This window comes from Medicago truncatula, chromosome 8, assembly GCF_003473485.1.
Source record: "Medicago truncatula cultivar Jemalong A17 chromosome 8, MtrunA17r5.0-ANR, whole genome shotgun sequence".
NCBI lineage: Eukaryota > Viridiplantae > Streptophyta > Magnoliopsida > Fabales > Fabaceae > Medicago > Medicago truncatula.
The window spans coordinates 213,607-278,794 of record NC_053049.1 but is presented as its reverse complement, the minus strand read 5'-3'; the positions used below and the strand labels follow the sequence as shown (position 1 = coordinate 278,794).

General features: G+C 32.5%; 9 protein-coding genes and 1 long non-coding RNA gene across 14 annotated transcripts; 4 read left to right on the top strand and 6 right to left on the bottom strand.

Annotated features, from left to right (window-relative positions):
• Window positions 1-10,421: 10,421 nt before the first annotated feature.
• LOC112417216 (uncharacterized) lies at window positions 10,422-13,613 on the bottom strand. The gene is made up of 3 exons (XM_024772497.2): window positions 13,506-13,613; window positions 10,962-11,718; window positions 10,422-10,885 (listed from the first exon to the last, which is right to left on the bottom strand). Exons 2-3 carry the CDS (start codon window positions 11,710-11,712, stop codon window positions 10,422-10,424), a joined length of 1,215 nt encoding a protein of 404 aa, XP_024628265.2. The 5' UTR covers window positions 11,713-11,718; window positions 13,506-13,613.
• LOC25500024 (L10-interacting MYB domain-containing protein) lies at window positions 12,088-14,310 on the bottom strand. Of its 2 annotated transcripts, XM_013588340.3 has the most exons (3): window positions 14,019-14,310; window positions 13,082-13,451; window positions 12,088-12,995 (listed from the first exon to the last, which is right to left on the bottom strand). In XM_013588340.3, exons 2-3 carry the CDS (start codon window positions 13,445-13,447, stop codon window positions 12,369-12,371), a joined length of 993 nt encoding a protein of 330 aa, XP_013443794.1. In that variant the 5' UTR covers window positions 13,448-13,451; window positions 14,019-14,310; the 3' UTR covers window positions 12,088-12,368. The 2 variants fall into 2 exon arrangements, with proteins under 2 accessions (XP_013443794.1, XP_039684467.1); XM_039828533.1 differs by lacking the exon at window positions 14,019-14,310 and having other exon boundaries at window positions 13,082-13,508.
• A 113-nt stretch (window positions 14,311-14,423) lies between these two features.
• Window positions 14,424-16,718, top strand: LOC120577348 (L10-interacting MYB domain-containing protein). Of its 2 annotated transcripts, XM_039828543.1 has the most exons (3): window positions 14,424-14,787; window positions 15,355-15,724; window positions 15,811-16,718. In XM_039828543.1, the coding sequence occupies exons 2-3, from the start codon at window positions 15,359-15,361 to the stop codon at window positions 16,435-16,437; spliced, it is 993 nt and encodes a 330-aa protein (XP_039684477.1). In that variant the 5' UTR covers window positions 14,424-14,787; window positions 15,355-15,358; the 3' UTR covers window positions 16,438-16,718. The 2 variants fall into 2 exon arrangements, with proteins under 2 accessions (XP_039684477.1, XP_039684475.1); XM_039828541.1 differs by lacking the exon at window positions 14,424-14,787 and having other exon boundaries at window positions 15,298-15,724.
• Window positions 15,193-18,384, top strand: LOC120577383 (uncharacterized). Its single transcript, XM_039828667.1, has 3 exons — window positions 15,193-15,300; window positions 17,088-17,844; window positions 17,921-18,384. The coding sequence occupies exons 2-3, from the start codon at window positions 17,094-17,096 to the stop codon at window positions 18,382-18,384; spliced, it is 1,215 nt and encodes a 404-aa protein (XP_039684601.1). The 5' UTR covers window positions 15,193-15,300; window positions 17,088-17,093.
• Window positions 18,385-20,442: 2,058 nt separating this feature from the next.
• Window positions 20,443-21,000, top strand: LOC120577668 (uncharacterized). The gene is made up of 3 exons (XR_005643636.1): window positions 20,443-20,540; window positions 20,804-20,856; window positions 20,964-21,000. It is a non-coding gene; the product is annotated as an uncharacterized lncRNA (long non-coding RNA).
• Window positions 21,001-23,096: 2,096 nt separating this feature from the next.
• LOC11436576 (probable WRKY transcription factor 70) lies at window positions 23,097-24,474 on the bottom strand. The gene is made up of 3 exons (XM_003626630.3): window positions 24,112-24,474; window positions 23,919-24,023; window positions 23,097-23,813 (listed from the first exon to the last, which is right to left on the bottom strand). The coding sequence occupies exons 1-3, from the start codon at window positions 24,372-24,374 to the stop codon at window positions 23,342-23,344; spliced, it is 840 nt and encodes a 279-aa protein (XP_003626678.1). The 5' UTR covers window positions 24,375-24,474; the 3' UTR covers window positions 23,097-23,341.
• A 7,933-nt stretch (window positions 24,475-32,407) lies between these two features.
• Window positions 32,408-35,199, top strand: LOC11435397 (serine/threonine-protein kinase STN8, chloroplastic). The gene is made up of 4 exons (XM_024772071.2): window positions 32,408-33,109; window positions 33,668-33,841; window positions 34,038-34,442; window positions 34,539-35,199. The coding sequence occupies exons 1-4, from the start codon at window positions 32,501-32,503 to the stop codon at window positions 34,887-34,889; spliced, it is 1,539 nt and encodes a 512-aa protein (XP_024627839.2). The 5' UTR covers window positions 32,408-32,500; the 3' UTR covers window positions 34,890-35,199.
• Window positions 35,200-35,239: 40 nt separating this feature from the next.
• LOC11435396 (subtilisin-like protease SBT4.9) lies at window positions 35,240-38,306 on the bottom strand. Its single transcript, XM_039828666.1, has 2 exons — window positions 37,835-38,306; window positions 35,240-36,997 (listed from the first exon to the last, which is right to left on the bottom strand). The coding sequence occupies exons 1-2, from the start codon at window positions 38,304-38,306 to the stop codon at window positions 35,265-35,267; spliced, it is 2,205 nt and encodes a 734-aa protein (XP_039684600.1). The 3' UTR covers window positions 35,240-35,264.
• Window positions 38,307-44,815: 6,509 nt separating this feature from the next.
• LOC11435395 (mannan endo-1,4-beta-mannosidase 6) lies at window positions 44,816-47,541 on the bottom strand. 3 transcript variants are annotated; one of them, XM_039829683.1, is made up of 7 exons: window positions 47,413-47,541; window positions 46,804-46,881; window positions 46,253-46,715; window positions 46,033-46,155; window positions 45,571-45,782; window positions 44,977-45,450; window positions 44,816-44,909 (listed from the first exon to the last, which is right to left on the bottom strand). In XM_039829683.1, the coding sequence occupies exons 1-6, from the start codon at window positions 47,439-47,441 to the stop codon at window positions 45,018-45,020; spliced, it is 1,338 nt and encodes a 445-aa protein (XP_039685617.1). In that variant the 5' UTR covers window positions 47,442-47,541; the 3' UTR covers window positions 44,816-44,909; window positions 44,977-45,017. The 3 variants fall into 3 exon arrangements, with proteins under 3 accessions (XP_039685617.1, XP_039685616.1, XP_003626672.2); XM_039829682.1 differs by lacking the exon at window positions 47,413-47,541 and having other exon boundaries at window positions 46,804-46,998; XM_003626624.4 differs by lacking the exons at window positions 44,816-44,909; window positions 47,413-47,541 and having other exon boundaries at window positions 44,930-45,450; window positions 46,804-46,998.
• Window positions 47,542-58,452: 10,911 nt separating this feature from the next.
• LOC11432397 (subtilisin-like protease SBT4.8) lies at window positions 58,453-60,978 on the bottom strand. Its single transcript, XM_003626621.1, has 2 exons — window positions 60,513-60,978; window positions 58,453-60,176 (listed from the first exon to the last, which is right to left on the bottom strand). Exons 1-2 carry the CDS (start codon window positions 60,976-60,978, stop codon window positions 58,453-58,455), a joined length of 2,190 nt encoding a protein of 729 aa, XP_003626669.1.
• Between the last annotated feature and the right edge of the window lie 4,210 nt (window positions 60,979-65,188).

Genomic DNA, 65,188 nt, shown 5'->3' with positions numbered 1-65,188 from the left:
TTTTATTAGCAAAGTGACACTAAGCCTCATCAATTTCTTGTAGATGCCACTAAGCCTCTGCATCTCAGCATTTTTATTAGCAAATTGACATTTGCAAAGTGATGGATCAGTCACAATTTTCATACATCAAAATCAAATATAAGTCTATCCCATGCCCATACCAATTAAACAAAATGAAAAAGGAAAAAAAAATTGATGAGTTCCTCGGCAGTAAAGTGCCGAGTTTTTTTTTTTTTTTTTTCCGTCTTAACTGCTGCAGGGACATTTTCGTCTTTTATATGTGTTTTTCAGCCCTATCATATGTGTAAAGAGCAACTCTCCTAAATTATTGATAATAGAATTGCACATTCAAAAACTACTTTGCATTTAATCCTTAGTCAGAGACCTTTGTAACAACGAGGTACAAAATAAGAGATCAAAGTGACCATTTACTTATTTTGTTTAGAAGTAGTGATGAAAAAATATGGAGGACTAAAACTTGATGAAAACTTTTAAAAGGACTAAAATCCAAAATTTTAATTTTTTATAGCCACGGTCGTACACCATCATATAACATTTCTCTTCAAATAATCTGCAAATGTGTTGAAAAGATCACAAATAGACGCATTCAACTATTATTTTTTAACCGATGAATTCTAGGGTGAGGGTTCAATTAAATCCTTCATCGGTGTACCACTAAATTTAACCATTAGATTAATTACACTCATTAGTTACTACCACACCGGATCTAATCTCATCTCTTTCCAATTTCTTTCTTTATTTCTCTCCTTTCAACTTCTGCATCTATACCATGAAACTGTCTCCATCCTCACACTCTTGTCTAAAACATTATGGTTTGGTTTACTCAATTTCTACTTCAATTGCATCTTCACATCTGATAATTTTTGTTTGATATTTGTATGGAAATTTTTTATTCAAAATTTAAAACCAAAAACTGGATTTGGGTATTGATGAATTTTAGAAAGAATGAAACGGATTTTGAGAATCAAATGTTTTTTTACTCATTCTTGTACAGGATTAATAACATAGATATATGTACTTAAGTTTGATATTATTTTGGTTTAAGATTGCTATTTCAAAAAATAATTTAAAGATTTCTCACATCACTTCACGCCAGAGATTCATATGCTAATCAATTAATTTTTATTGGCATAGTTGTATAATCGTCAACATTTTTTCGATAAAATAGATTTAATCTTCCCTGGCCAATGGTGTAATGGAAATGGAAATTTAATTTTAAGTGGTTGGTGAATTTTATACCTCTATTCTACCTTTGCTATTAAACCCAATAAAAAATCATAAAACATAAATAATCTTCATTTAATTTCATCATGGTATGTCCGATTTTTATTTAGGCTGATTATCAGTTCAGTTAACTTTAAGCAAGCATCTTCCCCATATTTGTGTTGAATTGAAAAAGGATGCAAATGAGAAAGAAATAGTGGTGGGATTGTGTGTGGAAAGGAATAAATGTTCTCTTATTTTTCTTAAACAATCTTGACCATTTATTCAATCAAATGGTGTTATTGTGGTGCTTCACCGGTGAGGGACTTAATTGAACCCTCATCCTAGAATTCACCTTTTTTACCTCTAAAAAAAAAACTATTACTTTTTAAATTGCAGCAAAAAAAAAGGCCTACTATTTTTAAAAGATCAGATAATGGGGGATACCTTATTTTATTCAATAACTACTAAAGAAAAAATTAAGTTAGTGGGGGCAACCGTCCCAAATACATTACACTTACATGACGTGATTTACAAACATAGTCCATGCTATCATGGTTTCTATGTTGCTAATGTTAGTTTGTTTTAATTCAAGTTTAGTTTTAGTGATAATCACAATCAGTGGTTAATCACAAGTTTGTTTTAGTTTGTTATGAAGTTTGTTACAAGTTTGTTAGAGGTTAGCAAATAAGGTTGTTAGAGTTTGTTACATTGCTTGTGCTTCAAGCAACGTTTAGACTTGTATATAAGACCATTATCTTGTACATTCATAAGAAGAATCAATAAAGATCATTTACAATTTCATCATAACTTTCTTCTCTCTCAATTCTCTCTTATTCACATAAAACCTTAGAATCAGGAAGTGCTTCTGAACAAGTGCTTCTGAACAACTGCTTCTGAACACAGCTTCTGAACAAAGCTTCCGCTTCTGATTTTCTGCGCTATCAAATTGGCATCAAGAGCCTTTGGTTTCGTTCTAAGGGGTAATCAAGATCTTCAATCACGCAATTTGTAGAAAGAAACGCTGAAGGAAACACCATGAATGGTAGCAGCAGTTTCAACACACATCTTCCAATTCTTGAAGCACGCAATTGGGAAAGATGGAGTGCAGTGATGAAGAATCTGTTTGGAGCACAAGATTTGTTGGAAATTGTGCAGGATGGTATACATGAATTAGCTGCGAATGCTACTGAGGTGCAAAGGAACGCACACAAGGAATTGAAGAAGAAAGATTGCAAGGCTCTGTTCTTGATTCAACAAAGTCTTGATGAAGGAAACTTTGAAAGAATCTCAAAATCACTGAGTTCAAAGGAAGCATGGGACATTCTTTCAAAGTATCATGAAGGTGATGATAAAGTGAAGTTGATTAAGCTTCAATCTCTGAGAAGGAAATTTGAGCTGATGCAAATGGAAGATGATCAGAAGATTTCTGAGTACATCTCTAAACTCATCAATCTTGTGAATCAGATGAAGGCTTGTAGTGAAGCTATCACTGATCAACAGATAGTTGAAAAGATTATGAGGACCCTATCTTCAAGGTTTGATTTCATTGTGGTGGCAATTCAGGAATCAAAAGATGTTAAGACATTGAAGATTGAGGAGCTGCAGAGTTCATTAGAAGCTCATGAATTGATGGTTTCAGAAAGAAGCAATGAAAGATCAATTCAACAAGCCCTGCAAGTTCAAACTATCAAAAAGGATGATTATGATAGGAAGAACTTCAAGAAAGGGAAGAAAAACTCTAAGGGAGGAAACTGGTCTAAAGGCAAGAACAATGGATCTGATAAAGGTGAATCTTCAAAGGAAGGAAATTCTAATCAAAAGAAGAAAGTTGATAAGAAGAAGATTCAGTGTTTCAAATGTGAGAAATTTGGACACTATGCCTCTGAATGCTGGTCTGGTAAAGGAAAGCAATCAAAAAATGATGAAGAGGAAGCCAAAATTGCACAAGATGATTCAGATTCTGAATCATTATTCATGATGGTTACAACAACTAGTAATGAGAGCTGCAATTCAGAAAGTTGGTTCTTAGATACTGGTTGTTCTAATCACATGACAGGAAACAAGACATGGTTAAGAGAAGTGGATCCTGGAAGAAATACAAAGGTGAAGCTTGCAGATCATAGAGTCTTGGTTGCAGAAGGAATGGGGAATATTGCTATTGAAGGAAAGAATGGGAAAGTGGCAATAATTGAAGAAGTTCTCTATGTTCCTGGAATGCAGTGCAATTTGCTGAGTGTAGGTCAGTTCATTCAGAAAGGATACTCAGTTACTATGAAGGACAACACCTTTAAGTTGTTTGATAATCATCAAAGGTTAGTTTTGAAAACTCCTCTTGCAAAGAATAGAACTTTTCAGACCAATATGAAAGCTGTAGAACTGAACTGTTTATCTGCTATGGTAAAAGATGAAGATAGTTGGTTATGGCACTATAGATTTGGTCATCTCAATTTTAGAGGTCTTAATCAATTGGTTGATAAAGAAATGATTCTGGGAGTTCCTAAAATTGAGATACCTAACACAGTCTGTGGTACTTGCTTGTTGGGAAAGCAACCAAGAAGTGCATTCAGTTCAAGTTCAGCAAGTAGATCAAAGGAGCTGCTTAATGTTGTATATTCAGATGTGTGTGGTCCTTTAGAGGTTCCTTCATTAGGAGGAAACAAATATTTCATCAGTTTCGTTGATGAGTTTAGCAGAAAACTCTGGTTATATTTGATCAAGGCCAAAAGTGAAGCATTTGATATGTTCCAGAAGTTTAAAATCTTAGTTGAAAAACAGAGTGGTAAATCCATTAAGATTTTAAGAACTGATGGTGGTGGAGAGTATACCTCAAAGGTGTTTGAGAAGTTTTGTGAAGACAATGGCATTGTACATGAAGTCACTGCTCCTTATACTCCACAACACAATGGTTTGGCTGAAAGAAGGAATAGAAGCCTGCTTGACATGACCAGAAGTATGCTAAAGATGAAGAAGATGCCTAATACATTTTGGGGAGAAGCAGTAAGAACTGCAGCATACATCTTAAACAGATGTCCCACTAAGAAACTTAATCAAATTCCTGAAGAAATTTGGTTAGGATGCAAGCAGTCAGCAAAACACTTAAGAGTGTTTGGTTCATTGTGCTATATGCATATCCCTGATGCAAAGAGAAGGAAGTTGGGGGATAAGAGTGAACCTATGATACTGGTTGGCTATCATGAGACAGGTGCATACAGATTGTATCATCCTCTGAATCACTCTATAGTGATTAGTAGAGATGTAAAAATCTGTGAAAATGAAGCATGGGATTGGACTAAGAAAGAGAAGAGTTCCAGTCACACAATTCCCACAATAATTGAAGATGATGATCAAGTTGAACAAGTTCAACTTGATACTGAAGTTCAACCTGAAGTGCATGTTGAAGAGAATCAAGTCACAAGAACTTCAGTTAGACAGAGATTTGCTTCAACTAGATTAGCTGGACATGAAGTCATTCCAGATAATGTAGTTAATGAAGAAGGGGAATTTGTTCATTTTGCACTATTAGCAGATGCAGAACCAATCAATTATGAAGCAGCATTGAATGAAGATGTATGGAAGAATGCTATGATTGAGGAGTTGAATTCAATCAACAGAAACAACACATGGAAGTTGATTGAACTGCCTGCTAGTAAGAAACCAATAGATGTGAAGTGGGTTTTCAAATTGAAACTGAAGCCAAATGGTGAAGTAGCCAAGTACAAAGCAAGATTAGTGGCTAGGGGATTCATGCAGAAGGCTGGTATGGATTACTTTGAAGTATATGCTCCAGTTGCTAGATTGGAAACTGTGAGATTGATAGTTGCTATAGCTTGTGGAAGAAACTGGCCAATGCATCATTTGGATGTAAAATCTGCTTTTCTAAATGGTCCTTTAGATGAAGAAGTGTATGTGACACAGCCACCAGGTTTCAAAATCAAAGGGAAAGAGGATATGGTGTACAGATTACACAAAGCTCTCTATGGATTGAAACAGGCACCAAGAGCTTGGAACAAGAGAATTGACAGCTTTCTTGTGAAGCAAGAATTTGTTAAATGCAAGTCTGAGTATGGTGTATATGTGAAGAAAGGAAGTGAAGGTAATCAACTACTCATCTGTCTTTATGTTGATGATTTGATAGTGACTGGTAGTGATATGAATGAGATAGAAGCATTCAAATCACATATGATGAGTGAGTTTGAAATGTCAGATTTAGGAAAATTGACATACTTTCTAGGCATGGAATTTACTGAAGTTGCAGAGGGATTGGTGATGCATCAAAAGAAGTATGCATCTGACATATTGAAAAGGTTCAATATGATGAGCTGCAATCCATCATCATCACCAGCTGAGACAAATGTAAAACTGGTAATGAATGAAGATGAAGAACCTGTGAATCCTACATTGTTCAAGCAAATTGTTGGTTCACTGAGGTATCTATGTAATAGTAAGCCTGATATTGCATATGCAGTTGGCATAATCAGTAGATTCATGAGTGAACCAAGAGTCTCTCACCTGCTAGCAGCCAAAAGAGTGATGAGATACATCAAAGGAACAATGCAGTATGGTATTCTATTTCCTAAATGTTTGAATGATAGTTCTATGGAACTGATGGTATATTCTGATGCTGATTGGTGTGGAGACAGACAAGATAGAAAGAGCACTTCAGGGTACCTATTCAAGTTTATGAATGCTCCAATTTCATGGTGTGCTAAGAAGCAACCAGTTGTAGCATTGTCAACCTGTGAATCTGAGTATATTGCAGGGTGTATGGCAGCATGTCAGGCAATATGGCTTGAAAATATACTCAAAGAGATGGAGATAGAGGTTAGCAGACCTATAGAATTGCTCATAGACAACAAATCTGCTATAAGCTTAGCAAGAAATCCAGTTCTGCATGGAAGAAGCAAGCACATAGAAGCAAAGTTTCATTTTCTGAGGGAGCAAGTGAACAAGGGAGCACTACAGATTGTTCATTGTTCTACTGAGCTGCAGCTTGCAGACATATTCACTAAGGCATTGAAGGTTGACAGATTCATCAAGCTCAGAAGTTTGATTGGAATGAAGGAAGTGGAAACTTGAATTAAGGGAGGATGTTAGTTTGTTTTAATTCAAGTTTAGTTTTAGTGATAATCACAATCAGTGGTTAATCACAAGTTTGTTTTAGTTTGTTATGAAGTTTGTTACAAGTTTGTTAGAGGTTAGCAAATAAGGTTGTTAGAGTTTGTTACATTGCTTGTGCTTCAAGCAACGTTTAGACTTGTATATAAGACCATTATCTTGTACATTCATAAGAAGAATCAATAAAGATCATTTACAATTTCATCATAACTTTCTTCTCTCTCAATTCTCTCTTATTCACATAAAACCTTAGAATCAGGAAGTGCTTCTGAACAAGTGCTTCTGAACAACTGCTTCTGAACACAGCTTCTGAACAAAGCTTCCGCTTCTGATTTTCTGCGCTATCAGCTAACACCAGAAAAAAATGTTAGGATGGACCACTAAAATTAACTATTGAAAAATTGTTTAAAGTATCGCAAATTAGACTTATAATTGAATTATTTAAATTTTTTGGATGGGCCATTACACCAATTTGCAGAAATTTGGATCAACCGAAACTTAAAACCGACATAAAATTGTATAAAATCTCGCAAAATAGACCTATAATCGTATAATTTTTCGTTGATTTTTTATAATCGTTGCTAACCCATTAAATTCTATTAGCTATGTCACGCCAAAGATTTTTAGATTACTCTCATGTTTCTAATTCTTTATCCAATCTTAAAGATCTGTCATTTAATCTTGTGAGCTTAGCTCAGTTGGTAGGGATATTGCATATAATATGTAGGGGTTGGGATTCGAACCGCGGACACTCCACTTCTTTATAATTTAATTATGTAAGCTCTATCCACTAGACTACTTGATAAAAAAAAATCCGTCATTTACCTCGGTTTTTCAACAAATTTTGATGCCTAAGATTATGAGTCACGATGTCATAATCATCCGGTTCCTATATTGATAACAACTCAACTTTCATTTCCTCGTTGATTTTATAGTTCTCGAATAATTATAATTATATGATTGTTTGACCTTGTAATACCTTGTCAATTGTCACCTTGGTTGGTTCATTTTTTTTTTTTTTGTCACATTGGTTCAGTCAAGTTCAAATTAACAATCATATCCACAGTTCATTTTCAAAGAAACCAATAAGATTCAATAAATTTTTTGAAACCCCACAACAAAAAGTGAAGATTGAAGTTGTAGAAAGTTCATTTTGGAATTACTTTCCATAATCTCAAGACAAGAAAGAAATTTCCTCACTCATCGTAAGAATGAACTTCGCTAAAAAAAATAAAAGAAGAAGAAAACTTTATTAAGATGCAAAGGAAACTTACAATTTTTTTTCTAGAGTTTACGGTGGTGGATGATTAGTACAAATGCAAAGATACAAGCCTATAAAATAGGGCAAATTCTATGGTACATTCAATAAATTTAGGTTTATCGGTACACCAAGTCGTAAAATTAATAATAAATGAGTTGTTTTTTTAAGAAAAATAATTATTTTCTATCATTGACAACTAAGATAATTAAATTTTATTTACCAAAAGCTTCGACGAAATAAAATTTAATTTTTAAATTTTTTTATTACTCATAACAATGAATATTGATTATTTTTTATGACAAAATATAAATTTTTAATATGATCCTTATAAACAATGAAATGATGATTTTTCTTATGAAATGATGTTTTCTAAAATATAAATATTAACAAATACCTTTTTATTTCATTAAAGTGATCATTAATTTATATATTATGTGAAACAAGAGTACCGGCACACTCAAAATTGTGAGTGTACCATAGAAGTTCCCATAAAATAGGCACCAACAGTACTGAATTCCGGTGAAGTTTAATATGAAAAAGGAAATTGTTTCCCATGATGAAAAAGACTAAGCATGACCATAGATATATTAATTTTATATTTCAACGGTTTAGATTATTTACGTGCTAATTATAATGACTTTTTGATGGGAAACATTAAAAAAAATGATGACCCACCAATTTACTCATTTATCTGACGTAGTGTCTTTTCTGCAGCATGTGATTACCCACCCAATTCAAATAGTAGTTCATATTTTGATCGTTTAATTGTTTGTTGGGGAATAAACCAAGATTTAAGCCTATCATGAACATATACTCCATCCGATCTCAAATATAAGAAAAAATTATCTTTTTAGATTCATTAAATAATTAATGTATTTGCATTACAATGTAAACTAAATACATTAACTATTAAATGAACCTAATTTTTTTTTTCTTCTTATATTTGAGACCAGAGAGTATTAATTAAAACTAGTGGTCGGTTAGGTAAACTAGAGTATTTTCTTTGCAGATTGGTGTTAGAGATACTTGGAGATGGTTGCTGGATCACTCGGCAGGTTATACAGTCAGTAGCGCTTATCAGTTGTTGACTTCTCAGGATATCCCTCATGTCGAAGGTGCAGCTGCGTTGGTTTGGCATAATCATATTCCGCTTAAGGTCTCGATTTTTGCTTGGAGGCTGTTGCGGAATCGTTTGCCGACACGGCAAAATCTGGTTCATCGTGGAATCCTTTCAGTACTGTTGCTGGTTGTTTGTTAGGGTGCGGAGCTGTGGAGACTTCTCAGCATTTATTCATTTCTTGTGATTTTTATGGTTCATTGTGGTCTCTTGTTCGGGCGTGGCTTGGTGTCTCTGGACCTGATCCCTGTGTTGTTTCCGATCATTTTCTTCAGTTTACTCATTCCGCAGGTGGTTTACGAGCAAGACGCTCTTTTATGCAGCTTGTCTGGTTGCTTTGTGCGTGGATTATATGGAATGACCGTAATCAAAGGTTGTTTAATAATGTAGGTAGTTCCATTGATCAGTTGTTGGATAAGGTCAAGTGGCATTCTTTGTGGTGGTTAAAAGCTAGCCATGCCGTTTTTGTTTTTGGTTCTGATTTGTGGTGGTCAAGACCCTTGGATTGTTTGGGTCTTGGCTAACTCTTGATTGACTTTGTATATCTGTAATTTTTTGGGGACCCCTTGGTACACCTTGTACTAGGGAGAACCCTTGGCTTGTTAATATAAGTTCCATTTTTGATTGTTCAAAAAAAAAAAAATTAATGTACGTAAATTTATAAACCAGTGGTCAATTAGGTAAATTACATTGAAAAAAATTAGGATACACAAGATTTTTTTCATTAAATATGCAAATTAAATTAAATACGAAAACATTATTAGGTAAAAAAATGATAAGTTTTTTTCCCTATAAATATAACAAATTTTGATTTTAATCTTTAAAAAATTAAATTGAATGTTTTTCATTCTCACAAATTTTTTTATTTTGTTTTTGGTTCTTAATAGTCATTTTATGTTCATGTGAATGTTAAAATTATGTTCAAAATTGTATGCATGTTATGTCCGTTTATTATGTTCAACATTTATATATATATATATATATTATTTTCAAAAAATGTCAAATCATGTCAAAATTATATTCATTAGGAACAAAAATAAAACAATTTTGTTAGGGATGAAACTAAAATTTGATATATTTATAAAGACAAAACCTAAAAAAAATTACAAAATTATCAGGTAAAATTTTAAATTAAGCAGTACGGTAAAATGACAAAAAACTTTTTTTTTATCCGTACTTAATTAATATTAGAATTATTATGATTTTAAGAATAATACGAGGGGAGTACGTAATAAGTTTTGAACCGACTATATTTTCTTTTTCTCTTTTTTTGCCAAAAAACCCACTACGTGTGTGTTTGGTTCTGAGGTGTGTAGAATTGATTCTGACAGAATTGATTCTGAAAGAATTGATTTTGACAGAATTGATTCTGACAGAATTGATTTATGTTTGGATGCAATAATGCAGAATTGATTAAACAGAATGATTGTTGTTTGGATAGTTTTGATCAAAATTACTTTTGAATGTATAATTACCAAAATAGACATAGTTAAATACAAATAAATAGAAATTACTAAATTAAGATAATTAAGTGCAATATAGTCCTAAAATATAAGGTATTACAATACTAACATCATGAAAATAAAATTACAAATAGATAATAGAATTTAAAGTGCAATAGAGTATTAAAATATTATCACAAAACTAACATAATGTGTATTATAGTACTAAAATATTGATATAATAATTTAAAGTACAATACTAATTATTTTGCATGTGCTCAATAATTTCATTGCGGATTATGTTTCGAACGCGATCCATCTCTGACGACGAAACTACATTTAAAACTTGTGATTGATCCAAGTTAGATGAGCTATCATCATGATGAATGACTGTGCTTTCATCTTCATAAACATTAAAATCCATATCATTTTCTGCCTTCCTTCGGATAAAGTTGTGTATAGCCATTGTTGCGACAACTATTTGAACTTGAGTCTCAAATTTAAACTTAGGCATTCGACGTAGGATTGCAAATCTGTTCTTCCATACCCCAAAAGTTCTTTCTATTGTGCACCTTAAACTAGAGTGATAATAATTAAATACTTCATTATGATTTGCGAATCCGTTAGAACGCCTAAATTCAGGAAGATGATATCGTTCACATCTATATGGACCAATGTACCCTATTGGTGTTGGATAGCCAGAATCTACCAAATAATACTTACCTAGAAAGAAAGAAAAAATATATTTAAACTTTAGTCAAATATAACAAATCATTTGTAGTAATATTAAATAACAAACCTGGCGGAGGGTGTGGAAAATTAAGGTTCGCATTTGTCAAAGCCTGGTCAAAAACACGAGCATCATGAGCAGTACCTTCCCAACCAGCTAATACAAAAGTGAAGCACATGTTCCAATCACATACATCCATTATATTTTGTGTAGCATATCCCTTTCTTCCAATAAACTTTGTTTGCTCACTTCCACTAACTACACATGACACATGTGTACCATCAATTGCTCCTATAGCATTCTTAAAAAATGGCCAATATCGTGGATCATTTTTTATTTTGGAATGACAATCACGAAACATAGGATCTTCGGGTTTAATATATTTCATAGACAACTTAAGGACGACATGAAGCACTTGATGAAAATGTCTACTTACAGTCTCACCCGAGTGTTGAAACCTTTCTTGAATCATTCTATTACCTACCCCGTGGCTAACAGCAACTAAAAACATTGCAACCGTTTCTTCAACCGTCATTCGATTAGATGACTTTAAACCAAGCTCAACTAATTCAGTGCACAATAGATTAAATACATGTTTTTCCATTCGAAACATCTCATAACAACGAGTGGGATTACCTTGCAATATTTCTTGAACCCAGGAATGACCCGTTAGCTCACTAGTTCGACAAGGTTCTTTGCATAAATGGTTTACTGCATACTCACCAACTAGTGCAGCCACAAAAATAGCTTTTTGGAAAATGTCATCATCTTCTTCATCTTCGTCTCTAGTGTGGTCGGATTGCTCATTCCAATTGTCCATTTCTACCTTCACCTATTGTAAATAATGTTGTTATTAGAAAACCATAGCAGAAAACATATGTACATGGCAGAATTATGATATGTATATGGCAGAATTATGTATAGCAGAATTATGTAAAGAATTATAGCAGAATGATGTACAGAATTATAACAGAATTATGTACAGAAAACTATAGCAGAATTATGTACAGTATAGCAGAATTATGTAAAGAATTATAACAGAATTATGTACAGAAAACTATAGCAGAATTATGTACAGTATAGCAGAATCATGTAAAGAATTATAGCAGAACTATGTACAAAAAACTATAGCAGAATTATGTACAGAAATATAGCAGAAATATAGCATAAACTATAGCAGAAAACACGACAGAAAAACACATAATAGGATCCACTTCATTCAAATTTCAAATTATATATTACATATTACGGTGCAAGTTCTAAAAGGATCCACATCATTAAAGATAACTTCTAATATAAGATCACTCCTAATACTTAAGCTTACTCCTAATACTTATAGAAAATTCATACTTAAGCTTACTCCTAATACTTATAGCAGATTCATACTTAAGTTTACTCCTAATACTTATAGCATTCATACTTAAGCTTACTCCTAATATAAGTTAACTCCTAAAACTTAAGTTTGCTCCGAAACAGTTACATCTTCATAAATGGCAAAGGGTTATTTGCTGCATGCTTAAGCCAATCCAATCTTCTATCCTTAAAACCTTCAAAGGAAACAAACATCTCCCTAGCTGGCTTGTACATCATTAGTTGACAGCATTTCATGAACAAGTCTATATCACTTGTTATTTCATCCATGCTATGGAGCTCAGCCATCACTACACCAATAGATGCATTATTTATAACATCATTTCTCGCCTTACATGTCTCAGCAATCTCTTTCACAGCTTCAGCTATTGCCAATGCGGGAGTTGTCTTTTTCTTGGTTTTCTTATCAACACCACGGACTCTCTTTCTCTTTTGTCCACTACTTCGGCTAGCATCTCCTTGTGAAATATTCAAATTAATATTTGCAAATTCTCCTGTTGCTCCAATACTCGCATCTTCACTATCACCCGATCCTTCTCCCACATCCAAGTCAATATTATTTTGGCCTGGACCAAAATCACCAACATCAATACCACCGTCCTCATTGGGCAATATGCCACTTGAAGGTGCCCAAGCATGCTCCCCGTTAGCCACCACACCCTTAAAAAGTGTGGTTAGTTCATGAGCAAATGGAAGTCCTTTCTCTCTAAATTTTCCATAGAGAGGATTTTCCTGCATTTCATAACCATCATCATTTAATTAACATATTAAATATAAATCTAAGTATAACTAAGCAACATATTTGTGTTTTCACATACCAATTGTTTATTCTCCCACCACTCATCTGGTGCATCAAAGGTATTCCTTTCATTATTCCACCCCATTCCGGTAACTTTTCCAAATAGGTCAAACCATACTCTCCATTCCATTTTCAAGGTATCATACCTATTCTTCAATTGATTCTTGTCATAATCTCTCCCAGTTGATTCATGAAATTGGCAAACAATGTTTTTCCACCCTTTCTTAGTAAAGCTGGTGCCAATGCGTTCACCCTTGATAACTTGATCCAAACATGTTTGGATGAATATTTCATTCACTTTAAGATCCGTCCAACTAGCTTTAGATCTTTGAACTTTATCATTACTTGAAGGAGGATCCGCGGAAACTTTCCTTTGCGTAGCCATAATGCTATGTACACAAAGTATGATAGGAAAAATAAAAGATAAAATGAGCCAACACTACCTATCTATAGATGCATATTGAAGAACATGATGAGGGTTTTGTTGTTGAGTTGCTGGATATTGTTTGTGATATGTTTCAAAAAACACTTTTACCCTTTATTGATCACACATACCTTGAGGGTAAAAAATCAAGAGTATTCGTATGTGAGAAGAAAATAATCTCAAAAAACACTTTTACACTTTATTGATCACACTTTGTTATTTATACACACATATTGTTAATTAGTTTCGCATTGAACAAACAAACTGATACAAACTTCATGCTAAAATACAGAAAAACAGCAAAAAACAAGTAAACCAGTACCAAATTACCCACAAAAAAACACTAATTTCTAAGAGACATTTTATCAAACACATACAATGCAGCAATATTTTTCCTTTGTATAAATTAATAAGAGGTACTAATTTATGGAACCAAACAAATTTTATAAGCATTGCAACAAAGAAAAAAGTGTGATTTTGGTACAACAAGTAAGCAAATAAAAGTTAAAATCACTCAAAAATGACAAATTACCTTGTTGTTGTTGTTATCTTTTGAGCAGAATTTTTTCTTCTTGTTGTTCTCTTCACCACAATTTTTCCTTGTAGGAGATGATGTTGTTATATAAGCTGATGGTAATAAATTTTTGGATTAAATTTGGGAAGGGTGGTTGAATTATGGTTGAGAAAAGTGGACTGTGAAGGGGGAATGGAATTAATAGAATTGAGAGTTAAGACTGCAGAAAATAAATGTTATTCTCTTCACCAACATTTATTTTAATAAGACTGCAGAAAGAAAAAATTCGGTTGGAGAAGGGTTAGAAAAATTAATGAGGGCAGGGATGGAATTAATAGAATTGAGGGTGTAGAATTGATTCTAGGAAAGTAAGATTCTAGGAAAAAATTCGGTTGGAGAAGGGTTAGAAAAATTGTATACAATTCCTAGCTTCTTACTTTCCTAGAATCAATTCTACACCCTCAATTCTATTAATTCCATCCCTGCCCTCATTAATTTTTCTAACCCTTCTCCAACCGAATTTTTTCTTTCTGCAGTCTTATTAAAATAAATGTTGGTGAAGAGAATAACATTTATTTTCTGCAGTCTTAACTCTCAATTCTATTAATTCCATTCCCCCTTCACAGTCCACTTTTCTCAACCATAATTCAACCACCCTTCCCAAATTTAATCCAAAAATTTATTACCATCAGCTTATATAACAACATCATCTCCTACAAGGAAAAATTGTGGTGAAGAGAACAACAAGAAGAAAAAATTCTGCTCAAAAGATAACAACAACAACAAGGTAATTTGTCATTTTTGAGTGATTTTAACTTTTATTTGCTTACTTGTTGTACCAAAATCACACTTTTTTCTTTGTTGCAATGCTTATAAAATTTGTTTGGTTCCATAAATTAGTACCTCTTATTAATTTATACAAAGGAAAAATATTGCTGCATTGTATGTGTTTGATAAAATGTCTCTTAGAAATTAGTGTTTTTTTGTGGGTAATTTGGTACTGGTTTACTTGTTTTTTGCTGTTTTTCTGTATTTTAGCATGAAGTTTGTATCAGTTTGTTTGTTCAATGCGAAACTAATTAACAATATGTGTGTATAAATAACAAAGTGTGATCAATAAAGTGTAAAAGTGTTTTTTGAGATTATTTTCTTCTCACATACGAATACTCTTGATTTTTTACCCTCAAGGTATGTGTGATCAATAAAGGGTAAAAGTGTTTTTTGAAACATATCACAAACAATATCCAGCAACTCAACAACAAAACCCTCATCATGTTCTTCAATATGCATCTATAGATAGGTAGTGTTGGCTCATTTTATCTTTTATTTTTCCTATCATACTTTGTGTACATAGCATTATGGCTACGCAAAGGAAAGTTTCCGCGGATCCTCCTTCAAGTAATGATAAAGTTCAAAGATCTAAAGCTAGTTGGACGGATCTTAAAGTGAATGAAATATTCATCCAAACATGTTTGGATCAAGTTATCAAGGGTGAACGCATTGGCACCAGCTTTACTAAGAAAGGGTGGAAAAACATTGTTTGCCAATTTCATGAATCAACTGGGAGAGATTATGACAAGAATCAATTGAAGAATAGGTATGATACCTTGAAAATGGAATGGAGAGTATGGTTTGACCTATTTGGAAAAGTTACCGGAATGGGGTGGAATAATGAAAGGAATACCTTTGATGCACCAGATGAGTGGTGGGAGAATAAACAATTGGTATGTGAAAACACAAATATGTTGCTTAGTTATACTTAGATTTATATTTAATATGTTAATTAAATGATGATGGTTATGAAATGCAGGAAAATCCTCTCTATGGAAAATTTAGAGAGAAAGGACTTCCATTTGCTCATGAACTAACCACACTTTTTAAGGGTGTGGTGGCTAACGGGGAGCATGCTTGGGCACCTTCAAGTGGCATATTGCCCAATGAGGACGGTGGTATTGATGTTGGTGATTTTGGTCCAGGCCAAAATAATATTGACTTGGATGTGGGAGAAGGATCGGGTGATAGTGAAGATGCGAGTATTGGAGCAACAGGAGAATTTGCAAATATTAATTTGAATATTTCACAAGGAGATGCTAGCCGAAGTAGTGGACAAAAGAGAAAGAGAGTCCGTGGTGTTGATAAGAAAACCAAGAAAAAGACAACTCCCGCATTGGCAATAGCTGAAGCTGTGAAAGAGATTGCTGAGACATGTAAGGCGAGAAATGATGTTATAAATAATGCATCTATTGGTGTAGTGATGGCTGAGCTCCATAGCATGGATGAAATAACAAGTGATATAGACTTGTTCATGAAATGCTGTCAACTAATGATGTACAAGCCAGCTAGGGAGATGTTTGTTTCCTTTGAAGGTTTTAAGGATAGAAGATTGGATTGGCTTAAGCATGCAGCAAATAACCCTTTGCCATTTATGAAGATGTAACTGTTTCGGAGCAAACTTAAGTTTTAGGAGTTAACTTATATTAGGAGTAAGCTTAAGTATGAATGCTATAAGTATTAGGAGTAAACTTAAGTATGAATCTGCTATAAGTATTAGGAGTAAGCTTAAGTATGAATTTTCTATAAGTATTAGGAGTAAGCTTAAGTATTAGGAGTGATCTTATATTAGAAGTTATCTTTAATGATGTGGATCCTTTTAGAACTTGCACCGTAATATGTAATATATAATTTGAAATTTGAATGAAGTGGATCCTATTATGTGTTTTTCTGTCGTGTTTTCTGCTATAGTTTATGCTATATTTCTGCTATATTTCTGTACATAATTCTGCTATAGTTTTTTGTACATAGTTCTGCTATAATTCTTTACATGATTCTGCTATACTGTACATAATTCTGCTATAGTTTTCTGTACATAATTCTGTTATAATTCTTTACATAATTCTGCTATACTGTACATAATTCTGCTATAGTTTTCTGTACATAATTCTGTTATAATTCTGTACATCATTCTGCTATAATTCTTTACATAATTCTGCTATACATAATTCTGCCATATACATATCATAATTCTGCCATGTACATATGTTTTCTGCTATGGTTTTCTAATAACAACATTATTTACAATAGGTGAAGGTAGAAATGGACAATTGGAATGAGCAATCCGACCACACTAGAGACGAAGATGAAGAAGATGATGACATTTTCCAAAAAGCTATTTTTGTGGCTGCACTAGTTGGTGAGTATGCAGTAAACCATTTATGCAAAGAACCTTGTCGAACTAGTGAGCTAACGGGTCATTCCTGGGTTCAAGAAATATTGCAAGGTAATCCCACTCGTTGTTATGAGATGTTTCGAATGGAAAAACATGTATTTAATCTATTGTGCATTGAATTAGTTGAGCTTGGTTTAAAGTCATCTAATCGAATGACGGTTGAAGAAACGGTTGCAATGTTTTTAGTTGCTGTTAGCCACGGGGTAGGTAATAGAATGATTCAAGAAAGGTTTCAACACTCGGGTGAGACTGTAAGTAGACATTTTCATCAAGTGCTTCATGTCGTCCTTAAGTTGTCTATGAAATATATTAAACCCGAAGATCCTATGTTTCGTGATTGTCATTCCAAAATAAAAAATGATCCACGATATTGGCCAGTTTTTAAGAATGCTATAGGAGCAATTGATGGTACACATGTGTCATGTGTAGTTAGTGGAAGTGAGCAAACAAAGTTTATTGGAAGAAAGGGATATGCTACACAAAATATAATGGATGTATGTGATTGGAACATGTGCTTCACTTTTGTATTAGCTGGTTGGGAAGGTACTGCTCATGATGCTCGTGTTTTTGACCAGGCTTTGACAAATGCGAACCTTAATTTTCCACACCCTCCGCCAGGTTTGTTATTTAATATTACTACAAATGATTTGTTATATTTGACTAAAGTTTAAATATATTTTTTCTTTCTTTCTAGGTAAGTATTATTTGGTAGATTCTGGCTATCCAACACCAATAGGGTACATTGGTCCATATAGATGTGAACGATATCATCTTCCTGAATTTAGGCGTTCTAACGGATTCGCAAATCATAATGAAGTATTTAATTATTATCACTCTAGTTTAAGGTGCACAATAGAAAGAACTTTTGGGGTATGGAAGAACAGATTTGCAATCCTACGTCGAATGCCTAAGTTTAAATTTGAGACTCAAGTTCAAATAGTTGTCGCAACAATGGCTATACACAACTTTATCCGAAGGAAGGCAGAAAATGATATGGATTTTAATGTTTATGAAGATGAAAGCACAGTCATTCATCATGATGATAGCTCATCTAACTTGGATCAATCACAAGTTTTAAATGTAGTTTCGTCGTCAGAGATGGATCGCGTTCGAAACATAATCCGCAATGAAATTATTGAGCACATGCAAAATAATTAGTATTGTACTTTAAATTATTATATCAATATTTTAGTACTATAATACACATTATGTTAGTTTTGTAATAATATTTTAATACTCTATTGCACTTTAAATTCTATTATCTATTTGTAATTTTTATTTTCATGATGTTAGTATTGTAATACCTTATATTTTAGGACTATATTGCACTTAATTATCTTAATTTAGTAATTTCTATTTATTTGTATTTAACTATGTCTATTTTGGTAATTATACATTCAAAAGTAATTTTGATCAAAACTATCCAAACAACAATCATTCTGTTTAATCAATTCTGCATTATTGCATCCAAACATAAATCAATTCTGTCAGAATCAATTCTGTCAAAATCAATTCTTTCAGAATCAATTCTGTCAGAATCAATTCTACACACCTCAGAACCAAACACACACTAAGAAGCTAGGAATTGTAGCTTCAACTAGAATTGCTTTTGGAGGATAAAAGCTATTTTGAAAAGCCAAACCAAACATGTTAAATATTGCAGAATTGCTTTTGAAATGCTCCAGAATTGATTCTGGCTTTGCAAAAGCCAAACCAAACAGAGGCTACGTTTTGTTAACTAATCACTCCTTATTATTGAAATATTTGATTAAAAGAATAATAATGAACTAAATAATTGATCTTGAATTTTTATTTGGGTACTGCTAACCAGTACCCTGGATAAAAAATAATAAATAGGCAATATATAAATAAATCTCAATTGGTTTATTTAAATTAAAATGAGATATAAATCAACTAATTAAAATAAGATATAGTTATATTTATTGTTTGTTTTTGTAGCACTAACATCATCAATTATGTTATTTATCATCTACAAATAAAAACGATAATATAAAAAAAAACATAAAGACAAGATGTAAGAAAAAGAACAATTTTTTTTTTTGAATAATACCTAATAAATTGAACGTAACAAAAAAAAGATTGAATATTTTATTTTTTGAAAGATAAAAAAAAAAGAAAAAAGAAGACTGAATATAGTATTGATGATGGCAGAGAGATATTGAATATAACATTTATTAATTTTAATTAGTTGAAATATTTTACACTTTAATTAAGGTAAACTAAGTGAGATCCATTTATTTATTGCCTATTTATTGTTCATTATCCGGTGCCCCTGGGGCACCGGTTAGCATTGTCCTTTTTATTTTAGTTTTGTTAATAAATTATTATTGGAATTATTTTGAATTAGAGTATAATGAGCAGGCTTAGTCTCTAGTCTCTACCTACTACCCCCCATATTCTGGCGTGTAGGCGTAGGCGCTTAGCTTTTCTTTGTCTGCATGTTCAGAAAATTGGTCAGGAAAAAGGAAGAAGGTATAATTTTTTGTTTGCCTCAACCGGTGGCAACTGCCATGTGCCCTTTAAAATGAAACTTTTCCATCATGAGAAACAATTTAACTGTTCCAGGCTAAACGCTACCATGAATTTCTTCCATTTCAGTAGCAATAAGTAGCGCTGGACAGAAAATTGGTTTCCGCCCGAAACCGTGAAAACTGGCCCAAGGCTAACCGAAACGGGCGGGTCTAACGGGTCAGGCGGGTTCAGTAGCCCGGTTTGCAGTGGTTAGTTACGGATCGGTTCGATGTAGGTTTTTGGTCCAACGGTATCCTACACCAACTGATCTAAGTCCAATAAATATCAATGTCCAGTCCAGTCCATTAGCAAGTAGTAGCCCAACCCAACCCAACACAAAAAAAGACATGATGTCTCACACTAAAACAAAAAATTAAAGTCAGAACCTTCTTTCAATGGAACGATGTCGTTTTACCACTGATATACATATGCGTTTTCATTCTCACTCCTTTAAGAAAACCCTAGTTTCATTATCACTATCTTTAGCTGCGCCGTTTCACACACACGCTCCTTACTCACCATCGCCACTGTTCCGCTCACCAATCACCATAACACGCCGTTTCCATCGAGATCTGTATTCACTCCGACGAAGATTCACCTTCACCGTATTTGTATGTTCTGTTTCTTAATGTTCTGTTTTTTTTTCTTTTTTCATTTTGATTTTTTCTTAACTTCGTTTTCCACTTTTTTTTCTTATGATCTAGGTTTATCGTCTCACTCTATTTGCTTCTATCATTCAAGTTCGTTTTGAAAAGATGAAGTTAGTCACCGATTGATCAAAAGTAAAAGTTAGGGTTTTGATTTTGTCTTTCTTCGATTTAGGACTTTTTAGAAGCAATATTGTTATTTCTTATGATTTTGCACTGATGAAAGAAGTAAACAATATTTTGGACTATATTCTGGTATTCAAAAGTGTATTTTTTATTTTTGTTAATAGTCTATGATGAATAGAACGCATCTACTCATTATTTACTATTGTTTAATTAGTTTGTTTGTTATTTCTTATCTTAAAACATTTTTTCTTATGTTTTTATTTCTATTTCAGCTTAGTACTTGTAGATAAGGAGGAAGTTGAGTTTATCACTGATTGACAAAAAGGTAAAAGTTGCTAAGCTAGAGTGTTTAGATTTTATATTGTTAAATGATTTCATTATATTTAAGTGATGAAAGCAAATTTCTAACTTATGTTTTTTATGTTATTGGAGGCTTAGATAGTTTGTAACTTGAAAGATGGATCAAGGGCATAATAGCAATCAAGGAGATGGCCAAGGAATTGGTACATTTTTTCTATTCTCTCTGATTAAACAATGGTCCAAGCTTTGACATTCTTACTTGGTGGAAGAAAAACTGTGTTCGTTATCCTGTTTTGGCAACAATGGTTAGAGATGTCTTGGCCACACCAGTATCATCAGTTTCTTCGGAGAGCGCATTTAGCACCGGGGGAAGGATTTTAGACCCATATAGGAGCCCATTGAGTTCGGAAATTGTACTCAGAATTGGTTGAAACCATCTTTCGTCGACTTCAAAGATCTAAATTTGAGTGAAAAGTATGAGCTGTTGAAAAATGTTGTGGCAGGTAAATTATTAATTTGTCAATAAATTCATATTTTTATTATGCGTATTTGATATTGCTTAATTATTTGACTTGTTTCTCATATATTGTTTTCCATGCATTTTAGAAATTGGACAAGTCTTGAGTGGAGTAGATGTTGCTCCTGCTGCTGGTGTTGCACCAGCAACTGGGCTCTCATTCAAAGCCACCACGTGTGCATTGTTTTAATTAAAAATAAATAAAAAAATCCACATATAAATTAAAGAATTAAATAAACGAAAAAAAACAAATAATTAAAAAAATAAAAAAGAAAGAAAAAAAAGGAAGGAAATCGTGTTTCAAAATCTGATTCTCCATCTTCTTCCTCTCATCTTTCTCTAAAATACTGATTCTCTCTCCAAAACCCTTTGTTCCAAAATCTTGAAGCTTTCTGCCACTGCTTCATCACCACCATAGAGTTTCAAAACACTTTTTAACTAATTCAAGAATAGATATTCATACGATTAAAGATTATTCAGATATTCCTGCATTATTCATGCTGACACTGATAATATTGCATTTATAACTGCAAATTAACAAATAACTGAGCAGTTTATAATAAATGTACAGATAGGAAACAACAAAGTAAGGGAGGAAAAAAAAAGAATTTATATGATAAATATATCAGGCTATTGGATTGTTAGGGAACAATGGAGGTGTAATTCTTATTCAAGTTATGTATAGGCAACATGAAACTAATATAGCTGTCTTGTTTTGTGCCCTTTATGTATGTCAAAGTACATGTGATATGCTCCTTTTTCTTTTGATAAAAATGAAACTTTCGTTTCGTTTAATAGAACATTATTTTATTATCGTGCTTGCATTGAGCTACTCATCCTTTATCCACTTTTTCCATGCTTCTGCCAATGGAGCAGGTTCTTGAATTAATGTTTTAGAGAGAGATGAGAGGAAGAAGAGTTAGAATCAGATTTTGGAACAAATATTATTATTTTTTAATTATTTGTTGTTTTTTTCATTTATTTAATTCTTTAATTTATATGTGGCTTTTTATTTATTTATTTTTAATTAAATAATGCACACGTGGCGGCTTTGAAGTGCCACGTCAGCGTTGACCGAGTCAAAATTGGTAAAGGGGCCAAAACTGCCAAAGATCCAATACATAGGGGGCTCTCTTGTATTTTAATTAGTTAGGGGTCAAAATTGCAACTTCTTAATACATAGGGACCAAAAATGCAATTAAGCCATAAATAAAATGTTACTAAAACTTTACTGTTCCATTCTAAACTTCCTAATTCCCCCGCCATACCACCGTTATTATAAACAGGTTAACCACACAAAACTCCTTTTGAATTGCTTTATGACATGCCACTTTGGTTGTTTATCTTTTGCATCACATATAGATATACTTAACCGTATAACAAAACTAGATCCTAGAGCTAAACAAAATTATGTATTTTTTTTAGATTTAAGTAAGAAACTAAAGGTTATGTTCTGTTTGACTTGTACATTTATTTGTGATGTTTTTACTTCATTTTTATTTGATGACCCATTTCACAATGTTGACAACCATCACAATGTTAACTCCTCAAAATAGGAAATACTTGACAGCTCACAGCCCTGCACCCAATATTACTTGCTGGATTTTAAATGCTATGCTGCCATAAAAAAATGCAAAATTCACTCCTTTATACCCCATTTGTATTTTTACCGCTGCTATTTCTTCTATTCTTGGACCGACAACATATAAGCAAGCTGCAATTATAAAGCAGTACGTACCATAGAAAGATATAAAGCTCGCTTAGTAGCAAATGAAAATATTTACTGGGGCTGGAATTGGCCAGCAGGCATTAGCAAACACACTCTGGATATATAGAGCCATGTCATCAATAGTCTGTGAGATTGAATGGCTAACCTACATTCTCGATGTTCTTAAAGTTCAATCTATCAAACCAACATTACCATATTATGATAACCAAGCTGCAAGACATATTGCTTCCACGAAAGAACCAAAACATTGAGCTCGATTATCTACTATAATTGAAACCCATGAAAAGGGTGAAGGAAATCAGTATCAAGTTCAACAGAATCATACAAGAGACCATACATTATCATCATATCCTTGTGATCATCAGATTCTAGTGTAGTTGATGATGATATAGTACTAAGAACATGCCTTGTAGAAATAGAGTTATCTAATATTGGTTGAGGAGAGAGCAGGTATTCATCCACTGAGACTGAATGTGAGGAATTAAAAGATGATGATGATGTCGACGATGATAAAAAGGGACAATCTTGTTGGGTTGGAGTTGGGAATGTGTTGTTAAAGCTAAGCAATATGTGATCATGAGGAGAAGTGGGTTCAAATATGATGATATTGTCTTTGTTACAAGTGTGGTGGTCGTAATAGGTGGTCTTATACAAGGGAGGCTTCTCTTGAATTCTCTGCACCTGTTTGGTTGCTTTGCATCTTTGATCTATCTTGTGAGTACACCTGTAGTAGTCCCTGCATATATTAATTCAAATGGATAAATATATATATATATTAAGCTCTGAACAAACTGTGAAAAGTTATTAGGAAACAGATATCGATATACACAATACAACACACCTTGAGTATTTGGAATTAAGGATTGTTTTTTGACCATACTTTCTCCATTCATGCCCATCATCTGTTGGTCTTTCTGACACTTCCTCACACGTTTCTCTAGTTTTTCTGCAAATTAACCATGATCAATAAATAAAAAAATGTTCATATTCCTAGCTAGCAAACAATTAACATGATTGTTTTTAATGATTAGTACCTTCTTTTGTGAGATCCTCTAGCACCAGGGGTGGAATTAGTCTTGCAACTATCTTGAGAGTCCTCTTCAGATTTAATGGTTAAGGAAAAGTTTTGTTCCCTTTGATGATGTTTATTGTTCAAAAGGAAGAGGGTGTTGGTAAATGAATTGATAACATTGTTGACAAGATGTTGTGCAAATAATTCATCATTACTAAGATGTTGTCCAAGCTGCTTAGCTAACTCATGCCCTCGCACAAGCTCCTTCATTGCCTCATCATCCATATTCTCAACTCTCTCACTTTCCTTCTCTTATCTTTTTTTCAATTAAAACTAGCTAGATATACATATATATCTAGCATATTATTATTCCCTTCCTTCCATCTTCCTAATGCTCTTGTATGTGTGTTTATTAATTAAGTACTCACATTGCAACTTGCAACATTTTAAACTAAAATACAAGTACACTTGCAATTTAAATACCAAAGTCAAACTATCTTGGCATCTAACGACCATAGATGTGCCATGTGTGTGTGTGTGAATATGGATGACATGACATCATAGTCATTATGTAACTGGATGACGTCAGCAGCAAACAACTAAATGTGCAATGCCCTTCCTAGTAATGCGGATCTATCTCGGATATATATTAAGGTAAAGGACAAAAAAACAGGTGGTTGTCATGTTATCATTTTTGATAGATAAATCTTACACAAAATTCTTTTATTTTATAAAGACAAAATTAAACATTTTTAGACTGTTCTTCTTTTTTTAAGAAGAAACTAAACTAACTCTCATCAAAGAGATCAATCGAACGTGTGACTTTAAGAAGAATCATACTCCAATATTCCACATCAAATGAGTTTTATAATTTATTATTTATTGTGTACACCTAAATTATAGGCAAATTCTAACAGAACTAGTAATAATTAAGTTATTTAATAATTCTAACGGGTAACACATAAATGACCTAATCGTTTAGAATGAAAAATGTTAATAAACAAGTTGGCAAAGTAAAGCGAGGGAGCAAAGACACAACAGTCTCTGTTACAAGCAAGGTATACATACTACGTTACTACATCATCTAATATAGACAGTGTACCTATTTGAAGACACAAGTGTGACTACTAACCAGCAGTTAGGAAAGTTAGGTATAGAATCCAATATTCCCATACAGCAGCATGATTATTTAATACCCATGCTCCATATACCAATTGAATAGGGGAATTGTAGAACAGAACAAGGCTAGGCCAAAATGTGTCGATCATTGCATACTGTAAGCCTCCTCTTTCCTATGACCTCAACCATATAGTTTTTTTTATGCTGCAAGAGTGTCTTGTGGCTCAAGTCTTTGTCCAAAACACCAACAAAAATTGTAGGGGCAGATGTGTGTGTATATCCCAGAATAGAATACAACACAACTCCAATGTGTCAATGCATAAGTTGTGGAAAAAGCTTTGCATAATATATACCCGGAACACAAGAAAGATACTGCCTTGGAATCAATAAATTTTTTATAAAGGATGCAACTATTTCAAAAAGAAAATTTGTAAAAAGACATATTAAAATTTGAACAAGGATTTGCTGAAGCTGGAAGATCAGTCTATTGTAAAATGACAAATATTCACACCAGAATATGGATACAATATTTTTCACATGTCTCGATCAAATGCCTGCGATTAGGTAAAAATATTAAAAATAACAGTTCGGCTCATGTTTCTGCCTAAAAGAATGAGAAATGAGATAACAGTTAACCGTATAAAAACATACATAAGAGAATAGCTTCCAAAGAAAACTATATCTCACCAGAATAGAATTAAACAAAGACAACATTGCGGTAGAAATTGACAGAACTAAATAACCAACACCAAAATTGTCCTATATCAAAATCCGATCCCTGTCTAAAGTAGTCAATTACAAACAGGAGAAATCATAGGTCTAATTTTGAAAACATATTTAAAAATTAAAAGTTCCTGTGACACATTAAGTGAAAAAGAAGCCTAACTTATTGACAAATCCTTATCAATCACTGCTCAGTCCCCCAAACAAAGTACACATATAAACTGCAGACTATTTCAGATATGATTATGAAAAACTCACCATCCCCTATAGCTAATTTTATATTGTACGACTCTTTATCAGATCAACAATTACTGCTTTTTGTAATGGTGAAACACAACAGCATAACACAACCATACAAGAAGTTGCAAGGTAAAAAATCTGTTGAAAGGAGATGGTAAACTAGTTAGTATTCAATCTAAAACAGTTGAATATGCACCAAATTAACCCAAGCATTAGTTTTCCAAAATATAAAAATATTTCAAACAAAAATTTCATATAAAGAAGGATAATATTGCCTCTGACTCCAGTTCTTTCTCCAAGGTATAGACCAAACTGGTTCCATCAATTATGAGTGCCAATGGAGTAGTGTTTTTTTTCTCTTCTTTTCCTAAATTCCACTTGGGCATGCTTGATGACTTTGTATCATTGGGAATATCAAGATCACCATGTTTAGCATTGGTTTTGTGCTTTAGATTCTGATGTTCTCCACTTGAAGATCTCACACCAAATTTGTCTCTAGCATAAGCCAAAAGGTTTCTGCATTCAACCTCTGAGGTACCGTTTATAATTATCTGCTGCATATTTGTGCAGAGAAGTTTGCAGGAAAGACCAATTGAAATTGCAGTCTCTAGCTTATCACCCTCTTGCATCTTGTCCTCAACTCCAGTTGCCCCAAGTAGGTTTAGTTTGAATTCTACAAGCGCTTCCTTTTGAGGTAGTTTTGCAGTTTGGTTAATCAATGAAGTGCTTCCCTCTTCATAAATGCTTTGCCAATCCTTAAATTCTGCATCCGAAAGTTCCCTTGAGGCAATTACAAGAGTCCTTAAACCTTGCAAATAATATTCACTCAAATGAATGTTGAGTTGGAGGCTTAATGCTAATGTTGCTTACATAGTCATTAGCTAAAATGCTAAACATTGAAGTATTAGTAACAAACACCTTTACAACATTGTCAGGAAACCGAAGAACAACAGACATCCTCTTTCGTCCACTCTTATTTTGGTTCAAGCAAAGGTTGTTTGGATATCTAGTTTGATCATTTCGCAGGGTTTTCTGTATACTTACTTGACAGAGACTGTGGAAATTACACTCTTATTTTATCCTTTCTATAAGCAATTCTTTCTTTTGACTGAACTATTGTACATTTGGTTATCATAGTAACCATTCTCTCAAGCAAGCATTGGATCACAATCACGTCGCCCATGCCCACCTTTTAATATTTGGCCACAATTACTCTCTCCGACCTCTCCTTCTCTATTTAACTTTGATTCCCGATGTACTTGCTAGGATTGGATTCACAGAAGAACATACAACAAATAATAAATAAAGATAAATATCTTAACATTATAAAGATATCTGGATACTCACTGATTCATGAAGCTTTTTAGACTGCCAGTAATACCAAAATAAAAAGTAATATAATACTACTGATTAACTTTAAAATCTTCTAAAAGTTGATTAACTTTTTAAAAATATAATACTGATATTACACATGCTTTTGATAACCATTAAGTTCTACAAAACTAATTTACATTCATCAACAAACAACTATAGAATGAATACCATTGGAAAATGTTAACAATGAAGGATAACAACTAAAATAGTCCACATACAGCCCTTTCTCCATATACCAATTGAACTGAACCATACAGTTTTGGATGCTGCAAAAGTTGGTAGGGACTGATGCGTATATCACAGAATAGAATAAACCATTCCAATCTGACGTCAGTGCAGAAGTTGCGGGAAAAGAAGTGTAATATACACCTACAGACAAGAAAGGCAATGAACCAAATTTTGATTTCTAGGAATCAATTAAAGTTTTATAAAGACTGAAACTATTTCAAAAAATAACTTCTATCATTGATCCCGAAAATTGGATACACTCTACAACATATCAAAATTTAAACAAGGATTGCAAGCTGGAAGACCAGTCTACTCTAAAAGGCCTATTTTGTACACATGGTCAACGTTCAAATATGAATAAAATATTTTTCAATTATCTCAATCAAATGTGTACGATTAGGAAAGTAATATTAAAAATAACAGTTCAGCTCATAGTCTAAAGGCATGGAAACTCAGATAACAGAATTAGCCATATGAACGTCAATAATTTACATCAGACGAAGAAGTTAAAACAAAGATGATTGAGACAATAGCGTTGAAAGAAAACTGTACACACCAGAATAGAATCAAAACAAAGACAGCATTGTGTTAGAAGCTAAATTATACAAAACTAAATAAACAACATACTGATAATTCAAGTGCCCATGAACCAAAAGTGATTTTTTCAAAAACTGAAATTGCGCCACAGAAAAATCTGAAGCTGTTGAAAGGAAAGGGGAAACCAGTTAGTAATCCATCTAAAACATTTGTACATGTACCTAAATTAACCCAGGCATTAGTCTTCAGCAGATAAAAATATTCCAAACAAAACTTCATATGAGGAGGCATAATCTTACCTCTGACTCCAGCTCCTTCTCCAAGATACAAACCAAACTGGTTTCATCAATTATGAGCGCCAATGGAGTAGTGTTTCTTTCTTCCTTTCTTAGATTCCACTTGGGCTTGCCTGACGACTGTGTCATTGGGAATATCAAGATCACCATGTTTAGGATTGGTTTTGTGTGTTAGATTCTGATGTTCTCCACTTGAAGATCTCACACCAAATTTGTCTCTAGCATCAGCCAGAAGGTTTCTGCATTCAACCTCTGAGGTACCATTTATAATTATCTGCTGCATATTTGCGCAGAGAAGTTTGCACCACAGACCAATTGAAATTGCAGTCTCTAGCTTATCACCAGACCTTAATTCCAGCTAGCCGTAGAGACTCAATGGCTTCTGTTTCTCCCTCTTGCAGCTTGTCCTCTCAACTCTAGTTGCTCCAAGTAGGTTTGGTTTGCATTCTACATGTGCTGTTCTTTGACGTAGTTTTGTAGCTCGGTCAATCAATGAAGTTCCGGCCTCTTCATACATGCTTTGCCAATCCTTAAATTCTGCATCTGAAAGATCACTTGAGGCAATTACAAGAGTCCTTAAACCTTGGAAGAATATTCACTCAAATGACTTTGGATGCTTAATTCAAATGTTGCTTGCATAGTCATTTGCTAAAATGCTAAACTTTGAAACGTCAGCACTTTTAACAAACATTGTCGGGAAATCCAATACAGCATACATCCTCTTTTGCACTCTATCAAACTCATGCAGGCCCGATACGTCCAACCTATATATGCATATATATATATATATATATATATATATATATATATATATATATATATATAAATATATAAACAACTTAAAAAGTCCAACATTCATTACAAATAATAATACAGCATGTGATCTCCCACCAAGTCTAAATGGAACTCGCTGTTTACTTGATCTTCTCACCATTGACGTCAAAAAAGACATCCTTTGCTAAAAAATGCGTACATCTATAAGCAGAGGCAGTAGAAACTAGAGCTTGTTTATCAGGAGATTCTTCCTGGTAAACAATACTTTCTATATCTTCATTTGATTCGCTTGTTCCTGAATATGACAAGTTTCTGGCCAATAAGAATAGAGATCACAGTACTACAAGCAGCTAATATGAGGAAAAACCCAAAAGCAGCTAATGTAAGGAAAAACTCACAAGCAGCACTTGGTTAATACAAGCAGCTAATGTAAGGAAAAACCACTGTCTTTTTTAATACTGCTTTACCCTGTGAGATTGGTCATTTTCGATTTCCCTCTGTAAAATATTATTTTAGAATTTCATCATTGTAATTTGAAATTTTTTGGTAAATTTCACCCCCTATAATTTGAGCAAATTTAGGTTTATCTCCCTTGTAATTTGAGCAAATTTCAGTTTACACCCTCTTAATTTGAGCAAATTTCGGTATACCCCTCTTAATTTGAGCAAATTTCGGTTTACCCCCTACCATATATTCGATTTTGTACAACCAAAATTTATGAAGGTCAAAAACCAAAATTCTTCAAATTACAAGGACGAAGGCCAAAAAAATATTTTACAAGGGATAAAACAAAAAATGACATATATTACATGGAGTAAAACACTATTAACCTTTTTTTTTTTTTTTTTTTTTTCTTTCTTACATTCAAGATCAAAGATTGTATTGGGAAATGTGAAAAAGACAAAGTTGTATATTCAACATTTTAAAAGTCAAATATTTATTATTTTCAATAAAAAATTTTACTTTTAACTTTTTTAATTATTTGTAAAAAAAAACTTTTTTAATTAGTGCTCATGGGAACTAATTAACACGACCCTTAACTTTTTATTTTTAAAACCAATCGACAGGGTTAATAAAAATTATTATATTTGAAAAGGAAATAATAAATTCATTTAGCAATTCAAAGATTGTAGTATATTTATGGATATATATTTTTTTTATGGGTTTTTCTATCATGTGCAAAGCAAATTTGCACATGTTAAGAAGTTTAAAATAATAACTTTGTATTGAAACTTGTACATTTTGTATTTAATATATAACTTTTGGCTAAAATATGCTTTAGTCCCTGCAAATATAGCGAATTTGGATTTTGATCTCTGGTAAAAAAAAAATTGAAATCAATCCCTGCAAATTTTTTTGTTTTTTAAAAAGGTTCTTAGACCCACTTTCTTGCTTATGTGTCTTATTTTTGCATAGGTGTCACTTGCTGACTGTTTAATTGTGCACATGCGGCAGCAACGTGTAACTGATTTCATTTTAATTATTTAAAATCAATTTTTAAAAAACAAAAAACATATTTTTGAAATAAAAATAAAAAATTGAAAAAAAACGAAATTAATAAAAAAAAATAATTTAAAAAAATATGGAACCTAATTTTCAAAATTAAAACGAAAAAAATAGAAAATAATTTTCGAAAATTAAAAAAACAAATTCAAAAAAAATAAAAAAAATTTCAGTTTTTTTTCAAACTTAAACAGGTTTTTTTAATTTTTTCCTGGAAATTAATTATTGTCAAATAAAAAAAATAAAAGTGAGATAACATTTTTCTAAAATTAGGAAATTTATCTTCAGATTTTTCTTTCAAAATTAAAAAGAATTTATTTATTTTCAGAATTTAAAAAATCGAAATTTTTTTCTTTCCGAAAAATAGAAAGACAAAAAAGAATTTTTCATTTTTTTCGAAATAAAAAATATTTCTAAAAAAAAGGGAAATTTATTTATTGAGTTGTCGATTGTTCTTATTTTCATGGAATTTAACTAAATTTTTAATTAATAATTCAAATAATATCATAAAAATGATAAAATAGTTTAAATGAAGGAGAAAAATTGAAAAGGAAAAGTTCATTCTGAAAGGGTGGAATCCCTTTATAGATTGTTATATATTATAGAAGAAAGAGAATAAAATATTTTTGAAAAATAAGATTAAAATAAAGTTTTTTATAGTGTTTAATACTGTTCATATTATTGGTAATTGTTCTTTCTATTGTGCTGTGGAGTAGTCCTATTTAGGATTTAGCTAATTTTTAATATATAATTCAATTAATATCATAATTAAGCCCAGTAGAAAAGCGAATAGTTGGACATGTTAGCGTTCATCTTTTCAATAGTAATTCTTAAACAATATACAAAGGGAATACATTTTTTTTATTGGACTTTTCATTATTTAAATTATATCCTTAACAAAATTTGAATGCTATATTGTTGGTGTTATTGAAAAATATAATTTCTTTTTATTATATTTGTATTATTATTTGTAAAACATAAACATAGTTTTTTGGTTGTGGCTGAAGTTTGAACCCCAGACCTTGCATGTATTATGCATTGTTCCTGGCAACTGAACTTATCTCACGAGGACAGATAAACATAATTTGTTACTATTTAAAAGTCAGACGCATCTTTCGTAAAAAATTAAAAAAATCACAAACATATAAACAACATTACTTATGATTTACACGCGTGAACGTAATAAAAAAGGAAAGAATATTCTTTCAAAGAGTAGTGTTATTTGAACAACTATTTGAGATAACTTTTGTGACAATTTATTTTTTCTCTATTTTCATTGGTCAAAAACAATAGAGAGAGAAAAAGGAAGAGAGATAATAAGAAAATAATGTGAGTATGAGAGAGAAAGTTATCAAAAAAATTGTGATAAAGTGGTTGTACAAATATCATTTCTCACTTTTAAAAGACCCTGATTTAATTTAGCCTAATATTTATTCATCCAAGTATAAGGAGGGGAAAATATGTACGATGCAAGTATGTATGTTTATATCTGGCTAAGGTTGATGCCTTAATTTTGGACCAAGCAAAGAGAGATAAAATAAAACAGGAAGACGTGGCAAGAGAGGTGCCTATGATGATGTTACTATGTTAATTGTAGTTTGAACTTGGAACGAATGAATGAATGAGCATCATATCATATCATATCATAACAATATGGCTTCTTTGCTCCATCCAACTCCAACTGTTACCACTATACTTAAGCATCGAACATCAACAATCTGTTTCTTCTGTCCCTTAAAACCTACAAATGTTTCTTTCTTAACTAACACAAACCGTGTCAATACCAACACTACAAAGTGTAATGCATTTTTTGATAATAATGTCACCAGTGGTTTGTTGGAGGTTGGTGGGGACCACATTCCTTCTTTCCTTCGATCAGGACTACTTCAGTTTCAAGAATTATCAGACATGCAGAGATGGGAGTTTCTTCTTTTTGGTGGACTCATATGGATATACTTAACTGCAAGACCAGGTGTTCTTATTGGTGCCATTGATGCTTACCTTTTTGCTCCTCTTCAACTTGGTTTTGACAATCTATCTGGAAGGAGAAACTTGAAGACTGGTGATTTTCTTGTTGGAGATAAAATCGGTGAAGGGTCATTTGGTGTTGTTTATTCTGGTGTTTTGATCTCAAAGAATGTGGTGGATGTTGAGGAGGACAAGAGAGGAAGATCCAAGGCAACAAGGTTGGAACCCAAATCTAAGGATAAAGTTATTCTAAAAAAGGTATGCATCATTAACCCCTTACTTGTTGTCTAAATAAAATTGAATTTTAGTATAAGGTAGGATTCTGCAATGTGAATGCTCAGAGCAACCAAAATAGGCTATAGCACAGACTGACACCTCGGATTGAAGATGTGTCCGCGGCTTGGCATGACACATGTGATTACATTCAATTATTTGGCCACGACACATGTCCGGCTTGTTAACGTTGGTGTAGTGTCTCTTAAAATTTGGGTTGGACCTAACTCAATCCTACAAAATCGGCCTGTGAGGTGACGATTGTTTATCACTTATTGACTCATGTTCATGTGATATCTCTTTCAATGTGGGACCCTTCACAGTGTCTATGTTTAAGTTGGTGCTTCATAGATCGGGAGCGTTATTGTTTTAAATTTAAACCATCCATGCGGCTTTACTTAACATGCAACAACTTTAGCTTCTTGAAGAATTGTTGATTTCTGATTTGTTCTGTATTCTGCATTCTTATAAAATTCTGTTTTTAATGATTAAGGAGATAAAAGATTAGAAAGTCTATTTGCAGCTGACTAATTGAATATGCAGGTTAAGATTGGAATTCAAGGGGCTGAAGAATTTGGTGAATTTGAGGAATGGTTCAATTACCGGCTATCTAGAGCAGCACCTGAAACATGTGCTGACTTCCTTGGAAGTTTTGTGGCTGATAAAACAAACTCACAGTTCACAAAAGGTGGAAAATGGCTTGTTTGGAAATTTGAGGTGCCTTGGCTCATATTTTGATCGTATTATTTAACATTAATAGCCTTAAATTACCCAGACATAAATTACTCAAATGTCTAAAGTTTTATTACTTGTACTTCATTTAGGTGGTTTTAAATGTTATCTTAATTTATCATCTGAATCTGGTCTGTTCATTCCTTAACATGCACTAATTGGAGAGTTATCCATATCACAGGGAGATCGTACTCTTGCAGATTATATGAAAGAGCGCAACTTCCCTTCAAACTTAGAATCTGTCATGTTTGGACGTGTGTTGCAAGGCGTAGATTCTTCTAGACGAAATGCATTGATCATCAAGCAAATCATGCGCCAGATAATTACTTCTCTTAAGAAAATTCATGATACAGGCATTGTTCATAGAGATATAAAGCCAGCCAACTTAGTGGTCACCAAACAGGGGCAGATTAAACTCATTGATTTTGGTGCTGCAACAGACCTTCGGATCGGAAAGAATTATGTTCCCGACCGCACCCTTTTGGATCCTGACTATTGCCCCCCAGAACTCTATGTACTCCCAGAAGAAACACCAAGTCCCCCACCGGCGCCAATTGCTGCGTTCTTTTCACCAATCCTATGGCAGGTTTATTTTATATACCCTAATTATGTCGTGAAAATATGATTATTTCATATATTGCATTGGAAGTGCTAAAGTTGTGTTATGTAATTATCGTTGCAGTTAAACAGCCCTGATCTGTTTGATACTTATTCGGCTGGGATTGTACTCCTTCAAATGGCAATACCAACCTTAAGGTCTCCTGCTGCTTTGAAGAATTTTAATTTGGAAATAAAAACCTGTGGATATGATTTGAAAAAATGGAGGGAATATACTCGCCTCAGGCCCAACCTCCAAATTCTTGATAGTGAATCTGGTAGAGGTTGGGACTTGGCAACAAAGCTTATATCTGAAAGAGGTCCCGTAAGAAGAGGACGTTTATCTGCTGCTTCAGCTTTGAGACATCCTTATTTTCTTCTAGGAGGTGATCAGGCAGCTGCAGTTCTTTCAAAATTAAGCTTAAGTAGAAAGTAACCAGCATGAATGTCAGTATATCATCCTTTTCTAATTCATTTATATTTTCAGAATTATTGTTGAAGGAATTTTATATCTCAAAGAAGGAACTTTTTTCCTGCCATATAGATTTATATTTTTCACTAGACAACAAACTCAAACACTAGCAAGAGCACTTGGTGGTTATAGGGCTTAATCAGCCTTCTCTCATGATTTCATTCTGCAAGTAAAACTGCCCTTCTTCAAAATTCTTGTTTTTTTGTTTTTATGTATATTGTATTTTGGATTATTATGAAATCAACAAGAACAAGAACAACTATAGAGATACAAAGCATCAAAATTTATTTGAGACTCAATAGTCACACATTTAGTTTCTATAATATAGCAATAACATGTTTAGGATAGTCTTTGCACGATGATTGGACTCTTCACTCTGTGGGTGCCATCTGACCAAACAAGTGAGGAGGAAGACACCATTTGTTTTGATTCTGCTCCCCCAACAACAGTGACAACAAATGATTGTTTCTCATTCAATGATCTGAATGAGAGAATTTTTGGCTCCACACTAATCTTTATATTTTGAATTGGGATGACAGTAGCTGTGTAGCTTGAGTTGGGAGAGCCAACATTTGTAACTGTTCTATGAATCTTGACATTGAAATTTTTATGAGACTCAACAGGAATCACCAGTGCTGGATAGTTTATATCTTTCACAAAGGATCTATTGGAAGCTCCATGGCAACTTGAGTTTTCTCCACTAATCTGTTTAATTTTGTTAGCATCATAACCATAATTACAAAGCATCCGAACATAATCTTCCTTAGTGATGTCATAAACAAGTCCAGGGTCAACAGCTTGTTTTGGATTGACATTCCCAGATCCATAAGCAAACTCACCTGCCAAATCATTATAAGTACCATTAACCGGTTTTGCCGTGGTCATGATGGCAGATTTGATAGATGCTGGCGACCAATCTGGATGAAATGATTTCACATATGCAACAACTCCAGCAACGTGAGGACAGGCCATAGAGGTTCCAGATTCTATGCTGTATTTGACCTGTCTTTTGTCATTTATATCGTCTGAGGGTGGTGCTAGAGGTGAATATGCGGCCAAGATATCCACTCCTGGGGCACTTATATCTGGTTTCATAATTTCTAGAACCAACGGATTTGGGCCACGAGAAGAGAAAGAAGCAACTGTAGGAGCATTGTTGTCATGGAAGATTTCACTCTTCAAAATTTCAGCTACAGGGTATTTTGTGGAATTTGTGTAAGATTGAACTAGAACATAGTCCTTTGTATCCAAGTTAAGTGTAGGCTTTAGAGAGACCTGAGGAGCATCATTTTTAGAATGTGTAACATTAAGGATTGAACCAATTGCACCATTCGCATAAGCCAATACTTCACCCCCTGGTGTTCCACACAAAACAAGCTTACCGTTCACCATATTTTTGTCTATACACTCGCACATTTCAGGTGATCCATATCCTCTTGGGCAAGCTTGAGCATTACAGACAACTATTGGGAATTTTGTGCCATTTGAGGGGACAATATTAATTGACTTACCAATAAAAGTCTTTCCATTTCCAAGAATGAGCTTATCAATGAATTGACGATCTACGGTAGTTGCAGCAATACTAAATAACCAAGGTGCTACACTAGAAACACTACTTGGTTTAGGACCGCTGTTTCCTGCAGCCTGCACCGTGAGTATTCCCTTTTCCATGGCATGAAAAGAACCAATGGCAATAGGATCTTTTAGAAATTCTACAGCAATTTGGCTTCCAATTGAGATTGTGATAATGTCAACTCCATCAGCAATGGCATCATCAAATGCAGCTAAAATATCCTTTCCGCTGCAGTTACCATCTTTGTCGCATACTTTGTATACAACAATCTTTGAAGACGGAACTCCACCTCTTGCGGTGCCTTTTGCAAGATCATAAAAGCTCACTCCCTCCACCTCTCTTCCACTTGCCGTTGATGCCGTGTGGGTTCCATGACCACCATAGTCTCTTGCACTTTGATCACTGCCGTACGACCGTGCTCCAATAATCTTCTTGTTGCAAGTGAAGTTACCACCGCCGGCACAAACTCCCCTCCACTTTTTTGGAATGGGACCAAGGCCTGATCGATCATAGAAAATAAATCTCTTTAACCAATTAAAACACTCAACATATATGGATATTGTCAATCTTTCTAATCATATTGTCTTTTCTTTTGTAAAAAAAAATAAAATCATATTGTCTTTTGTTCCTACGATAAAAATGATAAGATTGGTCAATATCCTATAATAATTAGGGTTAATTAAGTAAATGGTCCCTATAAATATTCATAATTTTTTTTTGTCCCTATAAAATAAAATCACACTTTTTAGTCCCTATAAATTTTTCATCAGCATTTTCAGTCCCAATAAATTTTTTCCATCAGTATTTTTAGTCTTTATCAAAAATTTCCATCAACATTTTTGGTTCCTAAAACGCTTAAGGAAAATGTCACAGGGATTAAAAAGTGTGATTTTATTTTGTAGGGACTAAAAATAAAACTGCGAATATTAATAGGGACTAAAAACTTAATTAACCCTAATAATCATGACCACCCATTTATAAATATAGAGATGTGTGTTGGTTTGATGGTTGAGGTGAGGGGTGGAGATGTGTGATAAGGAGGTCAATGGTTTGATCTTCGATATTATAATAATAATAATAATAATAATAATAATAATAATAATAATAATAATAATAATAATAGAAAACAACTAAAGTTTGTCTTTTAAAAAATATCATTTATTAATAAATCTTCGTAAAAAAAAGGAAATTTGTTAAATATAATAATAAGAAATTGTTCTAATTAATTGAATAAGTATCATTTTATGAGGTGAATATTTCTTACATATGACGATTAAAAAAAAGTATGATGATTACACTAAGATATCATGACCATGACTAATACTAACATTTATACCTTTGTCCGTAAAACTTTTAGATTCTGGCCATATTCCGCTATCTATAACTCCAACCACCAAACCACTCTCAAGTAATTTATCTCTTTTGATTGATTGAGGAAATCCAAGGAAGTCCCATGACCTTGTAGTTTTTAGATGATAATTTTGACATTGAAAAACTGAGACCACACCTCTCATGCCAATAAGCTTTTCCCTTTGTTGGTCATTAAGTATGGCAGCAAAACCATTGAAGCTCCTGTTGTAACTTCGAACTAAGCGATTTTCTGCATTGCTACCATCAATGATTTGTTGCAACATGCTTTGATGATGAGAGGTTGGATAATATGATGTTCCTTTAGAAAGTGAGCCCATGTATACTATGTAAGTTTTACTGCTTTCATCATCACTTTCTATGGCATCGCACACCAAGATAATTATTGATAACAAAACAACAGATACAAATATGAATAAAATAGCATTATATTTGACCATTGTTTGCATTTGTGAAATAGTGAATAGTTTGCTCAAACCCAAACAATGTATGTATGCTATATACACACAAGAAAGTCCAAATTATATCTATAGTCAATGATATTAAAATTTCACTTTCAAAACAAAATCATGAAAAAAACCCTCTAAATAAATTATTATATAGATGGAAAAGGAAATATTTTCAATTATTAAGAAAAGAGTAGCTTTAAGAACAAAGATTTTGACTGAAATAATATTAAAATTATATTATTAAATAGACATATAATAACTATTCCCTCCCTACTTTTAAGATTCATAAAATAAATAATATATTTGGTCTATAATATAGACCAAATACATTAAATATTCAATGAATCTAAATGTTATTTTTTTCTTATAAATGTGACCGGATGGTGTAAATGGTAAAAAAACAATAGTGATTCATAAAGTAATACATCATTTGATATATGTATGATATAAATACTTGACAAAAGACGGGCACTCACGTGCCCGTGTTTTTGCTCTTTTTATTACACTAACATTTGAAAATTATAAATGGTATTTTTTTAATGAAATTTTGATTAAAATTAAAAATAGAAATGTTTGTTGCTTTCAAGTTATAACAAACCAAATTAACTATGATTATCAATTTCAGTGAGAACAACATTATAACAAAAAAAATGTTTAAAAAAAATATAATCTATTTTTTTTAATGACACCGACAACAATCTTTATTATAGAAAAAGTTTTTTAAGAGTATAATTGGAAAGGAAAAGAAGATAAAAAAATTATATGCACACACACACACTAGTGTATTTACCCGGCGTTGCCCAGGTTAGACATATTCAAGAAGATAAAAAAATTATATGTATGATATCCGCAAATAAAATTTATCATGAATTGGAATAAGATGAATATCTTAATAAATACACACAAATATAATAAAATATACCATATTATAAATACTCGTAAATTTATAGATGCACATACAGATAAAATTAATTGGATTTAGTAAAATATTAACACATATATAATAAAATTAACTTTTAGGAATTTGTGTTATTTCTGTTGAGATATACTATTGATTGATTCATGATTTATAGTTGAAGAGAATCATACGTAATTGTTGAGATATTTCTGTTACATAAAATATAGGAATTTAATAAAAAATTATGTAAAATATTTAATAGATAAAATCAAAAGTTTGTTGAAGTTTTAGGTTTTACAAGTTTGAGAATTGGACCCTTCTTTTTTTTGCTCTGATAGGGTTTTCGCTTCCTTGCTTTCTTCTGCCACTGTTGGACCCTTGTTCCGGTGTGGTTTTGCCTGCCCCAGCCGTGTTTGACTAGCAGGCGGAGCTCGCACCACCAGCCTTCAAACTAGGACTTTCGAAATCACAACAACTCTCCACCGTGTCTATCCCCACTACTGTTTTGCCTTCAGCCGCTACTACAATTCAGCGGACAGATGCTGCCCCTAAACCATCGTTTTCCCAGGCTCTTCGTGGACATACGATACTAAGCAAAACATTCGTTGTTTGCTTCAGATTTTTGATGACTACTCAACGGTCTCGGGGCAAATTATTAACAACAGTAAGAGCCGCTTCTATTCTGGAAATATGACTACCACTCGTTCTCAGATGATTGCGGGTTTGCTGGGTTTCAGTGAAGGTACCATTACGTTCAACTACCTAGGATGCCCGGTTTTAAAGGGGAAACCGAAATGTATATATTTCCAGGCAATCACAGACCGAATCAAAGTGAAACTTGCAACTTGGAAGGGAGCGATGCTTTCTATCATGGGAAGGGTTCAACTCATTAAATCAATCATTCACGATCATATAAACACCAATTTTGAATAAGAAAACACAATATAAGAAATCACAATATTCTTCACACACACAAAATCACAATAAAAAGTAATATAAGAATAAGAAATGTTAATCAAACAGTAAAACAATAAAAAATAGAAAATAAACAAATAAAAGAAAAGATAATGTGGTTGAAAGTGGTTTTTTTATGGGAGGAAGAGGTAGATGAAAATAATGAAAAACAATTTGTCTATATATAGGAAAAAAAATTATGTCATGATCAATTTTGATTGGCTAATAAAAAATAAATGAGTCATGATCCATTTTGATTGGCTAATAAAAAATAAATGAGTCATGATCTATTTTGATTGGTTGATGAAAAAGTATTAAATGAGAAGAGAAATTTGAAAATGCCATGTGTACTTTTCAAAAAAATTAAGGCAAATGTTTATAATAGAGATAGAGATTCAACAATCTAGTTATTTATGTTAGCATTATTTTCTGAATTTATGGTTTTCCTTTAAGTTTTCCTTTGTAAAAACAATGTGAACCTTTGTGTATAAAGGGCACACAAAAATTGAATAAAAGATATAACAAAAACTGAATGTAATTCATCTAAAAGAAATTATGATTTGCATTCAGTTTTTGTTATATGGTATCAGAGCTATGTTTCATAAGAAAAGTCCAAGTATATCTTGAAAAGTCATCAACAATGGTCAAAAAGTATTGAAATCCTTGTAAAGATATGGAACTAATGGGGCCCCATATATCCATATGCAAAAGATCAAAGCAATTGGAAGAAGTATGTTCACTATTTGGAAAAGATAATTTGGTTTGCTTAGCCAAGTGACAGTGATCACAAATCAGATTTTTATTGAAATTGATATATGGAAAGTAAGTACATAGTTGCTGCAGAACAGAATTTGATGGGTGGCCTAGCCTATAATGCCACACATCAAAATTATTATGAAAGCTACTAATAGAATGATTAACAGAAGATGGAAAACTAGTGTTGTTAAGATTTTCAGTTGCAGACTGAGAATCATCAGTTGTGACAGAAAAAGAAACACTATTAGGAAAGGAATGATCCTTAGGAGTTTGATTGAGTATGTAGAGGTTGTTAATGAGCTCAACATCCCCAATCGTCCTCTGGGTAGATGTGTCTTGAAGCATACAAGAATTAGAAGAAAATATTAATAGACAGTTTAGGTTCTTAGTCAGTTGTGAAATCGAAATTATACTTAAATGGAACTCTGGTAGAAACAATACATTATCTAAGTAAAGGTTTTCAGAAAAGTGTATACTACCAGCGTAAGAAGCAAATAACAAATTTCCATTAGGGAAGCTCACTAAGATAGGTTTGATTTTAAAGATAGTTGTAAAGGATTGTATGAAAGGGCACACATGATCCGAGGCTCCGGAGTCTAGAATCCAAATACATGGATGATATAGAGACTTACCTGTCTTGGCAATACTTGAAACCATGTGAGAAGATGTGTCGTTGGTTATGGATTTTCCTGTTGAAGACTCAAGCTTGAAAGATTTGAGAAGATTTATCAGGTACTGGTACTCAGTCCGTGACAAGGGCAAGTTGTTGTCAGCTGTATTAGAATCAACACTTCTGTTATTGTTAGGGTGTGGTGTTGGTTTAGGTTCTTGACCACCGTTGTTAAAAGAGGATTTCATAGCATCAAGTTGATTTCTTGATCTATATCCGGGAGGAAAGCCATGCTTGAAATAGCAGTTCTCAACAGTGTGGTTAGTTTTATTGCAGTTGGAGCATAACATTGAGGTTTTAGGACCTTTCCCACGTCCTCGACCTAGGCCATGATTTCCTTTGTGTTGAGCAGAACTGGTACTTGAAGAATTGACATTGAAAACGTTGGATTCAGAAGGTTGTTCAGTGGGAGTAGAGTCTTGTTGAATAACCAATGAATATGTCTTAGAAATTGAAGGCAAAGGATCCATTAAAAGAATCTGGGTTCGAACGTTGGTGTAATTGTCATTAAGCCCTTTCAAGAAACAGAGTATATACTCATTATTTTTATATGTACGAACAGAGGTGGAAAGTTTGCACGAACAAGGTATGGCACAAACACAAGATGGAGTAGGTCGCAAATCCTCCAATTCGTCCCAAATGATTTTCATATTATGATTTGCATTCAGTTTTTGTTATAAAAGAAGATGGATTCTGATAATAAAAAAAATCACTTTGTGTGAATTTGGGAGCTTTGTTTCTGTTTGATTCTAGATTGAATCATGTTTTGATCTTATCAAAAAACAATGTTTCTTATGACGATCCTCTACCAAGCTTATCATATTCCTTGGATTGAGAATTTGTGTTGGTTTTCATTTCCCGTCTATTTCTCATTCCTTACTTTTTAATACCAAATTTCGTCTATTATTCACTAGTATACAAAGGCTCTGTTTGGTAAAAATAAACTATAAGCTAGCTGATAGCTGATAAGCTAGCTGATAGCTGATGACTTATAGCTGAAAAGTTTGCTTATTAAAAATATTGTGTTTGGTAAAATGAGCTGTTGAAGTGGCTGATAAGTATAAAATGACATAAAAGGACATGTCTTTTTTTTTTAATATACATATAGACACACAATTTTTTATAAAGTATTTATTTTTTAATATTTTTAATTATAGTTAAATATGTTTTTGGTCCCTATAAATATTCAAACTTTTGGTTTTAGTCTCCATAAAAAAATTATTCGACCTTTAATCCTAAAAAAAAAATTCACCGAACACGCCATAAGCTCATGAAAAAAGCTTGTTACCAAACACTATAAGCTCATGAAAAAAGCTTGTTACCAAACACGCCACGTTTTCATCTAACGAACTTATAAGCTAATCCAACAAGCTATAAACTAACTTTTTTGTGTTACCAAACACAGCCAAAATATAAAATTACAACCCTTCTGTCTTCATCAACGACCGAGAAGAAGAAAGATTTGGATTTTCAATTTTAAAGGTTTCAAATATAATTTTAGTGAATTCCCTCAAAAAAAAAAAAAAAAATTTAGTGAATAGATTTCATTCACAAGTTGTCAAATGGGCTACACAAGTGAGCCTCTCTCTCTCTTGAGATTTCTTCTCATTCATCCACTAAAGAGAGGTGATTTATGATCAATTTTTGACCCAAAATTACCGCTTTAACTCGTTTTTCTCATTTTCTTTTGTTGAAATATGTGATTTTCACATCTATTTCGTTTTTTATGAGATTTCGTCGTCTTAGTACAACGTTAGTTTGTTTGTTGTCTGTGTGCGGCGTTGTTTGTCTTTCTTGTTTTGTTCAATTCAGTTTGTAAGATTAGCTTCGATGTAGACATGGCAACAAAATCCGCCCCCGTCCAGACCCGGCCGCCCCCACCCCGAATTTAACGGTGAAAAGCTGATTTACCTGGATGCGGGTGCGGGTATGGGGAAAATTTGGGTTTTTAGCATCCCCCGCCCGCACCCGCTTTTTGAAATTTACTTTATTAAATTTTATAATCTTATTTCCATTTTAATATATTATTACTCTTTAGAAACATATTTATGACAATTATTTTGCTCTTTTGAAAAAAGTTTATTAGATCTTTAATTATTAATATAATTATTGTTTTTTATTACTATGAAAAAAATATGCATTTTTTAAATATTTTATAAAAAATAGAGTTTTCGCGGGTGGGGGCGGGGCCGGGAGACCCTTCCCCATTGAGGGCGGGGCTGGGTGTTCAATTTTTACTCCCAATATAGTTTGGGGATGGGGGCAGGGGCGGGTGCAGGAAGCGGGGCGGAGATCGGGATGCGTAAAGCCGCCTGTTGTCATGTCTACTTCGATTTAGTGCAGATCAAATCAATGACTTTAGCGTCGTCCACGTTGCAGATCCGGAGACTTGAATATAGTCATATGTGTAGGCTTTTTTACTTTTCCATTTTATGCTATTAACATGGATCCATGAGTTTGTTCGTTCATCTTTTTTGTTTTTAGCGAATTTGCATTGTATCATGTACTCTATCATTTTGAACGAAGAATATAATTTATACTTGTAAAAAAAAAAAAAAAAACAATAATTTTAGATTAAGATGGAAAGGAAGAGAGAATTAAGGCTATAATTAGAATTTTAGATTTCAATTTTAATTTTCGGGGAAAATTGTTTTCGAAATTAAAAGGTTTTCTAAAAATAGGATTTTTCAAAATAGAAATGAAAAAACATTAATGTATAGTTATCATAAAACCTATTTATGATAACTTTAGGTTTTATATTTGTCAAAATAAAAACAATAATTCAGGTTTTATGATAACTTTTTTTTTTTTTTTTTTGTATAAAACCTAAATTTTGAAAGGTGGGTCAAGCTCTTCCTATTTGTCAGTGAAACCTAGAGATTTAAATCCGCTGCTTTGACGAAGGCATGATAGAATTTGCCTATATTTTATTATGATTTTTTCTATGCAATGAACATTATAACCGAAAATAAGGTTTAGTAAACTTGTAACAAATATAAACATATATATATATATATATATATATATATATATATATATATATATATATATATATATATATATATATATAATTTTTTTTAAGGAAAATATTTATATAATTTTATTCACATGAATCTACGAATATAAGTTAAAACGAACACACCCGTAGAAAAAACATTAATTATTAAACATAAATTACAATTTTATCCTTAAGTTTCGATTTTTTCAAAAACAAAAGTTGGATTTTTTTTTATCAAATAAAAAAGAGTCTAAGAAGCTTCTTCGTTTATAAAAGAAGTGGGTCTATTGTAGCGTAATCCCTGTCTCAAAATAATTGTTTTTTTGACATTTTTCTTTGTTTCAAAAAAATTGTCTCTTTAAAATATCAATAATGTTGTTTGTATTATTCTTTTTCAATATTATACCTTTATTTATTCCAACTTAACTACTCCTCATCCTCATAGAGTACATTTTGCAACACCTTTTTCTTCTTACAACCCCAGTGGCATCTCTCAGAGCAGAGGGAGTTGAATAGAGCAAGCCTTGTGGATTGAAGGGATATCATGCTTGAAGTAGAAGGAGCTTTTGAGAGAACAATTGCATAACCATCATCCATGTAATCTGTTCCATCAGGAAAGAACTGCCACAAAAGGCTTCCAGCCCCACTACCTCCTTTCTTTGTAGAGTTTAGAATTGTCTTGTACACAGTATTTATAAGTGTATCTCTATATGTTGAATTATAACCAGGATCTTTTGCAGATACACCAAACTCACCAAAAACAACCGGCATTCCAAGATACTTTTCAGCATCATCTATGTGGGCTTCCATCCAAGACTTCACAAATGGGATATGGCTATCAGCAACTGATTGTGAAATCCTTCAACAAGGTAAGCCTGAATGTTAGATGTTTAAAGAAATAATGGTTGGCAGAACTTCAGTACTTCTATCATGTATGTGATAAATACTTAAGTAAAAGTCATCAAGGAAGGAACCTTACCAAGAGTCTGGATATATATGAGCAGAAGCAAAGTCGACACCTAGAACCTGGTGGTTTCTGATAAAATCAGTTCCAACCTGTTGAGCATATGAATTTGGGTTGAACTGAAATCTCTGAGGTGTTGAGGGGCCATAAAATCCTTCTAGGCCAATCTCCAGTAGGTGTTTCGGATCAATGCTCTTAACATAGAATGCCATCTCTTTTATCCATTCCTAGAGAATATATTCAATTGAGTTCAAGGATTTGATATCAGAAAATTAACTTATTAGTTGAATGCATGGATTATTATTGTGTTTGGGTTTCTTTTTGAAAATACGAAAAAAAAATTAGAAAAGAGGGAAACTTTTATTAATAAATTGGCGCTAAAAAGGGGATGTGCGCGCGTGCTTTTGTTCGAAAGAGTTCAAATTGGTTATTTAAAGCTCTTTGAACTGAAATAAAAAATATTGAAAACATATATACCTGTAACGTATCACCCAAGGAGTCAGAGGTGCATCGAGGCTCATTCATTAGCTCCCAAGCAAAAATTGTTGGATCTTCCTTATAAGTAATATTTGTGAGTGTGTTAACTCTATTGAGCACAGTCTACACAGCGATCAATCAAGAAATAGTATAGGAACCAAATTAGTTTAAAAGAAAAAACAGGAAGCATTAAGTTTTAGGTACATCTCAAGGAACTTGCCTTGACATGGTCCTTGTAGTAGCCTCTGAGAGTTGGATGTGAGAAAAAGTCATCATCAGAGGTCAAGTTAAGGCCAGCAGCATTACCCCACTTGACATATTGTGCTTTTCCACCATATGCCTCCCAATTGTTAACCAATGATAATATGAGTCTGATTCTGTATTTCTTTGCTTCACTCACCACAAAATCCAGGGCTTTGAATACTACTTCATCATAAAGTGATGGAGATTTCTGAAGGGCTCTCCATTGGCCATCATTAAACGCCCAAGTCCTACAAACTGTCATGCCAACTGAGGATGCATGTTTGAACACCTGAGTGACCCTTCCTCTTGTCGACTCGTCCGCAGCAAATACCATCAACCAATAAGTGTTGAATCCATTTACATAGAAAGGTTGGTCATTCACTACAAATTGGTTTCCTTTCTTTTGCACCATCTGCCATTCAGCTTCCTCCATTTCACTCCTTAAACCAAAAACCATATATATTTAATCAGGTGCCTAAAGTTAATTAGAATTAACAAACCTGAGACTCTATTAATAATAATACGTACCCATAAGTTAAGATGGAATTTGGTATATGAATATTGCTTTCCCAATCTTCATATTCAGTGTCATCAAATGCAGTTGAGCTGCAGGTTTGAGTAAAAATAGTGAGAAAAATGAGAAAGGAAATAACACATAATTGAAATCTCTTGAATATTGCTTCCATATGTTACCCAGCCAGAGTGTGTATGCATGTATTGGACCACATTGTGATTATATATATATTTGTGATCGATCAATGTTTGACACATCAAAGACAGAAGAGTAGTGTGCAAGTTGAGATCAAGTTTAACCCTAACTTTGAAGCTAAGAAAAGGTTATATATGTATTCCATTATTAAGCCGGCAAAACAAGGGTAGGAGTAAAGCAGCAAAAATATGTCAGTTCTAATTCCTAAGGTTCAAGTGGGTTCCACAGACAAGCTAGAAAGAACTTATGGATAAAATATAATACAAGAGCAAGAGGGAGAATATGATATATCTATCCATCCCTTAATTATATCTAAAATAAACATCTTTATAATAATAAACTATAGCAGTATTGAATTGTGATATTGAATATGTTTCAATCAGATGCATTTTGATGATAAGAATTCAGAAAACAAAAACCATACGTACCTGTTTATTTGTCTCTGTGTTGTGGCCATGTAGTCAGCTGCAGGTGATTGATCCTTTGTTAAGGAAATGCAGAAGAGATGGGATTCAATGATTATCAAAGCAAATTAAAAGAGCAAACAAGAAAGCCATGTCGGTTTGAATTGCCACATTTTACTTTGCGTATTATTAATACCTCTATACAAAAATCAACACTCACCATTTTGGAACTATTATTAGTTTCAGTATTACCCATTCTTTGTTTCTATTCTAAGCCCTTGCTCATACACAAATCAATAAATCATTTGTGTTATTTAAACACGACTTTTGACCCTGAGCTCATTTGGTAAGGGATAATGTACAATATGTGCAGGGGTAGGGTTCGAACCCCGGACACCCAATTTATTCATTTTTAAGGTGAATTTCTCTAGTCGCTAGACTACTTACCAAAAAAAAACACAACTTATACATATAATATGCAATATTCCTAGCGGGGATTTCTTTTTATTTTTGTAATTAAGGAGATTACATTTCATTTATATACTGTATCTTTTTTCATATATATATAAGGGAAAATTACATCCGCCTCCCCTAAGTTCTATTGAAATGACACATACACCCCTCTAATTTTAAAACTTACGCTAACCTCCTTTAAGTTTTCATCAATTAGAAAAACACCTCCCTTTGTTGTTAACACCGTTATCTTTTTATTTTATTTTTGAGAGAGATAGTGTGTTTTACACGAGTGTTGAAATCATTTCAGAGAAATTCTTTTTCTATCAAACCATCAAGCTAGCATAAGCTATTAAAAATACTTTTAGTTCACTTGAGAACAAAGCAAAAAAGGTTGCAGAAAGTATGAAAAGTTATTCATAGTTTGAATATTAAGTCCTGTATCCCATTTTCCCTCATGAAATTGAGACCTTCGTAAGAGACGTTCATAGAATAATCGTAACATCAGGTTAAAATAAAACTAACATAATAACAAAAAGGTCCTAATTATTGTCATAAATCTTTCAATTCCCATATGATTCAAAATTTAAAGGTCCATTTATGACGATGACAAAATCAAATAAGGAAGAACACAATGAAACAGTGTTTGTATTCATCTTATTTTTCCATCAATACCAACACCAACATTTCTTTCAAAAAAATAAAAAACACCAAAATTGTTAGCATTAAGGACACATGTCTGTCGCGTTTCACTATGGACATGTCTGTCATTACCATCAAAATTTCAAAATCGTTTGCAAAAATCTAAAGAAACAACAAAGAAGAAGGTTTGTCTTTTCCCAATTCAAGAATCCTGTTAAAAGTTAACAGAAAATTTTCTAAAAAAATTAAAATTGAAGGAAAATTAACAGTGTTAATAGTGAAGGGAGGTGTTTGTCAATTTGATAAAAACTTAAGGGAGATTAATGTAAGTTTTAAAACTAAAGGGGATGTCAGTGTCATCTTAATAGACCTCACAAGAGATGAATGTTATTTTCCCTATATATAAATGAGATAACTATAGAGGGATATTCTTGCAACACAAGTACGAGTGTGTGTCATTAATCACTTAGATCACCTCATTAATTAATAAAATGAAGTATGAACAATGAAAGAGATAATTTGTGGGTTTTTTCTAGATTACCCTCTCATATTTAGAGGGTATTTTACCCTCTCATGATATCAACCAATCAAAATGTAATATACATTGGCAACATTAAATGTCATAAATGAGTCAATTTTTTTCTAAAAAAAGAATCAATTATAATCATAAGATAACTTTTAATACTTTTAGTTTTTATTTAATTATAGACATGATTACATTATAGATCCTTTATCTTATTTATTTGTTACATTTTGGTCCTTTATCTTTATTTTTTTCCACTTAGGTCTTTTATCTCTTATAAAAGCACATATACATCCTTTTTCTCATTTTTTTTATTAAAAAAATACATAAATTTATTTTTTAAAAATATCTTTTTATTAAAAATGAAAAAATCCAGAAATATGATGAAGATGTTCATCATCTTCATCTTCTTCCTTTGAATCTTCATCTTCATTGAATCAAAAAAAATTCTACACAAATATATCTCCAAATATCATGAATTAATGTTATATTCACCTCAAATCTTCTTTTAAACACAAAAATCAAACCCCTATAGAGAAAGAGATTTAGTTTCATAAAAAAAAAATAGTTATATAAATTGTCACGCTGTATATTATTATTATTTTCTAACTCAATATTCAAGTCCGACATAAAAATAACCCCAAAATTGATAGCAGTTTTGCACATCAATTTTGTTGTTTTCAGAACAATCTTAACTTTCGTAAAGCCTAACCCTGCGCCAGTGACTAAGCCTCCATCATCTGCCTTGCAACATTTGTGAAATTAAGATTTTGATTTTTGTGTTTAAAATAAGATTTGAGGTGAATATAACATTTAATTCACGATATTTGGAGATATATTTTAGTAGAATTTTTTTTATTTAAAGAAGATGATGAAGATTCAAAGGAAGATGATGAACATCTTCATCATATTTTTGAATTTTTTTTTCAGTTTTAATAAAAATATATTTTTAAAAATAAAATTATGTATTTTTTAATCAAAAAAAATGCGAAAAAAGATGTATATGTGCTTTTAAGAGAGATAAAGGACCTAAACGGGAAAAAATAAAGACAAAGGACCAAAGTGTTACAAATAAATAAGATAAAGAACCCATAATGTAATATTGCCTTAATTATTATATTTAGGTGTTCAATCTTAATTAATTTACACTACAGGACTGACTTAGAACAATTAAAATTTCACATCAAATTTCTTTCATCTGAATGTCCTTAAATTTATCAGTTATATTCATAAAATTTATTCCTCCCATTTTGATTGTTCAATTTTGTCGTTCCCAACTGCCGCATTTTTCAATTTTCGTGAGAATCGTCATGATTTCAAATATCGTGAGAATTGCCGTTATTTCCAGTACAACGTCAGGCATGATGACTTGATTTTTCTTTTTGATTTGATTTTTCTTGGTTGTGAGGTAGTTAATTATAACAATTGAGTAAATCATCTGTTGTACTTTGAGGGCTGCTAGCAAGTGTTGCCGCTGTGATGTTGTGGGAGTTTGCTAGCATTTTTTTGGTTGATGCTGAAATGGTTATGTGATGAGGCTTTTGTTCTTTTATTTGGACTTAAAGGCTTTTGCTGATAGTGAGACAGGTCTATGCGTGTTAACAAATTTTATTAGGTTGGCTGCTTAAATAAAAAAATAATAAGTCACGATACCTGACGCGGTTCTAGAAACAACGACAATTCTCACGATAATTGGAAATTGCGGCAATTTGGAACGACAAAATTGAACAATCAAAATGGGAAGAAGAATGAAAAAGAAACAAAAATTGATTAATATGGAAGAATGAAGAAGAAGAAATTTGAAAGAATGAGATGTTTTTGTTCTCACGTTCGGGGTTCTGGAATGGAAGAAAATTTATGAATGTAAATGATGAATTTAAGGACATCCAGATGAAAGAAATTTGATGTAAAATTTTATTTGTTATAAGTCTTATAGTGTAAATTAATTAAGATTGAACACCTTAATATAAAAAAAAATTAAATCATTTGTTGTTTAAAAAAAAATAAAAATTAATATTACCTTATGATTAAAAGTATTAAAAGTTACCTTATGATTAAGATTAACTCTCCTTAAAAAAAAAATTAAGATTAACTCTTTTATTTTTAGAAAAAATCTACTCATTTATTTGACATTTAATGTTACCTATATATATTACATTTTGATTGGTTGATATCATGAGAGGGTAAATTACCCTATAAACAAGAGAGGGTAATGTAGGTCTCACCTAATTTGTGATATCAATTTTGCCGAATTTATTTCTGATACTCTGTGTGTTGAAAGAGATAATTTTGCTTTTGACATTGAATTGAGTATGAACATCCACCATACTTTTGTTTCATCTATAATTCTATTGGTCATTCATCGGATCATTGTAAAAAGATCATGCCAACAAAATTGCTCGTGAAAAAGTGATTACTAAATATAATCTTGTTAAGAATGTCCCTAAAAGACATGAGCAAGGCTGTAGTAATATTGTGCTTGATAAAGATCCTATTATTCTTGACATAATGTGGTCTAAGGAAAGTAACAACTAATGTGTTGGTGGGTGATGTTATAAACATTGAGGAAGAACTATATTCTAGCACTTCCGTTGAGGCTGTTTAGGTTCAATCAACACATGTTGAAGCGATGACTGAAATACAAGGTGATGACCAACAGAGCAACAAACTTTCTGATATGCGCATCCTTGGTCCTTGGAGTGACGTTGTGACGGACTTAGATTATAATCAAGATCCCCCATCTTGGTATGGTTTATGTTCTTCCAATGTCATGGGTTTTTAAAGATGTTTTAAATTCTAACATTGCTCATGACTTGGAGAGTTTGCGGCCATATTTGAACGACAAGGATGCTTGTGCAAGTGAGCCTCGGGTTTATATTGATGAGGAAGAAAGAGGGGCAGCTATCAACTACTTGAAGAATCATTATGTTGCCGAAGAAGAGCCTTTTATTGAGGTATCTAAAACTAAAAAAAAAATGTGCAGAAACGTTTTCATGTTCATAACACTCGTTCTAGTGGTAGACCACCAAATTAATTTGAGTTACATTGGTTGGTTTCGTTTCTTTCCTTGCTCTCTTTTGGTTTTTTTGTTGCTTTTTATTTTATTTTATTTCCTTGCTTTGTTTTTCTTGTTTTTCTTTTTTCTTTTATGAGAAGGTTTTGGTTTATGTTCCCCTTCTTCTTTTGTTCTTGTTTTTTTTTTTTATATCTATATATTTTTAGGAAGTTGCAATTGGTTCACCATCTGCACCTCTTTTTGCTTAAGAATAAAAAAATAAAAATATTATTTGTGTTGATGTGAATTTATGTGGTTGAGACACCTGTTTGATTTTACATTTGTGTAAGCTTATTTTTATGCAAAAATTAAAATAAATATAAGATAAGATTTTAAATATAATGAAGAGAAAATTTGCACATGAGTTATATTATATGTGGATCTTATTGTAAAAGCCCGATTTTTAGCTAGATTTATTTTAATTACTTTTATTATGTGTTTTATATGTGATTAATCATCATTGAGTGCATTTTCATGGGTTCCCGTGTTAGAAGGGTATTTTAGCCATTTTAGACTTAAGGGTATTTTGGTCATTCTGTGAGAACGGGTAAAATTATAATTTTTGGTGGGAATTACTTTTAGTGATTAATGAGAATAGTTATTTCATTAAGTTACTAGAGTAAATTGAGATTTTACCGTTTAGTGACCGTTAGTGACATTTTACCGTTATTAGTTAAATATCGTTTGAAGTGTAGAAATATTTTGGTTTGAATAGAAATGGGTTAAACACACTAGAAACTAGGTTAAGCCCATTAAAGGTCATACCTAAGGAGTTGTCTTAGGAAAATATCATTTATTCATTTTCATAAGATATTTTCTAGAGAGAGGTAGAGAGAGAAAGTGGGAGAAGAGAAGAACAAGGGTTAGAGAGAAGAGGAACTTGAAGAATTCAAATGTTTGAAGAATCATAGGAGCAAAAGTGAAGCTAGAGCTAATAGTTGGAGATAATTAAGGTAAGGGGGTTAGTTTTTATCATAATCATTTAGTTAATCCATTTTCTCTTGTCCTATGCATAATTGATTATGAGAATAAGTTATTATCATGAACCCAATCTTTGAAATTCGTGCGTATGTGGTAGAGATATGTTTGAATATGTTAATTTGATGCTAAATGAATTGTTGATGATGAAATTGCAAGTTCATGATGTATGAAAATGTGTAGTTTGTAAATTATGTTCAATTGGTGAATTATGCATGGTTGTTGATGAATTGTGATAAGTTTCATGATCAATAGATGTTGTTATTGTTAAGTGATGTTATGGATGCTAATTCATGGCTTGGGTATGCATGAATCATAATTTGTTGTTGTGAAATAAGTTGTTGTTGTTGGTTTGGTGAAAATGGATACTTATGTGTTTTGCTCAATTGTTGGATTGGGATATTGTGTTGTTGAATTATGGTTGAATTCATGTCTAAATGAAGTGTTGTTGAAGTAGATATGTTGTTGTTGTTGAATGATATCATGTGTATTCCATTTTATGAAATAAGTTGTTTGTATTGGTGAAGTTGTGCTAGATGTTCATGTGAAGAACCCAAAGTGAAAAATGATATACAAAGTTGTTGACTGAGTTGTCGATGTGGTTGAATGAGTTAAACTTGATGGAATTTCTGTTTTTATGTTGTGGTTATGCTAGTCGAGTCGTTTTGGGAGAAAGAAAACGAGAGTTAGTTTGAAAATTCAATTGTTAACCGTTTTGGAAAATGAGTGTTTGTGTGAGGTTTGTAAAATGACTTTGAGGTTGTTGAAACTTGGATTTTTCTGTGCATTATGATAGTACTAAGTGTTAGGAGCATGTAGGTGAAAACGGCATCGAAAACGGATTAACGGTTTGATTTTTATGCGCGAAAACGTGGAGGTTGAAAATCTGATTTTGTCTGTCAACCCAAAATTGTGCCACGATACGGGGCCAACGTGCCACGATTTTGACCAGGTTTTCAGTCTTTCTGATCCTGGAAAAATCGTTCCACGATGGGAAACCAATGTGCCACGATGCTGTTTTTTCAAAAACCTTAAAAATGCAATTTTCTTTGATCCAATTGTTTCCAAACTTATTTCTAAGTATAGGGACTTTATCCTAATCATCCATGGATGTTTTTATGAAATATTTAACCTTGTGTAAAAGGGGTCTAGTGGATCTTTGTGTCGTTTTGTCTTGAGATGTATCCATGTTGGCCGGTGGCCACTTGATATGGTTTTTGGTCAAAAACGTTTCTTGAACCAATTGTCTTAAGAATTGTGGTGACTATTGTAACGCTCCTATTTCTATTAAAGCAATTAAACATGCGAATAATACATTTATTCAAGAAATAGAGATTACGTCTTATTCAAAATTCAAAAACCGATAGACATGTATGTAAACCTCAACAGTTACAGCGGAATATAAATCAGAGTGATCAAATATATACATGCCATGAGCAAATAAATCATATCCAAAAGATAAATCTCAAAACCCAAACATCGGGTAGTCATCAACAAAATAATAATCCCAACGAAAATATAAATAACCTAATCTAGACCGACACGACAAGCCTAGATCAGAGCCGACACGACACCGATATCGGAGGAAGCTCCCGATATCCCAAGCAAAGACTCACCGAGACTACTCCTGCACAACGTCTACTCACCCATACAGGCAAGTAGGCGGTTAAAACCACTGGGGGTAAGCATTACATTATCATAATCCAGATAATAATCAAATCAAATAATATCATGTACTTGAATAATAATAGTCATGCATAAATACTTATATCACAACTTGATAGTTCATATCCACAGATATCAATCACATGAATAATTATCCAATCATAAATATTCATTCACAACATCAATCACAAACAATCATTATCAACTTTCATTCTTCTCCATTCATCACCAATCACATATTTCACATAGGACTCATGCTATGATATGCACTTATTGACACATAAATGCATGTGGTACCAAATCTCAACAAGGTCGTCACCTCCGATGGACAAGTCAACATCGCATGTAAGGCTCACCTCTGCCTTACAATAATCTCGAAGTAAAAGATTCATCCCTTTTACAGCAACAACGACTATGATGCATGGACATGTGTAAGGACTCGATAATGCGACAACAAATCACAATCTCAACTCAATATATAGGACAACACCCAATTATATTGATTATCTCCACAACATTGCATTATCAAGAAAACATGCCCACACAAATAAATCATAGTATTCATCATCACACATCAACATATTATCAATAATCAACAATGTCACTCAACATCAACTATATCATATAGTTTCACCAATTCAAGCATTCTCATATTCCAAGTAAGATAGCAAAATATATCTCATGATCATTATCACATCCCAATTACATATTTACATACTCAATTATTCCCTCTAAATACTTCATTAAGCCCAATATCAAGTTTGGAAAAGTTTCACGACTTATAGAAAAAGTTATGCTAAGTTTTCACAAAAATTCACATGACCCATGTGTAGTAATTTGATCATAACTCGAGTTCTAAAAATCATTTGGACCTGAAACCAACGCCATTAGAAAGCTAACAAAATTATCTAAAACTTTCATGTTTACACCAAAGGCCAATTCGAAACAGAAATAGGTGAAAAAGACGCAAGAACGCGAAACAGGAGATGCCGGAACTGGCCTGCTTCTGAAGTGTGCTTCTGAAGTTTGCTTCTGAAGTATGCTTCTGAAGTTTGCTTCTGAAGTGTTCGCTTACAGCTTTTCCAAAAAGTGCGTTTTTCACTATTTCGCGCGTAAAATGCAAACCGTTAATCGGATTTTGATGCCGTTTTCACCTACACGATCCTGACACTTGACTCTAACATAATCTATAAAAAATTTCATGTTTCAACCATCCCAAAAGTCATTTTCCAAAACCTCACATAATCACTCATTGGCGAAAACGCTTAAACATCGACATTTCACACGAAAAACCCGTTTTCTCCCAAACGACTCAACTAACATAACCACAACGTGAAAACAGAAATTCTCATAGGTTCAATTCATCCAACAATAACAAAATTTCAGTCAACAACCATATATATATCAAAAAGTTCATTTTGGTCCTTCACATGAACACTTAACTCAACTTCACTAATTTCACAAAACCATCAACAACAATTTATTTCTCATCATCAATCCACAATTAAGTATACCCAAATCATAATTCACTTACAATAGCATCAGTTAACAATAACCACATTAATGGAATATGAATCACATCTCTTTTCAATCAAAGCATATCAAATTTCATCAATTAAGCATAATTTCATAACTTAACATTTATACATACTTTGAAACATGTAATTTCACCCATAAACATACCATAATCATCAATTCAAGCACAAGAAAATAGCATCACAGCAAGAGCACGAATTTAACAACAATTGTTCACCAACCCATTTTCATACAACATGAGAAAATGCAAAGATTGTACATGATTATGATAATAACTAACCCCCTTACCTTTGAAGTTGATTATCTCTAACCCTTGCTTCAATTCAGCTCCTAGGTCACCCAAATTGATTCCCCAAGCTTTCCCTTCAACACTCTTGTTCTTCTCTTCACCTCTTTCTCTCTCTATCTCCCTCTCTCTCTAGGAAAGTGTTTTGTGAAGTGAATGAAAGATATTTTCCTATGACAACCCTAATGTTATCTCCCTTAATGGGCTCAATTCCAAATTCTAATGGGCCTAACTCATTCTAACATAATTCCAAAAAGTTTCTATCCACTCAACGGTAATTACTAACAACGGTAAAATATAACGAACGGTCACTAACGATAAAAACTAATCATTACACTAGTAACTTGGTAAAATAAGGGTTCTCATTAAATATTAAAATGATTCTCACCAAAATTACCATTTTACCTTACCCGTCAAATGACTAAAATACTCTTCTAATACGGTAATCCACGTAAATGCACCCGACGACAATTAAATACACACAAGCACAATTAATCACACACAAACACAATTAAAAGTAATTAAAATGAATCTAGCTAAAAATTGGGTTGTTACAACTATGTCTATATAACTATGTGAAGTTGTATGAATGAATGATATGATATTTATCATGAGATGTATATGTTATCTTACTTATGATTTAGGAAACGTTTGAATGAGTGAAACTATATGTGATAGTTGATGTTGAATAACATTGTTGATAATCATGTTGTTGTGTGATGATGAATACTATGATTTAATTGTGTATGGGCATGTTTTCTTGATAATGCAAATGATGTAGAGATGAACAATATAATTGGGTGTTGTCCTATATATTGTGGAGAAAATTGTGATTGTTGTCGCATTATCGAGTCTTGTTACATGTCCATGCATCATAGTCGTGTAGTTGTAAAAGGGTTGAGCTCTTTTACTTCGGAGATTATGTAAGGCGGATGTGAACCATTAATACGATGTGTTTTATCATCGAAGGTGACGACCTTTTGGAGATTTGGTACCACATGCATATATGTGTCAATAGGTGCATATCATGACATGAGTTTTATTGATATATGTGATTTGGTGATTGTTCATGAAATGTGATGGGTGATTTGTTCATGAAATGTGATTAATGAATGTTCATGAAATATGATTGATATTTGTTCACGATATATGTAATTGGTGACTGTGTATGAATAATTGTGAATTGATATTTGTTCATGACACACGTGATTAATGATTATTGATGTGAGATATTTGGGTTTGATGTAAGTATTGATGTGTGAATATTATTGATCAAGTGCATGATGTTATATTGAAATATTCATGTTAACTGTTATTTGGATTATGATGATGTAATACTTACCCCAGTGGATCTGTGATGGACCGCCTACCTGTCTGTATGGATGGGTAGACGTTGTGCATGATTAGTTGCTTGGTGAGTTCTTGTGCTTGGTGGATATCGGGAGCTTTCCCCGATATCGGTGTTTAGAGTTAGTCGGCTCTGATCTAGGTTTGTTGTGTCGGTCTATATTAGGTTACTTTTTGGATTCTGTTATGTTGGAGTTTACCCGTTTGTTTGGGATTTTTGAGATGCATCTATGTAATGTAATTTATTGCTTCATAACATGTATATATTGATTACTCTGGTTTATATTCCGCTGCAACTGTTGAGGTTTATATACATGTCTATTGGTTTTTGAATTTTGAATGTGGCGTAGCCTCTATTTCATGAATAAATATATTATTCGCATGTTTAATTGCTTTAATAGAAATAGGAGTGTTACACTTATCACCTTTTTAAATGTTGTTTATTATTTTTATTTTGTATATATTGGATTTTGGATATTAGAAAAATTAACTTGAACAAATGGAGAGATAGAGAGCATTCATAAATTTTTTTGGTCTCCAACAATAATTATATATTTATTTGTCATAATTATAAGGTGGTCAACTATATAGAGGAAGTAGTTGTACAATAATTGGACTCTTAACATTGTGGATACCGTCAGACCAAATAAGCGATGAGGAAAACATTGTTTGATTTAATTTTGCTCCTCCAATGACAGTGACAGCAAAAGATTTTTTCTCATGTAATGATCTGAATGTAAGAAGTTTTGGTTTCACACTAATTTTGATTTTTGGATCATGATGGATAAGAGTTGCCTTGTAGGTTGAGTTGAAAAAGCCAACATTCGTAACTGTTCTATGAATATTGACATTGAAACGCTTGTGATAAGACCTAACAGGAATCACCATTGATGGATAGTTAATATCTTTCACCAAGGACCTTTTGGATGTTACGTGGCAACTTAAATTATCTCCACTAATCTGTTTGATTTTTTTGGCATCATAACCATAATTGCAAAGCATTTGTACATAATCTTCTTTGCTGATGTCATAAACAAGTCCAGGATGAACAGCTTGTTGTGGGTTGACATTCCCAGATCCATAAGCAAACTCACCCACCAAATCATCATAAGTACCTTTCACTGGTTCCGCAGTGGTCATGATGGCAGATTTGATAGCTGCAGGTGACCAATCTGGATGAAATGATCTCACATATGCAACAACTCCAGCAACGTGGGGACATGACATCGAGGTTCCAGATAATAGGTTGTATTTTGGTGTCCCCATAGGTGGATATGCAGCCAAGATATTAACTCCTGGAGCACTTATATCTGGTTTCATAATTTCAGGAACCATAGGATTTGGGCCACGAGAAGAGAAATAAATAATTTTAGGAGCATTGGTGTCATGGAAAATCTCAGTCTTTAAAAGTTCAGCTACAGGGTATTTAGTGGAATTTGTGTAGGACTGGACATGAACAAAGTCTTTTGGTTCCAAGTTAAGTGAAGGCCTTTGAGTGATTGAAGGAATATCAAATTCAGTTTCTGTAACATTATTGATTGAACCAATTGCTCCATTTGCATAAGCCAATCCTTCACGCCCTGATACTCCACACAAAACAAACTTACCCTTCACCATATTTTTGTCTATGCAATCACACTTTTCAGGGGATGCATTTGCTCCAGCTGGACAAGCTTGAGCATTATGCACAGCTATTGGAAATTTGGTACCATTTGATGGGACAATGTTAATTGAACTACCAATAACAGTCTTTCCATTTCCAAGAATTAGCTTATCAATGAATTGACGATCTATGGTAGTGGCAGCAACACTAAATACCCAAGGTGCTATACTTTTCACAGTACTTGGATTTGGACCATCATTTCCTGCAGCCTGCACTGTCAGTATTCCATTCTCCATGGCATGAAAAGAACCAATGGCAAAAGCATCATCCACAAACTCATAAGCTTGTGGTTTACCCATAGAGACAGTGATGACATCAACTCCATCAGCAATGGCATCATCGAATGCAGATAAAATAGCATCATCAGAGCACATACCTAGATTGTTGCAGGTTTTGTATGCAGCAATTCTTGAAGATGGTGCTCCACCTCTTGCAGTGCCTTTTGCAAGACCATAAAAGCTTACACCCTTCACCTCACTTCCGCCGGCTGTCGATGATGTGTGGGTTCCATGACCATTTGCGTCTCTTGCACTATCATCTCCGATGCCGTAAAAGCGTGCTCCAATGACCTTATTATTGCAAGTGAAGTTAACACCGCCTGCACAAACCCCCCTCCACTTTTTTGAAATAGAACCAAGACCTGATTAGTCATAAAAATAAAAAAATAAACTTAATAAATTAATCATATCATAAACATTTAATTTCTACAATGTTGTTAGCATATTATAATTTTTTTTCTACAATATAGATAATATTATTACTAAATGTCCAACGGTACTCATGGCTAACATCATCTATAAAACAAATATACGTAAAATGTAAAATTAGATAAATACAATAAACACAAGTTATTCTAATTAATTAATCATGTATCATTTTAATTGGGGTAAATATTTCATACATATGGGAATTAAAAAAACAAGTTTGTATGATAATTACAAAAATATATTTTGATTCTCACTAATTACGTATATACCTTTATCATTGAAACTTTCAGACTCTGGCCAAATTCCGCTATCTATGACTCCAATCACCAAATCACTCTCAGCGGTTTGAGATCTTTTGATTGATTGAGGTAATCCAAGGAAGTCCCATGACCTTGTGGTTTGAAGATGATACTCTCGGCTTGGAAAAACTGATACCACACCTCGCATGTTAGAAAGCTTTTCTCTTTGTTGATCATTGAGTACTGCGGCAAAACCATTGAAACTTCTCTTGTAACTTCGAACTAAATGATTTTCTATATCACTACCATCAATAACTTGTTGCAGCAAGTTTAGATGGTGAGAGGTTGGAGAATATGATGCTCCCTTACGAAGTGAACCCATATACACAATGTGAAGTTTATTGCTTTCATCACCACTTTCAATGGCACCATATGCTGAAGAAATTATTGATGTCAAAACTAAAGACACAGACAATAATAAAACAATATTAAGCATTGTTTGTATTTATAAAATGGTGAATACTTTAGCTTAAACCCAAAAAATGTATTTATAAACACAAGAAGTTTATATGTATGGAAATATTTTCAATAGATTAAAAAACAATGTGAAAACTAGTTTATAATTTAATTAAAAATTTATTCTTTTAATAACAATGAATGCTATCATAAAATAGTCGAGTGTGTGTCCCTTAAAAATAATTGGGACATAGTAAAATTATTATTAATTAAAGTGGTTTTAATTTATTTATTTTTTGACAAAATTAAAGTGGTTTTAATGATAATTCTTAAAATCATTCCAGGATATTTAAACTACATCCCTTAAACTTACCAGACTAAAATTTTATCATTGAACTAGTCATTGGTGTGTGTGTGTTTTATTATTTTGAAAAGTTAAAAAACAAGAGATTATTTATATTATGATGAATGATTATTAAACTCATATACATAGTAAGTTTTTTGGTCCATTAAACATAGTAACCTATTAAAAAATTATGTTATATATTAATTAAATCCCCTAAAAAACCAATAATATATATTATGGTCTAATAATAGTAATTTTTTTTTTACAAGAATAGTAATTTATTTATATTATGAGATATTTTTATTTTATCTTTGAATGTTATAATGAAATGGTCAAATATTATTATTAGTATCTTTTTTTTGACAAAACTTATATTATATATATATATTCTAGTACAAAAATAACAATTAATTATTTTTAAGAAAATTCATTTATATTCTCCTAAAAAAACAATTCATTTATATTGTGAGGTATAGTTTTTAAACGCTTAGAAAAATTTACAACAATTACATTGATAATCAAAAATATTTTTTAATAAATACTCCGTCAATCCTTAATTATAAGCATCTATTGCATATTTCTGACATATATTAAGAAAAATTGATAATGACATTAATGTAAACATTTTATCATTTTATGAATAAATATTATTAATTGCCATTTGTATGTAATGGACTCAATATTAAATTTTTAGTTTAAAAACAACTTAATAGATTTAATAATGGTTATGTTAAAAAAATACATGCATCTAGTAATTTGAGAGAGGGTGGGGGTGCTTATATTTAGGGACATACTTTTCTGGTTATATAACTAGGGATGGATAACTATATTTAAAAATAGTTTATTAAAAAAATAATGAACGATTACTATATTTATTAAACTCTTAAAAATAGTTTAATAACTAGTATATATGACAATTGAATTAAAAAAAAAAATTAAAAGGAAAAACAACTAAAATGGTGCCATCTTAATAAAAAGATCAAATATAATTTAATTTATGGTAAAAACTAATAATTTATATTGTGAACCATATCTATTAAACTCTTAAGGAAAATTTAATAAATATATGAAAATTAAATTAAAAAAAATAGTTTTATAACTAATATATGAATTTATCTATATTGTGAGGGATAGTCATTCAATTCATTAAAATATTTTAAGACCTATATGGAAATTCAATTAAAATATAATAGTTTTAATTTTTCTTTAAAAAAAAAAAATAGTTTTACTTTTAATAACCATTTCCTTAAATTGATCAAATAGATTTATATGTTGATGACTGGGTGTCGGCTTAGTAAAAAAGGTTTGATTTTGCTGTCTAAGAGACGGAGTGCAATTAATTCTCTCAGTGATGAATGTATTTGATTGTCAATACTAATGTATTATAGTAGTTTTCCTTCCCCAATTATAAAAATAAAAAGAATTATCCATAGAAGATTTATCCATTAATCATCTTCTTAAGCTAGTTAGAAATATTATTAATTCTACCCCATTAAAATGAATTTCATCCTCGAAATTTCGCACTTTGACTAATAGCTCCAAGCTTTGCTGCATTGTTTTGATGAATTTATAATTCTAATCTGACAACAGTGACAAGATAACCAAGTTATAGTAGAGTCAACTTAATTTTCTACAATGCTTCTAAAAAACTTCATATTCATGTCGTTATATCTGTTGCGCTCTTTGACTAAACTTGTATGTTAAAAGGCGCATATCTTAGTCGCTCTTTGACTAAACTAATTCTTTTTTTTTTTTGAACAAGTGACTAAACTAGTTCTTAATATGTTAACAGGCGCATATCTCAGTTCACAAACAAATGTTTTTTTAGATAATACAAAGACCAACATACATGCATATAGACCAACATTTACACACAGACTAAGTTCAATTTTGATCGAAAGACAAATGTTAAAAACTACAATAATCAATTTGGCGTTGGCCTAGTGGTTGGCTTGGGATCTTCGAGTTTGCTCCTCCAGAGATCTCAGGTTCGATTCCCTCTAGTGCCAATTTCGGTGGGCTAAGTCTATACATAGCTTGCTCTGGCTTTAAACGGGCCCCCACAAATGGGCGGTGAGATTGATCCCCTCGAATTAGTCGATTCTTGGATCGGATACCGAATTTTAAAAAAAAATAATAATAAAATAAAATAAAAATACTTCAAACTTTAAAGAAAGACTCAATGTAACATTGAAATAAAGAAAAAGAGAGGGGAAAGAAATATTAACTCCAAGATCCGCTCATCAAGATGCCTTGTGCATCGGTCGGCGATCATTCTCCACCCTCGTCACCCTTGGGCGTTACAGGAACTAAAATAAAAAATTCACTATATTTCCAGAGACTTAAAAACTCATTTAACCCTAAGTTATAATATACTCTAAATATGAATCCAAAATTTTGAGAGAAACAAAAGCGAAACTGCACTATTAGCTTCAGCGTGAAGGAATTTAAACCATATCATCCTAGCAATGTCAACAACCAACATTGGGCCCTGCTCCACCACCATTTTTCACCATGGATCATGTTGGTATACCATGGTCATACCTTGAATCCCAACACAGTGAATCCATCAAAAACCTCAAAACACTTGTGCAGAGGAAGACATTCGCACAATCTCGACTTTTGTGGCCATTGTAATTGCATTGGTCATCATGTGAGCTCTATCAAAGAGAGTAAAATTTACACAAGCTCGGGAGGAACATCAAGGTAATAACAAAGTAAAACCTAGATAGGTGTATAGAAAAACATTTGTTTTTCAAATTAGAGATAATAGAAAAGAACTAAAAAATGATCCTGAATCAGTGAACCTAGATGCCTTAAACACAAAACGAATGGAACTAGTTGAAGTGGTTTATGATACTATTATAGTAATGCTCATCAAGACAACATGGCACAATCAAGTGAAACAAGAAATGTGGAACAAAACATGGAGTTAATTCCGGAGGCAATGATGGAAATGAATAATTAAATCAAATGGCTCGAAAATTGTAGATGCAACTCAACTAGAAAATGAAGATGGGGTACATGAAGATTAGGAAGTTGAACAAGAGATACAGTGACCCAATGATAATATTCATGATGTTTTCCATAGAGACATGAAGTTCCTAAAAGAATCATGGGTCAATATGGCGGAAAATGAAGAGATTGAGGTAAATGGTAATGTTGGAAATATTGAAACAAGAACACTTAAAGAGGAACACATTAAGGGTGAATAATAAATAGTTTTAGTTGGTGAATAATAAGGTGAATTATTTGGAACATGAGTGATTTAGCGCATTCCCCCGTGGAAATTAGATTTGAAGATACTGGTCAATACTCACAAACTTGGTTTAGCACTTATTTCAATTCTATGGATTAACTCTTAGGCTTTCCCAAAAATATGGCTAACTAGACTTAACCTAAAGTTGTTTTCTACGGTGTCTGTATTATATACACATGAGTATGATCCAACATATAACATAAAAAGAAGTCTAACTCTAGAGAGTATTAAACAACTTACAACAGCAATATCAGGAACCTTGGTCTTTTCTAGGTGACTTCGATACCATTCTATGAGCTCATGAACATAGTTGGCCTAACTCTAATAATTTAGTGTGCCTTCAAACAATATGTGAAACCTACACTTTGTCAAATGGTATAAATTAAATGTTGTCAACATTACAACAACAAAAAATTAGACATCGATTTTTCTTAACAATCTCATGTTCCACCCTTACCAAAACCAGATATGACCACTATCCAATCATCTTAGAACTTCAAATTATTGATATTAGATTTTATTTCCAGTTTAGATTCATGAAAATGTGGTTATTGCATGTTAATTGTAGAAGAGTGATTAGAAGATGAAGTTGCAAAATGTTCGTCTCAGGTCATGGAAAATATGTGTAACAACCAAGTTCCTCAA

Excerpts from the sequence above, each read along its gene's own strand:
- LOC112417216 (XM_024772497.2), bottom strand. The coding sequence starts at position 11,712 with ATGGACAATTGGAATGAGCAATCCGACCACACTAGAGACGAAGATGAA. Across the intron at positions 10,886-10,961 it reads TTTTCCACACCCTCCGCCAG|GTAAGTATTATTTGGTAGAT; the intron begins GTTTGTTATTTA and ends CTTTCTTTCTAG.
- LOC25500024 (XM_013588340.3), bottom strand. The coding sequence starts at position 13,447 with ATGGCTACGCAAAGGAAAGTTTCCGCGGATCCTCCTTCAAGTAATGAT. Across the intron at positions 12,996-13,081 it reads GGTGGGAGAATAAACAATTG|GAAAATCCTCTCTATGGAAA; the intron begins GTATGTGAAAAC and ends TATGAAATGCAG.
- LOC120577348 (XM_039828543.1), top strand. The coding sequence starts at position 15,359 with ATGGCTACGCAAAGGAAAGTTTCCGCGGATCCTCCTTCAAGTAATGAT. Across the intron at positions 15,725-15,810 it reads GGTGGGAGAATAAACAATTG|GAAAATCCTCTCTATGGAAA; the intron begins GTATGTGAAAAC and ends TATGAAATGCAG.
- LOC120577383 (XM_039828667.1), top strand. The coding sequence starts at position 17,094 with ATGGACAATTGGAATGAGCAATCCGACCACACTAGAGACGAAGATGAA. Across the intron at positions 17,845-17,920 it reads TTTTCCACACCCTCCGCCAG|GTAAGTATTATTTGGTAGAT; the intron begins GTTTGTTATTTA and ends CTTTCTTTCTAG.
- LOC11436576 (XM_003626630.3), bottom strand. The coding sequence starts at position 24,374 with ATGGATGATGAGGCAATGAAGGAGCTTGTGCGAGGGCATGAGTTAGCT. Across the intron at positions 24,024-24,111 it reads AGAGGATCTCACAAAAGAAG|AAAAACTAGAGAAACGTGTG; the intron begins GTACTAATCATT and ends GTTAATTTGCAG. Across the intron at positions 23,814-23,918 it reads CTTAATTCCAAATACTCAAG|GGACTACTACAGGTGTACTC; the intron begins GTGTGTTGTATT and ends TAATATATGCAG.
- LOC11435397 (XM_024772071.2), top strand. The coding sequence starts at position 32,501 with ATGAATGAGCATCATATCATATCATATCATAACAATATGGCTTCTTTG. Across the intron at positions 33,110-33,667 it reads ATAAAGTTATTCTAAAAAAG|GTTAAGATTGGAATTCAAGG; the intron begins GTATGCATCATT and ends TTGAATATGCAG. Across the intron at positions 34,443-34,538 it reads TTTCACCAATCCTATGGCAG|TTAAACAGCCCTGATCTGTT; the intron begins GTTTATTTTATA and ends TTATCGTTGCAG.
- LOC11435396 (XM_039828666.1), bottom strand. The coding sequence starts at position 38,306 with ATGGTCAAATATAATGCTATTTTATTCATATTTGTATCTGTTGTTTTG. Across the intron at positions 36,998-37,834 it reads TAAAAGTTTTACGGACAAAG|GCCTTGGTCCCATTCCAAAA; the intron begins GTATAAATGTTA and ends ATGATCGATCAG.
- LOC11435395 (XM_039829682.1), bottom strand. The coding sequence starts at position 46,961 with ATGGAAGCAATATTCAAGAGATTTCAATTATGTGTTATTTCCTTTCTC. Across the intron at positions 45,783-46,032 it reads CCTTGGGTGATACGTTACAG|GAATGGATAAAAGAGATGGC; the intron begins GTATATATGTTT and ends TATATTCTCTAG. Across the intron at positions 45,451-45,570 it reads CATATATATCCAGACTCTTG|GATTTCACAATCAGTTGCTG; the intron begins GTAAGGTTCCTT and ends ACCTTGTTGAAG.
- LOC11432397 (XM_003626621.1), bottom strand. The coding sequence starts at position 60,978 with ATGCTTAATATTGTTTTATTATTGTCTGTGTCTTTAGTTTTGACATCA. Across the intron at positions 60,177-60,512 it reads TGAAAGTTTCAATGATAAAG|GTCTTGGTTCTATTTCAAAA; the intron begins GTATATACGTAA and ends ATGACTAATCAG.